Below are 72089 nucleotides of genomic sequence, written 5' to 3'. Positions count from 1 at the left end.
TAACAATGGAAAAACTTTGATGTGGCACCGTGATTTTGATCTAGAAACCCCCACACTGAGTGAGGGTTAGGTTGACTTTGCATATGTATGTTACACCACACTTCAAGCCAACGACGGGGATTCATGCATGCATGCGTGCATAGTATATGTGCTCAAACTTAATTAGGTCTGAATCTCACCATGACCTATACTACGATAACACGAACCAAATGAAGAATCCGCCATGGTAACCTATCTTGTTGTCGATCAAGGTGATCATGGATGTCCATGTGGGCCCACGAATATGTAGGCTTGTCGCCCATAACCACACGAGGCAGTGTACCATTCGAAGGCAACCAATACATGCATATGTATGGACGTGATGCGTGCATGCATGTTTGAATACCATTTCACAACATTGACGTGGCGCGTGCGTCAAAAATCGTACACTAGCTCCCCACACAGAGCGAGATCGGTTCATGATGTGTCGTTGTACTAGCCACTTCGACTCGATGGGAGGGATTCATGCGTACACATGCATGTGTGTGCGCTCAAACGGTATCATGCATGTCATCCCAGAGCATGACTGTTGGCACGCAAAATTGCCGCGCAACACCAGGATATGTGTCATGCTTTCATGACAACGAACGATTGCTTTCCGGGCAAAGCAATAAAGAATCCCTCACTTTCGTGGAGGAGAACCGGCCGCTTTTCAGCGCAAAACGGCAAGATCACCAAACCCTAGGGCTGCTAGGGCTTGGCAGAGAAGAACGATAGACAAAAAGACGTACGTGAAAAAGTAATGTATTTGTTGATAGATCGATTGTTATCTTTCAATCGGCCACGGCCGTATATATATGGCACGCTGGACTTGGCGTATAAGATTACAACTCTGAAGTTAAAACCGATCAGGGCTTGCCTTTCTTGATTCAATTACCGTGTAACATATGTCTATGAAAATTTACTTGCCAATCTAAGTACGTAGCATATCTAGGCCATATCCACGTACAAGTACTCTTGTATATATGAATAAAGTATTCTGGCCACGTCGCCATCACACTAAATGTAGTGGCTAAGCATACGTATGATAACCCACAAGTATAGGGGATCGCAAATGTTTTCGAGGGTAGAGTATTCAACCCAAATTTATTGATTCGACACAAGGGGAGCCTAAGAATATTCTCAAGTATTAGCAGTTGAGTTGTCAATTCAACCACACTTGGATAACTTAGTATCTGCAGCAAAGTATTTAGTAGCAAAGTAGTATGGAAGTAACGGTAACGGTAGAAAAAGTAATATTTTTGGGTTTTGTAGTGATTGTAACAGTAGCAACGGAAAAGTAAATAAGCGAAGAACAATATGTGAAAAGCGCGTAGGCATTGGATCGGTGATGGAGAATTATGCCGGATGCGGTTCATCATGTAACAATCATAACATAGGGTGACACAGAACTAGCTCCAATTCATCAATGTAATGTAGGCATGTATTCCGAATATAGTCATACGTGCTTATGGAAAAGAACTTGCATGACATCTTTTGTCCTACCCTCCCGTGGTAGCGGGGTCCTATTGGAAACTAAGGGATATTAAGGCCTCCTTTTAATAGTGTACCGGACCAAAGCATTAACACATAGTGAATACATGAACTCCTCAAACTACGGTCATCACCGGGAGTGGTCCCAATTATTGTCACTTCGGGGTTGCCGGATCATAACACATAGTAGGTGACTATAGACTTGCAAGATAGGATCAAGAACTCACATATATTCATGAGAACATAATAGGTTCAGATATGAAATCATGGCACTCGGGCCCTAGTGACAAGCATTAAGCATAGCAAAGTCATAGCAACATCAATCTCAGAACATAATGGATACTAGGGATCAAACCCTAACAAAACTAACTCGATTACATGGTAAATATCATCCAACCCATCACCGTCCAGCAAGCCTACGATGGAATTACTCACGCACGGCGGTGAGCATCACGAAATTGGTGATGGAGGATGGTTGATGATGACGATGGCGACGGATTCCCCTCTCCGGAGCCCCGAACGGACTCCAGATCAGCCCTCCCGAGAGAGTTTAGGGCTTGGCGGTGGCTCCGTATCGTAAAACGCGATGAATCCTTCTCTTTGATTTTTTTCTCCCCGAACACGAATATATAGAGTTGGAGTTTAGGTCGGTGGAGCACCAGGGGGACCACGAGGCAGGGGGGCGCGCCCTGGGGGGGCAGGCGCGCCTCCCACCCTCGTGGATAGGGTGTGGGTCCCTGTCCTTGATTCTTTCGCCAATATTTTTTATTATTTCCAAAAATAATCTCCGTGAAGTTTCAGGTCATTCCGAGAACTTTTGTTTCTGCACAAAGATAACTCCATGGCAATTCTGCTGAAAACAGCGTCAGTCCGGGTTAGTTCCATTCAAATCATGCAAGTTAGAGTCCAAAACAAGGGCAAAAGTGTTTGGAAAAGTAGATACGACGGAGATGTATCAACTCCACCAAGCTTAAACCTTTGCTTGTCCTCAAGCAATTCAGTTGATAAACTGAAAGTGATAAAGAAAAACTTTTACAAACTCTGTTTGCTCTTGTTGTTCTAAATATGTAAAGCCAACATTCAAGTTTTCAGCAAAGATTATGACTAACCACATTCACAATAACACTTAGGTCTCATGTTTACTCATATCAATGGCATAATCAACTAGCGAGCAATAATAATAAATCTCGGATGACAACACTTTCTCAAAACAATCGTCATATGATATAACAAGATGGTCTTCTCGCTAGCCCTTTCTGAGACCGCAAACCATAAATGCAGAGCACCTTTAAAGATCAAGGACTGACTAAACATTGTAATTCATGGTAAAAGAGATCTAGTCATAGTCATACCCAATATAAATTAATAGTAATGGATGCAAATGACAGCAGTGCTCTCCAGCTGGTGCTTTTTAATAAGAGGGTGATGACTCAACATAAAAATAAATAGATAGGCCCTTCGCAGAGGGAAGCAGGGATTTGTAGAGGTGCCAGAGCTCGGTTTTAAAGCAGAGATAAATAATATTTTGAGCGGCATACTTTCATTGTCAACATAACAACCGAGAGATGGCGATATCTTCCATGCTACACACATTATAGGCGGTTCCCAAACAGAATGGTAAAGTTTATACTCCCCCTCCACCAACAAGCATCAATCCATGGCTTGCTCGAAACAACGAGTGCCTCCAACTAAGAAGAGTCCCGGGGGAGTTTTGTTTGCAATTATTTTGATTTGATTTGCATAAAGCATGGGACTGGGCATCCCGGTGACCATCCATTTTCTTGTGAGTGAGGAGCGGAGTCCACTCCTCTTGAGAATAACCCGCCTAGCATGGAAGATACAGACAGCCCTAGTTGATACATGATCTATTCAAGCATACAAAACAGAATTTCATTTGAAGGTTTAGAGTTTGGCACATACAAATTTACTTGGAACGGCAGGTAGATACCGCATATAGGAAGGTATGGTGGACTCATATGGAATAACTTTGGGGTTTAAGGGATTGGATGCACAAGCAGTATTCCCGCTTAGTACAAGTGAAGGCTAGAAAAAGACTGGGAAGTGACCAACTAGAGAGCGACAACAGTCATGAACATGCATTAAAATTAATAAACATTGAGTGCAAGCATGAGTAGGATATAATCCACCATGAACACAAATATCATGAAGGCTATGTTGATTTTGTTTCAACTACATGCGTGAACATGTGCCAAGTCAAGTCACTCGAATCATTCAAAGGAGGATACCACCCTATCATACCACATCACAACCATTTTAATAGCATGTTGGCACACAAGATAAACCATTATAAACTCCTAGCTAATTAAGCATGGCATAAGTAACTATAATCTCTAATTGTCATTGCAAACATGTTTATTCATAATAGACTGAATCAGGAACGATGAACTAATTATATTTACAAAAACAAGAGAGGTCGAGTTCATACCAGCTTCTCTCATCTCAATCATTTCATCATATATCGTCATAATTGCCTTTCACTTGCACGACCGAACGATGTGAATAATAATAATAGTGCACGTGCATTGGACTAAGCTGGAATCTGCAAGCATTCAATACAAACGAGAAGACAAGGAAATATGGGCTCTTGGTTAAATCAACAATAATGCATATAAGAGCCACTTCAACAATTTCATTATGGTCTTCTCCTATCGACCCCCAAAGAAAAGAAAACAAATAAAACTATGTACACGGGAAAGCTCCCAACAAGCAAAAGAAGAACAAGAAATATTTTTGGGTTTTCTTTTAATTATTACTACTACAACAAGAAAATAGACTAGCTAAAAGCTACAACTAATTTTTTTGTTTTTCTTAAAGTTTTTCAAACACACAAGAAGAAAGCATAAAAAGAAAAATAAACTAGCATGGATATTACAGTGAAAAAGTATGAGCACCGACAACTAGCATGAGTGTGTGAATATGAATGTAATGTCGGTGAGAAATACGTACTCCCCCAAGCTTAGGCTTTTGGCCTAAGTTGGTCTATTGCCACGGCTGGCCTGGCGGATATCCAAAGTTATAGTTGGGTCGTACTGAGATGCAGCGGCTATTGCATCGTGGGCTACAGCTTGGAGGCGAGCTACCCTCGTCCTCCTCTCATACTCATTTGCATCCTCCCTAGTTATGACATATCTCCCCTTTGCCTGAAAGTCAAAGAGAGTAGGAGCAGGGAGGACAATATTGACGGCATGACGCCTGTCAAAGATTAGTCGGTACTGGAGAGGCGGTTCATTCCTCTCAACAAACTGATGGTGAACCATGGCATTAAAATCTAGGTAAGAAGGAGGCAGTTCCATATCATAATCACGAATAGGTATTCCAAGAAAATTAGCTAGACGGGTTGCATAAATTCCGCCAAAGAAATCTCCATTAATTCTATTATTATGCAACCTACGTGCAACAATGGCTCCCAAATTATAATGTTTATCTCCTAATACAGCACTCTTGAGAACAATGAGGTCAGGGACACACATGTGACATGCTTCATCCTTACCATTTATCCACCTACCTATGAGGAGAGCAAAATAATGTATAGCAGGAAAATGAATGCTCCCTATGGTAGCTTGTGTTATATCTCTAGACTCCCCCACAGTTATACTAGTAAGAAAATCTCTAAATTCAGATTTGCGAGGCTCACTAGGACTACCCCATTGTGGCAGTTTGCAAGCAGTATTAAAATCCTCTAAGTCCATAGTATAAGAATTTTCATAAAGATCAAACAGGACAGTTTGAGAATTGCTTGATGATGAAAATTCAAACCTCCTCACAAAGGAATCAGTGAGATGGTGGTACTGACGGCACTTATCTGCCTCGAAGCTCACAAGATCAGCGTTACGCACATATGTGTTAAATTCTTCCTTGATTCCTGCTCGATCCATGAAGTCCTCTGAAGGCCATTCACAAGCCCGCACTTGAGCTTCCCTCGGTGGTTCATCGTCCGCATCGCGTATTGCGGGCCTGGGCCCTTGCTTCCTTGAAGGACCACCTTGGTACATTTTCCTAAACATATTTCTTCCTCTGAAAAATTTCTGAAATTTTTAGTAACTTCAAATAAAAGTGAACCAAACTCAACAAAATTGATAGCAACTACTCCCTCATGTGCCTAGAGACTATATCATGCATTAGAACTACTTGGAACCATATAAATTTGACATGGAAGCTCAAGAACAGGGTCATCTAAGCATCAAAAATTTGCAATGAATAAAGCACTAGAACAAAAACTAATTGGACCATTGGAGGAGTCACATACCGAAGAACAATCCCCCAAAGCAGTTTTGTAAGTGGAGCTTTGAGCTAGGAGATCGAAAATCGCAGCAAAATGAGCTAGAACTCGTGCTTGAGCTGGTTGGTGATTTTTTTGCGAGGAAGAGGGAGTGTGTGGGTGCAGGAATAAGTGAAGGGGAGCCACCATGGGCCCATGAGGCAGGGGCGCGCCCTGGACCCTCGTGCCCAGGTGCTTGCTCCCCCTGTCGTGTTCTTAGTGCCAGATATTCTCAAATATTCCAGAAAAAATCATATTTCAATTTCGGGGCATTTGGAGAACTTTTATTTTTGGTGTATTTTTTATGCACGAATAATTCAGAAGACTGACACAAAATACTATTTTTACTTTATTCATTCTAAATAACAGAAAGTAAAAGGATGGTACAGAAGGTTGTGCTTTCTAACTTCATCCATCTCATGTTCATCAAAAGGAATCCACTAACAAGGTTGATCAAGTCTTGTTAACAAACTCATTCCGAATCACATGAAACCGGAGAATTTTTGAATAGCACTAAGTTACCTCAACGGGGATATGACGTCCCAATAATAAGAATATCATATCTCTTTTTGACAGTAGGAAGAGGAAATTCAAAACCTCCAAAAATAATCGATGGAATTTTTCCAATAGAGTTTATACTGTGAACTTGAGGTTGTTTCCTCGGAAAGTATACTATATGCTCATTACCATTAACATGAAAAGTGACATTGCCTTTTTTGCAATCAATAACAGCCCCTGCACTATTCAAAAAGGGTCTTCCAAGAATAATAGACATACTATCGTCCTCGGGAATATCAAGAATAACAAAGTCCGTTAAAATAGTAACGTTTGCAACCACAACAGGCACATCCTCACAAATACCGACAGGTATAGCAGTTGATTTATCAGCCATTTGCAAAGATATTTCAGTAGGTGTCAACTTATTCAAATCAAGTCTACGATATAAAGAGAGAGGCATAACACTAACACCGGCTCCAAGATCACATAAAGCAGTTGTAACATAATTTCTTTTAATGGAGCATGGTATAGTTGGTACTCCTGGATCTCCTAACTTCTTTGGTATTCCACCCTTAAAAGTATAATTACCGAGCATGGTGGAAATTTCAGCTTCCGGTATCTTTCTTTTATTAGTAACAATATCTTTCATATACTTGGCATAAGGATTCATTTTGAGCATATCAGTTAATCGCATACGCAAGAAGATATGTCTAATCATTTCAGCAAAGCGCTCAAAATCCTCATCATCCTTTTTCTTGGATGGCTTAGGAGGAAAAGGCATGGGTTTCTGAACCCAAGGCTCTCTTTCTTTACCGTGCTTCCTAGCAACAAAGTCTCTCTTATCATAACGTTGATTCTTTGATTGTGGGTTATCAAGATCAATAGCAGGTTCAATTTCTACATCATTGTCATTGCTAGGTTGAGCATCAACATGAACATCATCATTAACATTATCACTAGGTTCATGTTCATTACCAGATTGTGTTTCAGAATCAGAAATAGAAATATCATTGGGATTCTCAGGTGTGTCAACAACAGGTTCACTAGTAGCATGCAAAGTCCTATCATTCTTCTTTTTCTTGTTTTTAGAAGAACTAGGTGTATCAACATTATTTCTCTGAGAATCCTGCTCAATTCTCTTAGGGTGGCCCTCAGGATACAAAGGTTCTCGAGTCACTTTACCCCCTCTAGTCATAACTCTAACAGCATTATCATTCTTCTTACTATTCATTTCATTGAGCAAATCATTCTGGGCTTTAAGTACTTGTTCAACTTGAGTGGTAACCATAGAAGCATGTTTACTAATGAGTTTAAGTTCACCTTTAACTCTAGACATATAATCACTCAAGTGTTCAATCATATAAGCATTGCGTTTCAATTGTCTACCAAAATAAGCATTGAAATCTTCTTGCTTAACCATAAAATTATCAAACTCATCTAAGCATTGGCTAGCGAACTTAGTAGGAGGGACTTCAACTTTATCATATCTATAAAGAGAATTTACCTTTACCACCTGTGTCGGGTTATCAAGACCATGTGTTTCTTCAATAGGCGGTAAATTAAGACCATGTATTTCTTCAATAGGAGGTAAATTCTTAACATCTTCAGCTTTTATACCTTTTTCTTTCATAGATTTCTTTGCTTCTTGCATATCTTCAGGACTGAGAAATAGAACACCCCTTTTCTTCGGAGTTGGCTTAGGAGTTGGTTCAGGAAGTGTCCAGTTATTTTCATTGGTCAACATATTATTCAATAGAATTTCACCTTGATCAACGGTTCTTTCCCTGAAAACACAACCAACACAACTATCCAGGTGGTCTCTGGAAGCATCGGTTAGTCCATTATAAAAGATATCAAGTATTTCATTTTTCTTGAGAGGATGATCAGGCAAAGCATTAAGTAATTGGAGAATCCTCCCCCAAGCTTGTGGGAGACTCTCTTCTTCAATTTGCACAAAATTATATATATCCCTTAAAGCAGCTTGTTTCTTATGAGCAGGGAAATATTTAGCAGAGAAGTAATAAATGATATCCTGGGGACTACGCACACAACCAGGATCAAGAGAATTAAACCATATCTTAGCATCACCATTTAATGAGAATGGAAATATTTTAAGGATATAATAGTAGCGAGTTTTCTCATCATTAGTGAACAGGGTAGCTATATCATTTAATTTAGTAAGATGTGCCACAACAGTTTCGGATTCATAGCCATAAGAAGGATCAGATTCAACCAAAGTAATTATATCAGGGTCGACAGAGAATTCATAATCCTTATCAGTAATGAAGATAGGTGAAGTAGCATAAGCAGGGTCATATTTCATTCTAGCATTTACAGATTTTTGTTTCAGCTTAGCTAATAATTTCTTAAGATCACTTCTATCATTGCAAGCAAGAAAGTCTCTAGCAGTTTCTTCATCCATAACATAACCCTTAGGCACAACAGGCAATTCATATCTAGGGGGAGAATCTTCATCATCACTTTCATCAATATTATCAGTTTCAATAATTTCATTCTCTCTAGCCCTAGCAAGTTGTTCATCCAGAAATTCACCTAGTGACACAGTAGTATCAAGCATAGAAGTAGTTTCATCATAAGTATCATGCATAGCAGAAGTGGCATCATCAATAACATGCGACATATCAGAATTAATAGCAGAAGCAGGTTTAGGTGTCGCAAGCTTACTCAAAACAGAAGGTGAATCAAGTGTAGAGCTAGATGGCAGTTCCTTACATCCCCTCGTAGTTGAGGGATAAATTTTAGTTTTCTCATCTTTCAAGTTCTTCATAGTGACCAGCAGATATAAATCCCAAGTGTCTCAAAGAATAGAGCTATCCTCCCCGGCAACGGCGCCAGAAAATAGTCTTGATAACCCACAAGTATAGGGGATCGCAACAGTTTTCGAGGGTAGAGTACTCAACCCAAATTTATTGATTCGGCACAAGGGGAGCCAAAGAATATTCTCAAGTATTAGCAGTTGAGTTGTCAATTCAACCACACCTGGATAACTTATTATCTGCAACAAAGTATTTAGTAGCAAAGTAGTATGGAAGTAACGGTAACGGTAGAAAAAGTAATATTTTTGGGTTTTGTAGTGATTGTAACAGTAGCAACGGAAAAGTAAATAAGCGAAGAACAGTATGTGAAAAGCTCGTAGGCATTGGATTGATGATGGAGAATTATGCCGGATGCGGTTCGTCATGTAACAATCATAACATAGGGTGAAACAGAACTAGCTCCAATTCGTCAATGCAATGTAGGCATGTATTCCGAATATAGTCATACGTGCTTATGGAAAAGAACTTGCATGACATCTTTTGTCCTACCCTCCCGTGGCAGTGGGGTCCTATTGGAAACTAAGGGATATTAAGGCCTCCTTTTAATAGAGTACCGGACCAAAGCATTAACACATAGTGAATACATGAACTCCTCAAACTACGGTCATCACCGGGAGTGGTCCCGATTATTGTCACTTCGGGGTTGCCGGATCATAACACATAGTAGGTGACTATAGACTTGCAAGATAGGATCAAGAACTCACATATATTCATGAGAACATAATAGGTTCAGATCTGAAATCATGGCACTCGGGCCCTAGTGACAAGTATTAAGCATAGCAAAGTCATAGCAACATCAATCTCAGAACATAATGGATACTAGGGATCAAACCCTAACAAAACTAACTCGATTACATGATAAATCTCATCCAACCCATCACCGTCCAGCAAGCCTACGATGGAATTACTCACGCACGGCGGTGATCATCATGAAATTGGTGATGGAGGATGGTTGATGATGTCGACGGCGACGGATTCCCCTCTCCGGAGCCCCGAACGGACTCCAGATCAGCCCTCCCGAGAGAGTTTAGGGCTTGGCGGCGGCTCCATATCGTAAAACGCGATGAATCCTTCTCTCTGATTTTTTCTCCCCGACCACGAATACATAGAGTTGGAGTTGAGGTCGGTGGAGCACCAGGGGGACCACGAGGCAGGGGGCGTGCCCGGGGGGGGGGAGGGGGGTAGGCATGCCTCCCACCCTCGTGGACAGGGTGTGGGCCCCTGGCCTTGATTCTTTCGCCAATATTTCTTATTATTTCCAAAAATAATCACCATGAAGTTTCAGGTCACTCCGAGAACTTTTGTCTCTCCACAAAGATAACACCATGGCAATTCTGCTGAAAACAGCGTCAGTCCGGGTTAGTTCCATTCAAATCATGCAAGTTAGAGTCCAAAACAAGGGCAAAAGTGTTTGGAAAAGTAGATACGACGGAGACGTATCAACGTATAAATACCTTGAGCCCATAGAAAACATTTAAATATTCCGGCAACGTCGCAAATCAAACTGGATAATGGCCATCAGTACTAAGCATACTTCTTCATATACGTAGATATATAGCATATGCATGCAGCACGCCCATGGTTCAGTATAGCATACGGTTCTTCTTAGGACTTGCATCTTCATCTTCCATGAAATTTCCTGTGGCAATACTTCAACAATGCATTAACCGATCAGCTTGATAAATCATTGATTTAATTTGGCTCATTATATACTTAGTAGCCAAATTATACCATCAACACATGCCCCCTGTTTTTGGTATAATTGCATTGACCAAAAATACTATAGCAGTTGCCGTAGGATGAAGTTGATCACTGATTATATCATTACTCAGGGCGATGTCCAATGATACATCGGCCAAATTTGGTTAGGGCGATATTTAGAATAACATATCGGCCACAACATGTTCAGGCCTTCTGCCACATGCTAGGATAGTACTTCTTCAAATATTTTCCATTGAGAGCTTTGGACAACTTCTGTCCCTACAAAGATTGTACAAAATATGAATTCCCGGGAACAATCTCTAAGATTTTGTACGGGCCTTCCCAACTCGGCGACCATTTACCGAATTTCCTATCTTTAGTTCCAATAGGTAAAATCGTTTTCCACACTAAATCTACTATTTGGAACGATTTCTCTCTCACCTTTTTATTATAAGCCTAGGCTACTCTTAATTTCTCCTTCTCAATTTCTCGCAAGGCTCTTAATCTCTCTTCTGTAATTCCATCTATCCTATCCATCATCAATTCATTATAATCTATAGCTGACAAATCATTTTGTCTGGCCACTCTAAGAGCTTGTAAATAACCTCTACAGGTAACACCGCCTCCTGACCATATACTAGATCATATGGTGCTACTTGAGTTGTTCCGTGCTTAGATATCCGATGAGCCCATAAAGCTTCCGAAAGTACCTCATGCCATCTTTTCGGATGCTCCTCAATTTTATTTTTGATAAGCTTAATTAAAGTTTTGTTGCTAGATTCGGCCTGTCCGTTAGCTTGAGCATAATAAGGCGACGAATTTAACAATTTAATTCCTAAAGATTCGGTAAATTCACGAAAGCGATGTCTTTTAGAAGACGAAGGATGTATTTCACCAATAAAATCTAAACCCCATCCCCTAAATGGCCACGGCCTAATTATGGGATTTAACATAGATGCAGGCGCTAACTGTACATTACCAAATTTCTGACATGCCTCACAACCTTTATAGTACCGAAAACAATACTCTAGCAAAGTCGGCCAATAAAACCCCGCTCTTTTTAACAACCATCGCATTTTGTGAGCCGACTGATGTGTTCCACATATTCCTTCGTGCACTTCACCAATAGCTATTCTAGATTGATTAGAATCCAAGCATTTTCAAAGTAACCCATCTATTGTTCGGCGATACAACTCGTCATTAAACAAAGTATATTTTAAAGCTTGTCGCCGAATTTTCCTATCTCTTGTTTGACTTGGATCTTTTAAATGATTAACTAGAGGAACTCTCCAATCACTTGGTTCTAAATTATTTGCTAATTCCGTCGTTTGTAACTCATGCACCGGATCTGCAGTACATTGTACGTCTAGTTGTTCAACTGTCCTAGACCCAAGTGCACCTTGTGGCAAAGTATCCATCATTATAGACCAAGCATGCATCGGCTTGTCTAATATAAAAAACACTCCTTTACTAATGTGATAACCAGATGCTTGTTGTGCTAAACAATTAGATCTAGAATTCTCTTCCCTAGGTATATGATGGATGGTGAATGTATCTAGAGATTTAATTATGTCTAAACATCGGTCCAAATAACTATTTATAATCCATCAAAACATTGAAATTCGCCTTTAATTTGTTGTACTACCAGAAGTGAATCCCCAAAAGCATCTATATCCTTTACCCCCATATAAACTAAAGTTTGTAAACCAAATAGTAAAGCTTCATACTCAGCTTGGTTATTAGTGCAAGGATATTCCAAACGGACCGATGTATCATAAAAAACATTATCAGGTGAAACTAAAACATTACCGACTCCTTGCCCTTCCCTACAAACCGATCCATCAAAATAAAGCTTCCATGGGCATACACTAACATAATTAATGTTTTCATCATCTTTAATCCTATGATCAACAATGAAATCGGCTATAACTTGACCCTTCATAGCACGCGACGATTCATATGTTAAATCATATTCTATTAGTGCGTAAGCCCACTTTCCAATCCTACCACTAAGAATCGGTCATTGCAACATATACTTAATGATGTCGGCCTGGCAAGCTACTACACACGTACTAGAAAGAAGATAAGGCCGAGACTTGGTACATGCATAGTATAAAGATAAGCATAACGTTTCAATAAAAACGTACCGACTTTCGGCATCAAGCAAACGATGGCTTACGTATGCAATGATGTATTCTTTCCCGCTGACCTCTTGCGCCAACACCGCACCGATCACCCTATCTTCTGCAGCAATGTACAGCCTGAACGACGCACCGGACTTGGGCGCCCGCAATATTAGAGGATTCGACAAGCATCATTTTATATAATTAAAAGCATCTCGTTACTCTGCCCCCCAAGGACGGCTTCATTCTTTAGCCGAAGTAGAGGAACAAATGATTCAATTTTTCCTGCAAGGTTAGATATGAATCGTCTCAAGTAATTAATTTTTCCTAACAACTTTTGCACATCCCTTTTACACGTGGGTTCCTCCAAATTTCTAATTGCCTCCACTTTCTTAGGGTCAATCTCTATGCCATTTTCATGAATTATGAATCCTAAAAACTTACCAGCTGACACGCCAAAAGCACATTTGAGTGGGTTCAAAAGCTAATCTTAAATCGGCTAAATGATGACCAAACCCATCCGATTTAACAACTATGTCATCTATATATATTTCTAGTACAATGCCTAGAAGATCATGAAAAGTTAAATTCATAGCTCGTTGGTATGTAGCGCCGACATTTTTCAACCCAAATGTCATAACGACCCACTCAAATAAACAAACAAAACTTGGGCAACGAAAAGCAGTCTTAGACATATCTTGTTCGGCCATAAATATTTGATTATAACCTGCATTACCATCTAAAAAGCTAATTACTTTATGTCCCGAGGCATCATTAATAAGCATGTCGGCTATCGGCATAGGATATTCATCTTTTGGAGTAGCCTTATTCAAATCTCTAAAATCAACACAGATTCTAATATTACCAGTATTTTTCTTTTCCACGGGCACAATACTAGAAACCCAATCTGCATATCTACACGGCCGAATCAACTTAGCTTTTAACAACCGATCAACTTCTTCTTTGATGCGGTCATACAAATTAGGATTGATACTTCTACGAGGTTGTTTATATGGCCTAAAACCAGATTTAATAGGTAATCTATGTTCTACAAAATCTCTACTCAAACCGGGCATCTCAGTATAATTCCAAGCAAAAAAATCAACACATTCTTTAAGTAATAAATATACCTTACTTTTCTGATCGGCTTTCAAGCTAGCTTTGATAAATGTAGGCCTTAGAATACTTCCATCACCAATATCAATTTCTTCAAGTGGATCAGCCGATGAGAATCCCTGTCCAAGCTTTTCCATGTTATCAAAATCTTTAATAGTTTCATGCATATCGTTCTTTCCGGAACGATACTCCTCCGTGCGTCTCTGCAGCCACTTAGTACTGTCGTCTTTATTCATCATTTATATAGATAAATCATTAAGCCAAGCTACGTTAGCTGGCTGTGCGTTTATAGGTACAAAACCATCTCTACCAATACTAATGTAATCATAGTCCGATAAATCCTTAGCGGTCAAACAATGCATCTCACCATGTTGCCAATCAACCGGCGCCTCCGTCAAAGCAATACAAGAAGAATTGCCCGCCTCTATCTCCTCAACATCATCATTAACCCACTGAATTAAGCATTGATGAAGAGTAGAAGGAATGCAGCAATTTGCATGAATCCAGTCGCGTCCCAAAAGAATGTTATACCGTCCTTTGACATCGACAACAAAAAACGCAGTCGGCAATGTTTTGCTTCCGACTGTGAGCTCCATAGAAATAACACCCTTAGCCTCGGACAATTCTCCTGAGAACCCACTAAGTCCCATGTTGGTCTTCATTAACTCGCTCTCTTTTCGGTCCAGTTTAGAAAATACCGAAAAGGGCATAATATTAACACCTGCACCGCCATCAACAAGCATGCGACCAATAGGCTTACCGTCAATGTGACCTCTGATAAATAATGGCTTTAGGTGCTGTCCATGCTTCTCTAGTTTCTCAAATGTAGCATTCTTTGGGCCAAGAACAAGTTCAGCAATTTCAGCCTCGGGCGCGCGAAATTCAGCAGGCAATGCGAACACCATATTAACATCCATATCAATTTTACATCTTTATCATTCTGTGAATTTTCTGCAATAATAGTGTCATCCGTATTTTTATTTTCCTCAGCTGCGATGCGCTTCTCCTTCCAAGTTTTTGTGGGTATCATTGGTTTATCTTGATTGAACCATTTATCACGCCTCTTCTCAGCTATCTCTTCCTTTATTTCCAATGTCCGCAGTAGCTGTACACGCCGTTTCTGAGTGTGAGTAAGTCCCTTTGGGCACCACTGAGGTGCTGGTTTAGTCCCTGGCGCGACTGACTTAATTTTGCTGCCCCCGGGTCCTTTGGCCTGTACTGACATACTGTTCCTCCTGGGATGAATATTTTGTCTTTAGCCGACAAACCTCCTTGCTGATCATATACTTTACTAGCATTAGAATTATGTCCGCGTACATTGCTGGAATCCCAACGTGTGCATGTGTTGCTGTTACACTTCAAACCCGTTGGAGGCAAACTCTTGGACGTTCCTGGGCCACAATTTCTCCTAACTAAATCAGCATACGAACTTGCCGATTTATACTGTTGACTAGTACGCGAGGATACAACATATTCCTTGTCTGACCGTGCATGCGGGTCATGCCCAGAATTAGTTTTCTCTTCAAATTGATTAGATTGGCCGGCTTGCCGCAACTTCACGCCATTACTTTTCTCCTCTGTACCAACAACTTCTGTTTAGACACTGCTTGTTTCTGTACAATTGACAACACCTTCATCTGTCTGGTGTTCTGCTTTTTTCAGACCATGAGCAGCATCTAAATCATCTGCATTTTTTCTGGGTTTAGGATCGGCACGTTTCACCGGCATCCATACGCGCTTGTAGTCCCCCTTATAGTTGTTGTGCTCTGCACCGTGTACCGGTGATCGACCTCCTCGAATCTCGATGGCGTTATGTGATCTAGCCTCCTCATTGAAACTAGCCCTTTTCTCATGTACATTTGGTCTGAACATCGGCATCGGCGGGATCCATCTCGGTTGAAAATAACCTGCTGGCCCTGTAGGATATGGCGCCCAAGGATTAAACCCCCATGGAGGAAACTGCGGATACATAGGAGGTGCACAACCCCAATATGTCGGCTCCATTGCAAAATACGGCTGTTGGTCATATGCACTTCCTTGCCATTGCTCATGATTGCGAGGTCTAGAAGGAGATCTTGGACGCTTATTACCTCCGAGCCGATTAAACACATTGCTGATCTTACGTGAGGTATATTTTTCCAACAACATGCTAACTGTCGCCTTTGGCCTTGGAGCTTGTCTCCTCCCTCCGTTGACTTTCCACACTCCTATTTCTGGATTTTTTGGTTTGATCATCCTTGGAGGAGCACTGTTATCAACAACGTTTTTCTCTCTTGCGGATTCAGTCTGATTCGACCGAATAAGCATTTTTTTACTCTCAAGCTCGACCACATTGATAGGAAAAGGGTCACTGTCGAGCTTCATCTTAGAACCTTCTGTAAACGTCAATCGTCCTTCATTGATGGCCGATTGCACCTGTCGACGAAACACGTTACAATCATTAGTAGCATGAGAAAAAGAATTGTAGCACTTACAATAAGCTCTTCTACCCTATTCTTCTGGAGGTGGAATTACATGACCCTCCCTCACTCTAATTAATTTATTTTGCAGTAACATATCAAAAATTCTATCACACTTGCTTACATCAAAAGTATATTTAATTTCGTCTCTTCTAGCAGGTGTAGGTTTCAAAGCAGAACATGCAAAAGGTTTTGACTTTGGCGCTTGAACCCATTCGGCTACACATATATTAACATCATCCTCACTAGCCGAATCACTATCATAATCTAAGGCATTAACCGCATGATTATCTTTCTCTTTATTTCTATTATCTTTAAACCGGCTATATTGTTTAATTTCCTTAGCCTGGTTTTCTTGTGCCAAAGCCTTCTGCAAAACTTGATTAACATCTAAAAATTCTTGCCCTTCTAGTTTATCCTTAATATGAGCGAGTAGACCCGAAAAGGCAAGATTTGCTAAATCCTTTTCGGCTATGGTCAAGCTGAAACATCGGTTTTTGACATCCCTAAACCTCCTAATATAATCATGAACATGCTCATTATATTTCTGCCTAACCATAGTTAAATCTGAAAGCCGAATTTCTGTTTCACCGCTATAAAAATACTCATGAAATTTTTGCTCCAATTATGCCCATGTTGAAATAGAATTAGGAGCAAGCGATGTAAACCAAGTAAATGCAGTACCAGATAAAGATAAAGGAAATAATTTTAATTTAAAAACATCTGATGTGCCGACCTCGCTGCATTGTGCTAAAAATTGTCTTACACGCTCAAAAGTAGATCTATCATCTTCCCCCGTGAATTTAACAAAATCTGGAATTCTAAAACCACGAGGATATGGTGTCTAGCCAAAGTAATCAGGGTATGGTTTTTGATATGCACGTGCTCTACCCTTAGGTTCTAAATTCTCTAAGTATACTAGCAAGTTGATCTTTAAAATTATCATTGGGCTATAGAGAACTGGCTTGTGGAGCAGATGGAACACAAGCACGTGGCGGAAATTCCGGAAAAGAAATTGGAGCATGCGAAGTTTGCAACGGAGACCGACTAAAATATGAATCAGGTACCGGCCCATACAGAACCCCGGTACCGATAGGCGGCGGCGGTGGCGTACTATATGCCACTGTCCGATAACTAGGCTGCTACATGTTATAATTAAATCCAAAACTTCGGTTATTGCTATTGTGATTTTCTAGAACCGAAGTCGAAACAATAGGAGCAGTAGTACTAGGAACAAAATTATTAGCCGAACTACCAACATAGTTCCGGCCATCCAGATTATTGTTTAAAGGGAAGTAAGGCTCCATAGCATTAGCCGATGCACTAGGCGTATGTATATTACTTGGCAAATTGTTAAATCCTCTACTGTCTGTTGGCATCGATCTTTTTCCAGAATACTCATCATTGACTTGCCGCACTAATGAGCGTACATGACCAGGTAGAAAATTTTCAAGATCTTTATTAAACTGCACCTTAAATTCTTCAAGTCTATTAGCTACTGCTTTAGTAATTGTACGCGCCGTATTTTCCATATCAGAACCATATTTACTAGCTACGGACACATCAATTAGATGAGCAATTTCTTCGGTAGTGTTTTTTTACCAGAGTGTTGAACACATCGGAAGGGCTCGGAATTACCTTTTTGACGACGTCGTTCCTCATCTTTGCGTATCTAGCCAACTTCAGCTTCAGCCTCTCAACCTTTTCTTTCTCAAGCTCCTCTTCAAGCTCGCGTCGAGCATCTTCCGACGGATCGTCGAGTGTGACCGCGATGACGTTCTCTGGGTCGATGTCGCTCCCGTTCCTGGACTCGGTACTCATCGTGTAGCTCTTCTTCTTCTCGTCCCCAGTGGAGTCACCAATTGTGTTGGCACGCGAAATCGCCGTGCAACACCAGGATATGTGTCGTGCTTTCGTGACGACAAACAATTGCTTTCCGGGCAAAGCAACAAAGAATCCCTTACTTTTGTGGAGGAGAACCGGCCGCTTTTCAGCGCAAAATGGCAAAGATCACCAAACCCTAGGGCTGCTAGGGCTCGGCAAGGAAGAACGATAGACAAAAAGACGTACGTGAAAAATTAATGTATTTGTTGATAGATCGATTGTTATCTTTCCATCGGCCACGGCCATATATATATATATGGCATGCTGGACTTGGCGTATAAGATTACATTCCGAAGTTAAAACTGATTAGGACTTGCCTTTCTTGATTCGGTTACCGTGTAACATATGTCTACGAAAATTTACTTGCCAATCTAAGTACGTAGCATATCTAGGCCATATCCACGTACAAGTACTCTTGTATATATGAATAAAGTATTCCGGCCATGTCGCCATCACACTAAATATAGTGGCTAAGCATACGTATAAATACCTTGAGCGCACAGAAACATTTAAATATTCCGGCAACGTCGCAAATCAAACTGGATAATGGCCATCAGTACTAAGCATACTTCTTCATATACGTAGATATATAGCATATGCATGCAATACGCCCATGGTTTAGTATAGCATACGGTTCTTCTTAGGACTTGCATCTTCATCTTCCATGAAATTTCCTTTGGCAATACTTCAACAATGCATTAACCGACCAACTTGATAAATCATTGATTTAATTTGGCTTGTCATATACTGAGTAGCCAAATTATACCATCAACAATGTCCTATATATATACCGTATTACAAGCAAAAAAATCCCCTCCTTAGTCAAATTAACCTCTCTTGTTGTCAGGCAAAAAGTAGTGATGGACCAAGCGGGCCCACAGATGGAAAGCATTGATATCGCTGATAACCGCTTAAGTGGGTGCAAGAGGACAACCACCAACGCTTTGCATGTGGGCCAAACCAATATATGTTGAATACCCAAAATGCACAACTTTGATGTGCCACATGCCTCAAAAACTATAAACCATGCACCCACATAGAGCCAGGTTCATGAAGCATACTACATATGATGGTCCCCTTCCCCCCTCTTCACCGCATACTATATGCTCCTGGCGTAATATGTACAACCCAACAGAATCCTCATCGATGGTGAAATTAGTTAACCTCTCCAGATGTAGGTCAAAGTGATGCATGCATGCATCGATGATGGCCTCGTGGGCCCACGGATGGAAGCGTCACACATGAGTGTCCTAGCTAGGATAACCACCACGTGCATGCATGTGGCCCAAAGAGGTGTTGTGTGATGTTTGAATAGCCAATTTCACAAATTTTATGTGGCACGTGCCTCGGAAAGTGAAAAGTCCCGACACTGAGTGAGGTGTACTTGTTCACGAACGCGTACGTATAGTATATATGCTAGTCCCCTCCCACCTCTTCGACGCGTACTATATACCACCATAACACAAACAAAAAAGATTCTACCTTGCTGGTCAAATTAACCTCTCTGTCGGTTGTTCATCAAAGTGATGGACGACCACCTCGCGGGCCCACAGGAAGTGTCACACGCGAGTATCGAGTGTCGTGTAGCACAATCATCGACTGCATGTGGCCAAAACATTTATGTATTAAAGGGTTGTGTAATGTTTTAAATAACGGATTCATGACTTTGATGTGGCACCGGCCTGCCTAACAAAATGGCCAACCCACACGATGGCACACAACTCATTGTGTACTGCGAGCCACCCGCCACCCCCGGACACACACACCCACACACACACCGCGAATCCACCGCAACTACGATGCATGTTAAATCAATTATCCCGCGGTGAACATATATGTTACCAAAGGAGGGCCGTTTTAATTTCGAAAAAAATCACGGAGACCATTAAGATGTTTTAGTACATTAATTGATTAATTTTCTACGGGTATAATGTGCAAAAATCAAATTTGAGCTACATGCACACGTGACAGTGCACCTAAATGGATTGCAAAAACACATGTGTCTCACTAGGTGCATGTTTACTCCCCGTGCAACAAATTTCAAACATTGAGAATCTTGATTTTTAAATTCTAGTATATCCAAAACTTATTTGAAGTTCATGAAACTTATTGTGTTGTCAATGGACACCAATACAAAGTGGCATTGTACTTTTTTTTGTCAAATTTGAGACCAGTTTTGATGTAATCTTTATCTAACAACAAACGGGAGATTATTAATAATTGGGAACCAATATCCCAAACGGATTATTTATTCGAACCGTGAGCGTTAGACCAACAATGGATACGTGCCATGCTTCGGTTAAGGAATAAAGCGGCAGCATTAATCACCCAAATAGAAAAACAATATACATGCCGCCGTGCGACCCGTGTGCCGTGCGAGCAGGCGTGAGTTGATGGGACCCATGCGAGCAGTCCGCCGTGCAGGCAGACCGGGAGGCGTGCGTGCAGGTGTGTGAATTGACGGAGGCATGCTCACTGTGCAGTGTCATCGGGAGGCGTGCGAGTAGGTGTGTGAAACTTTGGTAGGCATGTTAGCAGTCCGGTGTGCAGGCTCACCGGGAGGCGAGCCATCGGTTTGACCGCCGCCCGCCTCTCTCCCACAACTCCCACTACTCCGTATTAATGGTGCGCCCGAGCGGCCGCACCCAGATCCTCGCCACACACACAATCCTCTCTCTCCGCTTGCATCCTCGACGCCGCTCTTAGTCCCCAAAGCCGTCAGTGTATGAGGATGCTGCCGAAGCGACCCGTCGGAGGGAGTGGCGACGCCGTGGCTACTAAAGCACCGGAGCACGGCGTGGAGATGGAGACGGAGGTTGCCGTCACCGTCAGCGAGTTATCGCTACACCCTGACGTCGTCGACGGCATCGAGCTTCCACAGCCGGAGGCGGAGTTCCACACCGACTCTGGTGACGACCCCGGCGATGACTCCGACGACCACTCCGGCGACGACTCCAACAACGACGGACAGCTGGTTAGTCATCTATACTCATTTATGTGTCAACTAGATCATAGGGTTTCTCTGGTTACTCCTGCCTCCCCCTTTTTGGAATAGAAATCCTATGGTTATGTTCTCCCAATCCATAAAATCTGAGTAAGTCTCGTTAGATACGTGTAGTGTATTGATTGTTTGAATGGTACAAGTGATAAGTGATTAGTTGTTTCATCTGTGCAAATGATTTCTGCTAGTAATCCGAGTAGGGTTAGTGTTCATGCTAATAATTCCTGGCCAAGACTTGACAATTAATTTTGAATGACCTACATATGTTTGTGCCATTATTTTCTTCAAGATTGGTCTGTACATAGACGACTGTGCTTAAAAATCGAACCATAATCTCTGGATATGTATAAATAAATAGCCATAAATTCCTAATCCTACTTCACGGCATGTAATCATTGATTTGATGCCAAATTTGTTTTACTCTTTGTATAGGTGCTGTCTGACGATGTGGACAGCGAGGATGAAGATGGCCAGAGGAGGTACAAGAGGCAAATCCTGAGGGAGCTTTATGCGGGACTGCATAACAGGCGTATTAGGACCTGGAACGGCGGCTAACGATGACCATTTTGCAATCACAAGCTTCATGACGCGTATCTAAGTGTTCTGCTGCATGCAAGAGGATGGGCCGTTGGCTCCTTCAAGCAGAAGTATTCTTGCAGGGTGGCGCACGACACGTACGCCGAGTACCTGGAGAAGCTTCAGGATCATGCCGGCATGTGACATGAGATGTGGGATCAAACTATGTACGCTTGAGTATGCTTAATGACGGTTGAACTATGTACTAATGGTTGACCTATGCTTGTGTACGTGTATGCTTATTATCTATGTCTAAGTATGTTTAATCTATGTTTACTTATGTCTAACCATGGGATATGGATGCAATCAGTTCGATTGATGGAATCTACCTCCGTCTTGGTTTATTGGTCCCCTTTGTAATTTGTGTTAAATTTTGACCAAAGGTTTAACTGACAAAATGCTAGTGCAGGTCAGCAAAAATTATATCATTGGATGGGTATTTGAGCATAGTGTTGAATGATATAATTTTTGGTGACATGCATAAACATTTCATAGTTAAATATTTGGTCAAAATTACAAAGGGGACCAATAAACCAGGATGGAGGTAGTACGTCAATCACACACGGTTCCCAAAATTGGAACCATGTGCAATGACTTTCATTTTGCCTATTGCGTCAATCACACACAGTTGGCTCTAGCAAACCGTCACCTCCAAAATTCTTTGTGGGACATAAAACCCTCACCACCCAATTCAAAAAGAAAAAGAAAACCCTCACCATCCCCACGTCACAAAAACCCTCACCTCGCCCGCCACCCCCTCTGAGGGAGTCCTGGACTAAGGGGTCCTCGGGCGTCCGGCCTGATTGACATGGGTCGGACTGATGGGCTGTGAAGATACAAGACCCAAGACTCTCACCCGTGTCTGGATGGGACTCTCCTTGGCGTGGAAGGCAAGCTTGGCGTCCGGATATGAAGATTACTTTCTCTGTACCCGACTTTGTACAACCCTACTCCCCTGCGGTGTCTATATAAATCGGAGGGTTTAGTCCATAGGGACAATCATAATCATACAGGCAAGACTTCTAGGGTTTTAGCCATTACGAACTCATGGTAGATCAACTCTTCTAATACTCATATTCATCAAGATCAATCAAACAGGAAGTAGGGTAATACCTCCATAGGGAGGACCTGAACCTGGGTAAACATCGTGTCCCCTGTCTCCTATTACCATCGACCTTAGACGCAAAGTTCGGGACCCCCTACCCGAGATCCGCCGGTTTTGACACCGACATTGGTGCTTTCATTGAGAGTTCCACTGCGACGTCGAAGACAGGGTTGATGGCTCGCCTTGTTATCAAGGACAGTATCACCTCCAGAGGAGCCCTAGCCTCAGGCCAAACCCTCCGGCTGGGTAGTTTTACCATGACCGCCCGTACGGCCATCAAGCCGACGATGACTTCTCGGGTCATCAAAAATCACCTCTGTGTTGACTCCGAATACTCCAAACGGATGGATCCGACGGATTGTCGTCTTTAAACGAACTCCTAGATCATATCGCCGCCTTGGGGGTCGCTACAGACTACGATCAGATTGGGCTTAAACCCGACCAGAGAGAAATCAAATCTCCGCCGATCACCCATCAGATAGCGGTAGTAGAGGAGCAAAACAACAACTCTTCCTCCATATTGAGGACGAACTATGTTCGGATTTCCGAGCTCGGAGAGCCAGATACATGTCCGCGGAACGACGCTGAGGGAGTCCTGGATTAAGGGGTCCTCGGGCGTCCGGCCCGTTAGACATGGGCCGGACTGATGGGCTGTGAAGATGCGAAGATCGAAGACTGCACCCGTTTCCGGATGGGACTCTCCTTGGCGTGGAAGGCAAGCTTGGCGACCAAATATGTAGATTTCTTTCTTTGTAACCGACCTTGTGTAACCCTAGATCCTCCCGGTGTCTATATAAACCGGAGGACTTACTCCGGAGGATATTCATTACCATAGTCATACAAGCTAGACCTCTAGGGTTTAGCCATTACGATCTCGTGGTAGATCAACTCTTTTAACACTCATATTCATCAAGATCAAGAAAGCAGGAAGTAGGGTATTACCTCCATAGGGAGGGCCCGAACCTGGGTAAACATTGTGTCCCTGTCTCCTGTTACCATCGACCTTAGACACACAGTTCGGGACCCCCTACCCGAGATCCGCCGGTTTTGACACCGACATTGGTGCTTTCATTTAGAGTTCCACTGTGACGTCGACGACAAGATCGATGACTCACCTCGTCCTTAAAGACAATATCACCACCGGAGGAGGACTGGCCCCAGGCCAAACCTTCCGGCTGGGCCTCTTTACCATGACCGCCCGTTCGGCCGTTAAGCCGACGATGACCTCTCGGGCCATCGAAAATCCCCTTCGTATCAACTCCAAACACTCTAAGCAGATGGATCTGACAGAATTTTCGTCTTTAAATGAGCTCCTTGATCGCATCATCGCCGAGGGGATCACCACAGATTACGATCGGATCGGGCTTAAACCGGATCAAAGAGAAATAAAATCTCCACCGGTCACCCACCAGATATCGGTAGTCGAGGAGCAAGACAGCGACTCTTCCCCTATACCGAAGACGAACTATGTTCGGATCGCTGACCACGAAGAGCCGGATACCCACCAGCGAAAGGATGTGACCGGCCTTCCGAACATATAATCGGACAGTGGGCCTAAGCAATCAGAAGATCCTCCGGAGCCCGGGCTGTTAAGTCCGGAAAATCTTCAGACTCCGGGTCATCGATCGGGTCAGGGTCCGGATTCAATTCCACCCACCCACCCAGACATAAGCGCTCTTATGAGCATACAACAGCAGTCTCAGGAAATGGTCCACCACTTCTGGGCCAGATTCCTCCTTTTCAAGGACAGGGTTAAAGATTGCCGCGACGAGGACGCGATATCAGTGTTCTGCAAAAATTGCACGGACAAAGGAATCCTCAACGTCATCAATCGCCGCCGCATACTACACTTTACCAACTTGGCAACTATTGTACAGAAGTACAGAACAATGGAAAGCGCCTGGAAAGCTCAGGCAACTTGTTGGGAACCGTCGGTCCCAACTCAACCTCTCGTCCAGGCGAAAAGGGCGCATCCCCGTGGCATGCCCAGTCCAATAGCCAAGAAATATAAACCCATTACGTGGCACAGAACCATTCTAGAGGGATGGCTCGATGGCCCATGCAAAATACACACAACACCGGATACCATATCAACCCATAGCCTTAGAGCATGTTGGATACTCCGGCAGGTAGCCAAGAGCGGCGAGGACATCCTTACCAAAAACGCCCTAGAGCAACACCCTCCAGAAGACGACGACCCCAGAGTATTGACGGTCTTCGAGACATTCGCTTCAAATAATAAGCGCAAAAGGGTACTCCACGACCTCGCCAGAGTCTGTCAAATCACCGCGATAAACCCTTGGAATGACACGGCCATAACCTTTAATGCCGGTGACGAACCAAAATACAGGACAGTCCGAGCGCCAGCCGCATTAGTCCTCAGTCCCATCGTGGAAGGCTTTCGACTCACCAAGGTCCTCATGGACGGCGGCAACGGAATAAACCTCATCTATGAGGATACACTCCACAAAATAGAAATAGACAGGAGCCGCATCAAGCAAAGCAGCACGACCTTCCGAGGAACCATTCCCAGTCGGGAGGCGCGGTGTGCGGGAAAAATCACACTTGACGTGGTATTCGCCATGCCGGAGAATTATCGGTCCGAAGAAATAACCTTCCAAGTGGCTCCTTTCAGCAGTGGATATCACACCCTGTTGGGGCGAGATGCTTTTACACGCTTCCAAGCTATACCTCATTACGGGTACCTGAAGCTCAAAATGCCCGGGCCCAACGGCATAATCACTCTCGTCAGTGATACGGACATAGCACTCCGCGGCGAAAACAAAACTACATCCCTGGCCCTTGAGGCATTATCTGAAGTCCTCGCGGCCGAAGAATTAACCGCACTGCGCTCCACGGTGGACAAGGACGATGTGATCTTAGACAAATGACCCAAATCCACCTCCTTCAAACTGGCAGAAGAAATAGTCAAATTCCAGGTCCACCCAACGGACCCCAAGAAGACAGCATCTATTGGAGCACAACTAGACCCAACAGTCGACGCCGCGCTACGGGATTTCCTTCGTGAAACTGGGATATATTCGCCTGACACCCTTCTGACATGACTGGAATCCCACGCAAGCTGGCCGAACATAGCCTCAATATATTAAAGGGATACAAACCAGTCAAACAAGCACTGCGGCGCTTTTCTGAACCCAAACGCCAAGCTATGGGGGAGGAGTTAGCAAAGCAAATTGAGGCCGGATTCATTAGAGAAATAAAACATCCGGACTGGCTGGCAAACCTGGTGATGGTACCAAAGAAGGACAAATCCTGACGCCTGTGCGTCGATTTTAAAGACCTCAATAAGGCTTGCCCTAAGGATCCCTCCCCCCTCCCCCGCATTGATCAAATCAATGATGCTACCGCAGGACATGACTCACTGTGTTTCCTTGATGCATATTCCGGATACCATCAAATCAAAATGAAGGAGTCCGATCAAGCTGTGACAGCATTCATTACCCCATATGGGCCATTCTGCTTCAACACCATGCCCTTCCGGCTCAAGAACGCCAGCGCCACACACCAACGCATGATTCAAACATGCGTGGAGAAACAGATCGGCAAGACAGTTGAAGCTTATGTGGACGACGTCATCATCAAAACTAGGCACGTCAAAACACTAATAGACGATTTACGTCTCACATTCAACAACCTCCGCGCTTATGACATTAAGCTCAATCCGGACAAGTGTGTTTTCGGCGTCCTCGCTAGAAAACTGCTGGGCTTCATCGTTTCCAATAGAGGAATTGAAGCAAATCCAGCCAAAATCCGAGCTCTGTCACAATTGGCTACGCCAACAGACCTTAAACAAGTCCAAAAACTCATGGGTTGCGTGGCAGCTGTAAGCCGCTTTATCTCCAGATTGGGAGAAAAGGCACTTCCACTCTATCGCCTTCTATGGCGAACCAATCACTTCGAGTGGATGGACGCGGCAACATCCAGACTGGAAGGAATAAAAACCCTTCTAGTGAGCAACCCAAACCTGGCCGCGCCAAACGTCGGCGAACCCATGTTACTATACATATCGGCAACACATCAGGTGGTGAGCGCCGTGCTCATCGTTGAACGAGAACAAGACGGACACAAATTCCCGCTTCAGAAGCCAGCATACTACGTATCCACTGTCCTTACACCATGCAAATCCCGGTACCCCCATTATCAAAAGATAGCATACGCGGTCTTCATGGCATCCCGAAAGCTACGACACTACTTCCAGGAGTGTTCGATCACGGTGGCTTCCGAAGTACCACTCAATGACATAATAAACAACCGCGATGCCACGGGCCAGATTGCCAAATGGGCCATTGAGCTCCTTCCATTTGATATTACATACAAACCACGTCGAGCTATTAAATCCCAAGTACTGGCTGACTTCGTCGCCGAATGGACAGAGGCCGAACTCCCTAAAGAGTATGGCACATATTCCAATTGGGTTATGTATTTCGATGGCTCCAAAATGCTGGCAGGGCTAGGAGCAGGCGTCGTTTTAACGTCTCCTACTGGAGACGTCATTCAGTACGTACTCCAAATACTATACACAGACTCCAACAACGCAGCCGAATACGAGGCCTTATTGCATGGTCTCCGGATGGCTGTCTCCATGGGCATACAACGCCTAGAGGTGCGCGGGGACTCAAACCTGGCAATATCTCAAATAAAAGGAGATTTCGATGCCAAAGATCCCAAGATGGCAGCTTAACGTAATGCCGTACTAAAAATGTCAGCTCGGTTCGAGGGGCTCGAGTTCCATCACGTGGCCCGAGAAAGTAATCAAGCGGCGGACGTTCTCGCTCGTATTGGCGCCAAGTGTGACCCCGTCCCACCTAATATCTTTCTGGAAAGGCTTTTTAAGCCATCCGTGGTGTGGCAAGAGGAAAGCGGCAACACTACTCCGAATCCGAACACAACCCCAGATTCCGAACACACAGATATCATCGGCGGCCCAGCCACCGAAATAACACCGTTAGCCCATCTTATTGTGGCAGTCATTGCCCCATGGACCGAACCTTTCCTGGCCTACCTTAATAGGAAAGAACTTCCTGAGTATCAGAATGAGGCCCGCCGCATTGTCCGGCGTTCGAAGGCCTACAAGGTTCACGATGGAGAGCTCTATAAGAAAAGCGCTACCGGAGTCCTTCAAAGGTGTATCTCCGAGGAGGAGGGGCGGCAACTCCTGGATGAGATTCATGTCGGTCTCGGCGGGCACCATGCCGCAGCTCGGACCCTTGTTAGCAAGGCCTTCCGTACAGGATTTTATTGGCCGATGGCCCGAGCAGATGCACAGGACCTTGTCCAACGTTGCGTCGGATGCCAACTCTTCGCGAACCAAAGCCATATGCCCCCCACTGCCCTACAAACAATCCCCATCACTTGGCCTTTTGCGGTCTGGGGACTGGACATGGTAGGACCCTTAAAGGAGGAAGCAATAAGAAAAATGGGATAATTAGATTTATGCGCCTAGTTGTGTCCCACTCGTCTGTTTTACCCCTAATTCCCAAAAGTCACCGGTTCTGTCCAAATCACTTTGCTCCTCTTATGCTTTTGCCCTTTGACCATTTGACCGTCAGTTTGAAAACTTCATAACTAATTCATACTTAATAAGAAAAGAAATAAGATACCAAAATGTTCAGAAAAAGATCACCTATATGTCAGTGTGATTTGCATTCATGAAAAAAGTGTTGGAAAGTGCCCATCCGAGTTTTAGCTCTTATGCTACCACCATGAATATTAAAAACTAAAAAAGTTCAACAAATTCAAAAATAATTTGGTGGCAAAGAATGACAAATGTTTTAAGTGCCTGCCAAGTTTCATCAGGGAATAACATTCGTGGGTGCCGCGGCAAAAAAAACAATCAACAATCCAAAATAGATTTTTTTGCCACGACTTCCATGAATGTCGTTCCCTAATGAAACTTGGCAAGCACTTAAAACACTTGTCGTTCTTTGCCACCACATTTTTTGAAATTTTTTGAATTTTTTTAGAGTTTACTATTCACGGTGGTATCAAAAGCGCTAAAACTCGGATGTGCACTTTCCAACACTTTTTTCATGAATGCAAATGACACTGACATATAGGTGATGTTTTTCTGAACATTTTGGTATCCTATTTGCATTTTTTTGATTTTGTATGAATTAGTTATGAAGTTTTCAAACTGACGGTCAAACGGTCAAAGGGCAAAAGCATAAGAGGATCAAAATGACTTGGACAGAACCGGTGACTTTTGGGAATTAGGGGTAAAACAGACGAGTGGGACACAACTAGGGGCATAAATCAAAATATCTGCTAGTCATGGTGGACAAATTCAGCAAGTGGATAGAAGCCAAACCAGTTAAAACGGCCGAAGCCGGACCAGTAATAGACTTTATATCCGGCGTCGTACACCGTTATGGTGTTCCACACAGCATCATCACTGCTAACGGCTCTAACTTCACAGCCGACGAAGTGAAAACCTGGTGCACTAATCTGGGCATCAAGCTCGATTACGCCTTTGTCTATCGTCCACAGACAAACGGTCAAGTCGAAAGAGCCAACGGTCTTATTATGAGCGGCATTAAGCCTAGACTGGTGCGGTCTTTGAAAGAATCAGACAAGCACTGGGTTGAGGAGCTCGACTCCGTACTCTAGAGGCTGCGGACCATGCCCAATCGCACTACCGGATACACACCTTTCTTCATGGTGTACAGCGCAGAGGCAGTGCTACCCTGCGACATTATTCATGACTCACCTCGAGTGCGCATGTCCGAAGAGAGAGAGACCGAGCTCGATCGGCAGGATAGCTTAGATGCCCTGGAGGAGGAGCGCGACGTCGCAAAAGCCCGTTCCTCGTTTTATAAACAGCAGGCTCGCAGGTATCAGAGCAGAGAAGTGCAGGCCAAAACTTATAACATCGGCGAACTCGTTCTACGCCTGCCGGAGAACAAGAAGGACAAACTCAAGCCCAAGTGGGAGGGTCCCTTCATCATCGACGAAGTTCTCACCGGAGGGGCGTATGATAACCCACAAATATAGGGGATAAATTGTAGCCTCTTTCGATAAGTAAGAGTGTCGAACCCAACGAGGAGCTAAAGGTAGAACAAATATTCCCTCAAGTTCTATCGACCACCGATACAACTCTACGCACGCTTGACGTTCGCTTTACCTAGAACAAGTATGAAACTAGAAGTACTTTGTAGGTGTTTTTGGATAGGTTTGCAAGATAATAAAGAGCACATAAATAAAAACTAGGGGCTGTTTAGATAAAGACACAATAAAGTAAATATAGCGAGTGTGGAAAAGTGGTGGTAGGAGTTGCGAAATTGTCCCTAAGCAATTGACTAGTTTACTAGATCGATAGCAAGTTTTATGTGGGAGAGGCCACTGCTAGCATGTCACCCCTGACTTGGAATTCTATGCACTTATGATTGGAACTATTAGCAAGCATCCGCAACTACTAACATTCATTAAGGTAAAACCAAACCATAGCATTAAGATATATTGGTCCCCTTCAATCCCGTATGCATCAATTTCCATGCTAGGTTGAAGCTTCTGTCACTCTTGCCCTCCAATACATAGTCCTATCAACATACAACTAACCCTATGGTGTGATCCACGCGCGCGCTCATATGATGGGCACCAAAGGATAGCAACATAACCACAAGCAAATTAAATCAATCATAGAAATTCATCAACCACCGATAGGACAACGAAAATCTACTCAGACATCATAGGACGACAACACATCATTGGATAATAATATGAAGCATAAAGCACCATGTTCAAGTAGAGGGTACAGCGGGTTGCGGGAGAGTGGACCACTGTAGATAGAGGGGGGAAGGTGATGGAGATGTTGGTGCAGATGGCAGAGGTGTTGGTGAAGATCGCGGTGATGATGATGATGGCTACGGCGGCGTTCCGGCGCCACCGGAAGAGAGGTGGAGAGGGGCACCCTTCTTCTTCTTCTTCCTTGACCTCCTCCCTAGATGGGAGAAAAGTTTCCCCTATGGTCCTTGGCCTCCATGGCATGGGAGGGGCGAGAGCCCCTCCGAGATTGGATCTGTCTCTCTTTCTCTCTCTGTTTCTGCGTTATGGTATTCTGCCCTTTCACCGTTTCGTATATATATGGAGATCCGTAACTCCGATTGGATTGAAACCTTCGCCCAGATTTTTCTCCGAAAATTAGCTTTCTTGCGGCCGAAGAAGAGCAACAACCGCCTTACGGGTGGCCCACGAGGGTCTGGGGCGCGCCCCCTGCCTCGTGGCCACCTCGGGCACCGTCTCGCATTGATTCTTCTTCCCATATTCTCCAAATATTCCAAAAATATTCTCCGTCCGTTTTTACCCCGTTTGGATTTCGTTTGATATGGGGTTTCTGCGAAACATAAAACATGCAAAAAACAGGAACTGGCACTGGGCACTTGATCAATATGTTAGCCCCAAAAATAATATAAAAAGTTGCCAAACGTATATGAAAGTTGAATAATATTGGCATGGAACAATCAAAAATTATAGATACGACAGCGACGTATCAGCATCCCCAAGCTTAATTCCTACTCGTCCTCGAGTAGGGAAATGATAAAAAAAGATAATTTTTGATGTGGAATGCTACCTAGCATAATCTTGATCACATAATCTAATCATGGCATGAATATTAAGACACGAGTGATTCAAAGCAATAGTCTATCATTTGACATTAAGACAATAATACTTCAAGCATACTAATAAAGCAATCATGTCTTTTCAAAATAACACGGCCAAAGAAAGTTATCCCTACAAAATCATATAGTCTGGCTATGCTCCATCTTCAGCACACAAAATATTCAAATCATGCACAACCCCGATGACAAGCCGAGCAGTTGGTTCATACTTTTTAACGCACTTCAGCTTTTTCAACCCTCACGCTATACATGAGCGCAAGCCATGGACATAGCACTATTGGTGGAATAGAATATGATGATGGGGGTTATGTGGAGAAGACAAAAAGGAGAAAGTCTCACATCGACGCGGCTAATCAACGGGCTATGGAGATGCCCATCAATTGATGTCAATGTGAGGAGTAGGGATTGCCATGCAACGGATGCACTAAGAGCTATAAGTGTATGAAAGCTTAAACTGGAAACTAAGTGGGTGTGCATCCAACTTGCTTGCTCATGAAGACCTCGGGCATTTGAGGAAGCCCGTCATCGAAATATACAAGCCAAGTTCTATAATGAAAATTCCCACTAGTATATAAAAGTGATAACTCAAGAGACTCTCTATATGAAGAACATGGTGCTACTTTGAAGCATAAGTGTGGTAAAAGGATAGTAACATTGACCTTTTTTCGCGGGCTTCTTTGGCCCCCTTTTTTTATTTAGGCTTCTTTGGCCTCTTTTTTTTTCTTGGGGCAATGCTCTAATAATGATGATCATCACACTTTTATTTACTTACAACTCAATATTACAACTCGATACTAAAACAAAGATATGACTCTATATGAATGCCTCTGGCGGTGTACCGGGATGTGCAATGATCTAGCGTAGCAATGATATCAAAAAACGGACAAGCCATGAAAACATCATGCTAGCTATCTTACGATCATGCAAAGCAATATGACAATAAATGCTCAAGTCATGTATATGATGATGATGGAAGTTGCATGGCATTATATCTCGGAATGGCTATGGAAATGCCATGATAGGTAGGTATGGTGGCTGTTTTGAGGAAGATATAATGAGTCTTATGTGTGATAGAGCGTACCGTATCACGGGGTTTGGATGCACCGGCGAAGTTTGCACCAACTCTCGAGGTGAGAAAGGGCAATGCACGGTACCGAAGAGGCTAGCAATGATGGAAGGGTGAGAGTGCGTATAATCCATGGACTCACATTAGTCATAAAGAACTCATATACTTATTGCAAAAGTTTATTAGCCCTCGAAGCAAAGTACTACTATGCATGCCCCTAGGGGGATAGATTGGTAGGAAAAGACCATCGCTCGTCCCCGACCGCCACTCATAAGGAAGACAATCAATAAATAAATCATGCTCCGACTTTGTTACATAACGGTTCACCATACGTGCATGCTACGGGAATCACAATCCTCAACACAAGTATTTCTACAATCCGCAACTACCCACTAGCATGACTCTAATATCACCATCTTTATATCGCAAAACTATTGCAAGGAATCAAACATATCATATTCAGTGATCTACAAGTTTTATGTAGGATTTTATGACTAACCATGTGAATGACCTGTTCCCGTCATCTCTCTAAATAGATATAAGTGAAGCAAGAGACTTTAATTCTTTCTATAAAATATATGTCCATGCTCTAACAAATATAAGTGAAGCAAAAGAGCATTCTACAAATGGCAGTTTTCTATGTGAAGAGAAACAGGCAATCCAAACTTCAAATGATATAAGTGAAGCACATGAAGCATTCTATAAAGCCATACTCAAAGAATATAAGTGAAGTGCAATGAGCATTCTATAAATCAACCAAGGACTACCTCATACCAGCATGGTGCATAAAATAAAAATGAAAACTAAATGCAAAAGACGCTCCAAGATTTACACATATCGCATGAACGAAACGAATCCGAAAACATACCGATATTTGTTGAAGAAAGAGGGGATGCCTTCCGGGGCATCCCCAAGCTTAGACGCTTGAGTCTCCTTGAATATTTACTTGGGGTGCCTTGGGAATCCCCAAGCTTGAGCTCTTTCCTCTCTTCCTTCTTCTCACATCGAGACCTTCTCGATCATCGAACACTTCATCCACACAAAACTTTAACAGAAAACTCGGTAAGATCCGTTAGTATAATAAAGAAAATCACTACTCTAGGTACTGTTGCAAACCAATTCATATTTTGTTTTGGCATTGTAGCTACTGTAATATAACTTTTTCATGGCTTAATCCACTGATATAAATCGATAGTTTCATCAAAACAAGCAAACTATGCATCAAAAACAGAATCTGTCTAAAACAGAACAGTCTGTAATAATCTGAAAATTCACCATACTTCTGGTACTTGATACATTCTGCCAAAATTAGCAAAAATAAAAAATTTGTACAGAAAGACAGTTCAAAAAGAATCAGAACCGTTTGACGTTCCAGTAAAAAATGTAAAATCGCGCACTACAGCCAAAGTTTCTGTCCTGCACCGCACAAACCAACAAGCATTGTAAACATCCTAAAGGCAAACCTTGGCACATTATTTTTATAATACAATGGAATTGTACATGGGGGTAATTATTTATGTTGAAAAGTTTCTGTAATTAAGATTCACAAAGTTTCCATGGGCATGAACAAAGTTCAAGGACGTCCCCCACTTTCACAATGCTCGTCTATCTCACTTTCACTTTTCTTTTTGAAAAGTTTTGGGTTCCCCTCTTTATTTTTTTGTTTTTAAACTATATAAAAGCACACAACCGAAATGAATGACTCTCTGAAACTTCCGGGTTGTCTCCCTGGCAGCGCTTTCTTTAAATTCATTAAGCTAGGCATATAGTGCTCAAGTAGTGAATCCACCCGGATCCCAAGGTATATCAAAGCAAATTTTAATTAGCAATGATTTGGCATTTAGTAGTGAGCACAAAGCAAAATATATCAAGCAATGACGAAGTCTAACTCTCTTCCTATGCATCGGCATGTCATAAAAGAACAATTCATGCACACATAGTAAAGGCCAATACATAGTATAAACAGTTTCTTGCAATTTTATCATATTGGAAACATAGAGAGGTGGAGATATAGTTCCTCTCTCATAATAATTGTAAGTAGGAGCAGCAAGCACATGCATATTATATCTATCAAAATCATCATGTGCAACGGTAAAAGGCAACCCATCAATATAATCCTTAATAAGGGCAAACTTCTCCGATATAGTATAATCGGCAGAATTCAAAAAGATAATAGGACTATCATGCGTGGGTGCAATAGCAACAATTTCATGTTTAACATAAGGAACTATAGCAAGTTCATCTCCATAGGCATAATTCATATTGGCATCTTGGCCACAAGCATAGCAAGTATCATCAAAAAGGGATATTTCAAGAGAATCAACGGGATTATAACAATCATCATAGCAATCATCCTTCGGTAAGCACGAAGGGAAATTAAACAATGTATTAGTTGAAGAGTTACTCTTATTAGAAGGTGGGCACGGGTAGCTAATCCGCTCTTCCTCCTTTTGTTCTTCGCTCTCCTCATCATCTTTTTCATCCAATGAGCTCATAGTTTCATCAATTTCTTCTTCCATAGACTCTTGCAAAATATTAGTCTCTTCTTCGACAGCGGAGGAGTCCTCAATATATGGTTTAACATAGGCATTAGAAGCATAATTATCATAACAATATTAAAGTATGGCAAAATTTTCAGACTTGTAAAGAGTAGCATCATACTTTTTAATCAAAGAAGCAATTTCATAAGCACCCTTAAAAGCAACAAATTCTTCAATTTGTTGAACATCATAGTAATTATAAACACCCTTAGCATATGAAGACACGATTCCATTATCGATAAACTCACATTGGTAGGGAAGGTGTTTCTTAGGGTTTTCAGAACAACACGTAACATCATATATTTCACATAAATTCCCGGCATAGCATTGCAAACGATGAATTTGATCCAGTAAAAGTTTCCCTTTTTAGATATGCGGTGTTGCACATAACAAGCATGCTCATCTAAAGATTTGCCCTCAACTAAGGTAGTCGGGGTTTCAGCACGAGCACAAAGGGATCGAAGATGATCCAAGTAAAAAGCTTCAGGAGTGTGATAGATTTTGAGTGGTTCTTCAACCATTGGTTCAGTAGGTACAACTATTTTTTGGTATTTTGCGTTTCCTACCCATAACTAAAGATAGAAAACAACTAAGAACAGCAAAAAAAATTACTTAGTGATAAAGCAAACAAGCGCACACGAGAATATCCACCCCACGCTATGACTCCCCGGCAACGGCGCCAGAAAAAGGTCTTGATAACCCACAAGTATAGGGGATCAATTGTAGCCTCTTTCGATAAGTAAGAGTGTCGAACCCAACGAGGAGCTAAAGGTAGAACAAATATTCCCTCAAGTTCTATCGACCACCGATACAACTCTACGCACGCTTGACGTTCGCTTTACCTAGAACAAGTATGAAACTAGAAGTACTTTGTAGGTGTTTTTGGATAGGTTTGCAAGATAATAAAGAGCATGTAAATAAAAACTGGGGGCTGTTTAGATAAAGAAACAATAAAGTAAATATAATGAGCGTGGAAAAGTGGTGGTAGGAGTTGTGAAATTGTCCCTAAGCAATTGACTAGTTTACTAGATCGATAGCAAGTTTTATGTGGGAGAGGCCACTGCTAGCATGTCATCCCTGACTTGGAATTCTATGCACTTACGATTGGAACTATTAGCAAGCATCCGCAACTACTAACGTTCATTAAGGTAAAACCCAACCATAGCATTAAGATATATTGGTCCCCCTGCAATCCCGTATGCATCAATTTCTATGCTAGGTTGAAGCTTCTGTCACTCTTGCCCTCCAATACATAGTCCTATCAACATACAACTAACCCTATGGTGTGATCCACGCGCGCGCTCATATGATGAGCACCAAAGGACAACAACATAACCACAAGCAAATTAAATCAATCATAGCAATTCATCAACCACCGATAGGACAACTAAAATCTACTCAGACATCATAGGATGGCAACACATCATTGGATAATAATATGAAGCATAAAGCACCATGTTCAAGTAGAGGGTACAGCGGGTTGCGGGAGAGTGGACCGCTGTAGATAGAGGCGGGAAGGTGATGGAGATGTTGGTGAAGATGGCGGAGGTGTTGGTGAAGATCGCGGTGATGATGATGATGGCCACGGCGGCGTTCCGGCGCCACTGGAAGAGAGGGGGAGAGGGCCCCCCTTCTTCTTCTTCTTCCTTGACCTCCTCCCTAGATGAGAGAAGGGTTTCCCCTATGGTCCTTGGCCTCCATGGCATGGGAGGGGCGAGAGCCCACCGAGATTGGATCTGTCTCTCTGTTTCTGCGTTCTGGTATTCTGCCTTTTCACCGTTTCGTATATATATGGAGATCCGTAACTCCAATTGGATTGAAACCTTCGCCTAGATTTTTCTCCGGAAATTAGCTTTCTTGCGGCCGAAGAAGAGCAACAACCGCCTTACAGGTGGCCCACGAGGGTCAGGGGCGCGCCCCCTGCCTCGTGGCCACCTCGGGCACCGTCTCGCGTTGATTCTTCTTCCCATATTCTTAAAATATTCCAAAAATATTCTCCATCCGTTTTTATCCCATTTGGATTTCGTTTGATGTGGGGTTTCTGCGAAACATAAAACATGCAACAAACAGGAACTGGCACTGGGCACTGGATCAATATGTTAGTCCCAAAAATAATATAAAAAGTTGCCAAAAGTATATGAAATTTGAATAATATTGGCATGGAACAATCAAAAATTATAGATACGACGGAGACGTATCAGCGTACCGCTTGCATGATGCGTCAGACAATCGACTAGAGCCGAACCCCTGGAACGCGGCCAGACTCCGAAGATTCTATGCCTAGCGCCGACCTCTTTGTACGTTTCCTTCCCCCTATTGTTTCCATCATTTTTTCTCTCTTTTCGTTTTTTCTCTTTAGCCTTAAAAGCTTTCGTGCCATTAGACCGTGCATCCCCGACGCATACATCTTCAAGTATGTACGTCTATTATACCTGGGGGCTTCTTGGACAGAAGCTTGCTATTATTATTTTCCGAGCATCAAGCTCATCACATATGCGTTTTCTCCCATATGTGCCTTTTCTTCGCCATTATATGCATCGATATGACTTATGTTTTGGCCAAGCTGGGTTGTCTGGCTCTTGTGCTTATGCCCTACGTTCCCATTAGTTCGGCTAGGGCATAAAGGGAGCACCTCTGCGATTGTTACTGCTAGGTCATCTGGATGTGTACCTCAGACTGGGTGAAGCCGAAAGCTAGCGTTCTTAAGGGAATATTCGGTCGGTGAACTAAAGGTGTTTTTGCATTCGTTCCATCGTCAACCCCCAGAAGCTATACGCATTGTGATTTCTTCATCACAGTCCGGACATGCACATCGATTCATGCACACCCAGGGAAAGGAACCCTTGACGGAACTATTTTCTCTGGAAGATGTATCTTACAATTTTAATGTAATATAACATAACTAGCCAGATACAACTTGTCTGTTCAAGCAACTATGACCCCTACGCCTGGTTTTTATGCATACCCCGGTTTATTTTGCCGCTCAGGTATTCGGAAAACACTTCGTACCTTCGGGTCGAGAGGTCGAAGCGAAAAGGTCGGCCATGACAATCGTTTTACAATCCAGCTAGAAGGGAAGTACATAGTCACTTAGGACTCAAAAACTTCCTCCTCTATACCGTCAAACAGGCGGTCTAACTTACAATCCTGTTGGGAATATCTAGCGGCCACCTCTACTTGGTCATATACTAAACTAACGGGAATTTCTTCCCCATTTGATCCTAGCGGTCCGACCCGGGCCATGTGATTTGGATCTAGCTTGGTATACTGCGTTTTCACCCTGGCCCAGGCCTCTCGCGCACCCTCCCGCCAGGCCGATATCTTCCATAGTCGGATACGCCGCCGCGCTCTCTTGAACAGCTCTACAAGCTCCTCCATACCTCCTGGAGGGGAGGCGGATGGCCATAAGGCCTTGGCTACACTCCGCATTGCCTGCCGAGCTTGCTCATGCAATTGCGACAACCCTTGCAGAAGATCACTTGATGATCCGGACACCTCCTCTTCGGGACGGCCCGTCAACATACCTGCAATCATAGCTATATCAGCTACTTTTACCTCCAAACTGTTATAAGGTAAATTTGGCCACGTACTGAATATGCCGCGTCGCAGCTTTTTATTCTCCTTCACGAAGTCGGCTTGCTGGGCCCGCACATCTTTCAGTTCTTCGCCCAGTTTGGTGTTTGAATCCTGGAGTTTGTTTTTCTCCTCCCTGGCTCGGGTCAGAACACGCTCACCCGCGGCACATAGTCTTTTTGCCTCTTTCTCTCCCGCTTGAGCGGTTTTCAACTCCTCTTCTAGTTGATCTGATGATCCTATTATGAGATACGCAACAGTATTAGCACAACGGGCATATAATTGTTATTCCTCGATGGAGGGGAACATTACCAGAGGACGCCTTCTTGGACTTTTTCAGTTCGGCTGTAGTAGCATTTAGCTATATCCGACACTGCTCCAACTCTTGAGCTAGTAGGTTGTTCTTCTCCGTAAGAATCTTGTCATATAACGATCCTTAAATCACTTGTGCCAACTGCTTTCAGTCTCGGGGGCTACTAGCATGTGGTTATCCTATTCGAACAAAAGAAACCTTACCTGCACATCCGTTAAATGCTGCTTTGTGGCTCTGTCCAGCCCATCTCGAGCAGCTCGGATGTATGCGTCTGCTGGGATGAAGGCATCAAACGCATCTTTTGAGAAGCCAAGGTCCCATAAAATAGCCCTCCGGCGCCGATGATTCATGGCGCTCTCCACTTCCGAGTTGGTGACGGACATATCTTCCAAGCCCTCGGCCGAAGGGCAGTCCGGTGTCATTCCCGTATCGGCCCCCGTCTCTCCGGTAGGGTCTTCACCCCGGCTGTTGGGAGTACGACTGGCCGAATTCCCGGACATAGTTCGGCCAACCTTTTTCTTGATATAGGACAAACATAATAGTCATAGATGGATGTGACTACTAAAGCATACTTTTAAATCCATACCTCTTCGACGAAGGCCCGGCCGTGTCTTCACTAGTCTTCCTTTTAGAGGCCGTGCTCGGCGCAGGAGCCGCTCTCTTTGGAGTCGCCCCCGGGGTAGCATGACGTGCCGAACGCCTCCCCTTTGGGGCATGAGACAGTGCGGTGGGTGAGGCAGTGCAAGGAAACTCTTTCGGGGAGGATTTCTCCTGATGACTTACGTGGGAAGCAGGAAGAAGACCAGGATAATCGGCGATAATGGCCACTTCCGTGCCATCGTAGCTCGCCTGGTAAAACACCCCTTCCGCAAGTACCACGAATATACCCGGGTCCTCTTCAAACCCAGGATCGAGCTCCCGGTTGTGGTTCTCTAGCTATGGGGCGGGGCTGTGAAGCCCTTCGGTGATCTTTCGCCAGTGCTGTTATAAATAGACAGATTAAGAATTCATTAAAGATGACTGGGAAAGCAGAATGAGAAAAAGCAGAGGGGTCAGGACTTACCCAGCTGGGAGGGTCATACATAGAGTACCATCTCTGTGCTTGATGCGAAGGAATTCCACCTCCTCCCCTTTAAAAAGCCCGGCCAGTATCTTGGCCAGAGCGGCGGGGGTATCCGGACCTTTCCGACCACAGCGGGAGGCGTCGTCCTCCCCATTACAGTGCCACATTGGAAGCCCTCTGTATGGAAGTGGCTGAACTCCCCGCACTATGGAGATCGCCATTACCTCAACCATTGTCAATCCGGACTGGGTGAGTGTCTTTATCTTGCTCATGAGTTGGCCAACTTCTGCACTGTCATCCTCTTCAAGACTCCGGGGACGCCAACTGTGGCGTTTCTTTAGCGGAACTCTTGCAAATGCGGGAAGACCCTTCCGAACTGGGTCGGGAAGTGCGATGTCCTCAATGTAGAACCATCCGGAAGGCCATTCTTCAGATGCCTTCCTTGGTGTGCCGGACAGGTATCCGGTATCGGCGATGCGCCATATTTCGGCTCCGCCCACTTCAAATATTGACCCCTCGTGGTTGCGTGGGACAAGACAGAACAACTTTCTCCACAACTCAAAATGGGCCTCAATACCCAGAAATAGTTCGCATAAAGCAATGTGCAGGATAGAGGCGGGAGTAAAGTTGAGCAGTTGGAGGCCATAATATTCCAAAAGCCCTTGGAGGAACGGATGAATTGGAAATCCGACGCCTCTTAGAAGATAAGGGACGAAACACACTCACTCCCCCCGGATGGATTAGGGAAGTCCTCTGCCTGGGTCTCGCCATTAAAGGAGGCCAACCCTGCTCGAACAGGGACCAGATCTGCAGGGGGAAGAAATCCCTGCGTTTGCAACTTCGCTAATTGACTGTGGGACACAGAGCACCTCTCCCACTCGCCTTTCTCTAGGTCGGGACGGGAGGAGGGGCTGGGAATGCTAGCCATGTTGGAATGGTCTTTCCTAGCAACCTATGAGGATTTTCTCCGCGTAGTGCCAAATGGATCCGAGAGCCAATCTCCTTAAATAGACGCTCTATCTCGCAAGGCTGGGGTGTTATTTGCAAAAAATACCCTGACCTTCCGCATTCGTTCAACACGTGGAAGCTGTAGTCATCGATGCGCAGAAGCCGAGGGGTGCGACATTGAATTAAAAGCCGAATACATTACTTGGAGGTCATCGGAGGAGGAACCTGCCTTGCAATGCCGAAGACAATCTGCGCGCCAAACACCTCATCATTGAAGCCTGGTTCGGGGGCTACTCAGGGAGTCCTCGATTAAGGGGTCCTCGAACGTCCGGCCTGTTAGACATGGGCCGGACTAATGGGCTGTGAAGATGCGAAGACTGAAGACTGCACCCATATCCGGATGGGGCTCTCCTTGGCGTGGAAGGCAAGCTTGGCGACCAAATATGTAGATTTCTTTCTTTGTAACCGACCTTGTGTAACCCTAGATCCTCCCGGTGTCTATATAAACCAGAGGACTTAGTCCGTAGGATATTCATTACCATAGTCATACAAGCTAGACCTCTAGGGTTTAGCCATTACGATCTCGTGGTAGATCAACTCTTGTAACACTCATATTCGTCAAGATAAATCAAGCAGGAAGTAGGGTATTACCTCCATAGAGAGGGCCCAAACCTGGGTAAACATTGTGTCCCCTGTCTCCTGTTACCATCGACCTTAGACGCACAGTTCAGGACCCCCTACCCGAGATCCGCCGGTTTTGACACCGACAAACGCGCCCTATCCTCCGAACCTAGAATCAGATGAAAGGCCTGAAAAATCAGTTGATATCCCGGAGCCCAAACCATTAAGCTCGGAGATATCTCAAACTCCGGATCCTAAGTTTGGTCAGGGTTCGGATTTAAAGCTACCCACCCACCCAGATATACGTGATCTCATGTACATATGGCAGCAGTCTCAGGAAACAGTCCATCACTTCTGGGCCAGGTTCCTCCTTGTCAAAGACAAGACTAAAGATTGCCGCGACAAAGACGCGATCTCAGCATTCTGCAATAATTGCATGGACGTAGGGATCCTCAACACCATCAACCGCTGTCGCGTATTACACTTCGCTGACTTGGCGACCATCATACAGAAGTACTGCGCAATGGAAAGCGCCTGGAAAACTCAGGCAGCCCTCTGGGAACCACCGGTTTCCGCTCAACCCTTCATCCGGGCAAAAAGGATGCACCCTCACGGGGCACCCGAACCAATAGTAAAGAAATCTAAGCACATTACGGGGCGTGGAACCGTTCTAGAGGGATGGCTCGATAGGCCATGCAAAATACACACAACACCAGATACCATACCAACCCATAGCCTTAGAGCATGTTGGATACTCCGGCAAGTGGCCAAGAGCGGCGAGGATATCCTCACAAAAAATACCCCAGAGCAACACCCCCTGGAAGATGAAGACCTTAGCGTATTGACGGTCTTCGAGACTTTTGCTTCAAACAATCGGTGCAAAAGGGCCCTCTGCGACCTCGCCGAAGTCTGCCAAGTTATGGCAACAAACCCTTGGAATGACACAGCCATAATTTTCAATGGCAATGACGAACCAAAATTCCGGATAGTCCTGGTAGCGGTAGCCTTGGTCCTCAATCCAATTGTGGAAGGTTGTCGGCTCACCAAAGTGCTCATGGATGGCGGCAGCGGACTAAACCTCATCTACGAGGACACACTCAACAAAATGGAAATAGACAGGAGCCGCATCGAGCAAAGCAGCACGACCTTCCGAGGAATCATTCCCAGTCGGGAGGCACGATGTGTGGGAAAAATCACACTTGACGTGGTATTCGGCACGCCGGAGAATTATCGGTCCGAAGAGATAACCTTCCAAGTGGCCCCTTTCAACATCGGATATCACGCCCTATTGGGGCGAGACACATTTACACGCTTCCAAGCTATACCTCATTACGGGTACATGAAGCTCAAGATGCCTGGGCCCAATGGTATCATCACTCTTGCCAGTGACCCGGACATAGCACTCCGCGCCGAAAACAAAACCGCATCCCTGGCCCTTGAGGCACTGTTTGAATCCCTTGCGGCCGAAGAGCTAACCGCGCCGCGCTCCATTGTGGATAGGGATGACATAATCCTGGACAAGCGACCCAAATCCACCTCCTTTAAACCAGCAGATGAAATAGTCAAATTTCAAGTCCACCCGACGGACCCCAAGAAGACAGCATCCATCGGGGCACAACTCGACCCAGCGGTTGATGCCGCGCTACGAGAGTTCCTGCACAAAAACTAGGACATATTCGCCTGGCACCCTTCTGATATGCCAGGGATCCCACGCAGGTTGGCCGAACACAGCCTCAACGTACTAAAGGGATACAAACCGGCCAAGCAAACACTGCAGCGCTTTTTCGAACCCAAATGACAAACCATGGGGGAGGAGCTAGCCAAGTTAATCGAGGCCGGATTCATCAGATAAATAAAACATCCGGAGTGGCTAGCAAACCTGGTGATGGTGCCAAAGAAGGATAAATCATGGCGCCTATGCGTCGATTTTAAAGACCTCAACAAGGCCTACCCTAAGGATCCCTTCCCCCTCCCTCACATCGATCAGATTATTGATGCTACCGCACGACACGATTCACTGTGTTTGCTCGACGCATACTCCGTATACCATCAAATAAAAATGAAGGAGTCTGACCAAGCCGCAACGGCATTCATTACCCCATATGGGCCATTCTGCTTCAACACTATGCCCTTCGGGCTCAAAAACGCCGTGGCCAACTACCAACGCATGATTCAAACATGCCTGGAGAAATAGATCGGCAAGACAGTTGAAGCATATGTGGATGACGTCGTCACCAAAACTAGGCATGTCGAGTCATTGATAGACTATCTGCTTCTCACATTCGACAACCTCCGTACATACGACATCAAGCTTAATCCGAAAAAGTGTGTTCGGCGTCCCCGTTGGAAAACTACTGGGCTTCATCATTTCCAGTAGAGGAATTGAAGCAAACCCAGCCAAAATCCGAGCTTTGTCACAATTGGCTACGCCAACAGACCTTAAACAGGTCCAAAAACTAGCCGGATGTGTGGCAGCTTTAAGTCGCTTTATCTCCAGACTAGGAGAAAAAGCACTGCCACTCTATCGCCTTCTCCGACACACCGACCACTTCGAATGGATCGACGCGACAATGGCCGGACTGGAAGAAATAAAGGCTCTTTTAGTGAGCAACCCAATCCTGGCCGCACCGAACGTCGACGAACCCATGCTATTATACATATCGGCAATGCACCAAGTGGTGAGTGCGGTGCTCGTCGTCGAGCAAGAGGAGGACGGACACAAATTCCCGCTTCAGAAGCCGGTATACTACGTATCCACTATCCTCACACCATGCAAATCCCGGTACCCTCATTACCAAAAGATAGCATACGCGGTCTTCATGGCATCCTGGAAGCTGCTACACTACTTCCAAGAGTGCTCGTACTGTGGCTTCTGAATTACCACTGAATGACATAATAAACAACCACGATGCCATAGGCCGGATTGCTAAGTGGGCCATTGAGCTCCTTCCATTCGACATAACATACAAACCGTGTCGGGCCATTAAATCCCAAGTACTGGCCGACTTCGTCGCCGAATGGACAGATGCCGAACTCCCTAAAGAGTACGACACATATTCTAACTGGGTCATGCACTTCGATGGCTCCAAAATGCTGGCAGGCTTAGGAGCGGGCGTTGTCTTAACATCCCCCACTGGAGACACAGTTCAGTACGTACTCCAAATATTATACACAGACTCCAACAATGCAGCCGAGTACGAGGCCATACTGCATGGCGTTCGGATGTCCGTCTCCATGGGCATACAACGCCTGGAGGTGCGCGGGGATTCAAACCTGGCAATATCCCAAATAAATGGAGACTTTGATGCCAAAGATCCGAAGATGTCAGCCTATCGTAACGTCGTTCTCAAAATGTCAGCTCGGTTCGAGGGGCTCGAGTTTCATCATGTGGCTCGGGAAAGTAATCAAGCGGCGGATGTCCTTGCTCGCATCGGCGCCAAGCGCGACCCCGTCCCACCTAACATATTCCTGGAAAGGCTCCAGACCCAATTATACCCCCAGATTCGAACACAATACCGATATCATTGGAGGCTCAGCCACCGAAATAACACCATCGGCCCATCTTATCATGGCAGTCATTGCCCCATGGACCGAACCCTTCCCAGCCTACCTTAATAGGCGAGAACTCCCTGAGGATCAGAATGAGGCTCGCTGCATTGTCCGACGCTCGAAAGCCTACAAGGTCCATGATGGAGAGCTCTACAAGAAGAGCGCTACCGGAGTACTTCAACGATGTATCTCCGAAGAAGAGGTACGGCAGCTCTTGGCTGAAATTCATGCTGATCTCGGTGGTCACCACGCCGCGGCTCGGGCCCTTGTAAGTAAGGCCTTCCGTACAGGTTTCTATTGGCCAACGGCCTGAGCAGATGCACAGGACCTTGTCCAACGGTGCGTCGGATGCCAGCTTTTCGCCAACCAAAGCCATATGCCACCCACCTCTCTATAAACAATCCCCCTCACTTGGCCTTTTGCGGTCTGGGGGCTTGATATGGTCGGACCCCTTAAAGGAGGAAGCCACAAGAGAAAATATCTGCTAGTCATGGTGGATAAATTCACTAAGTGGATAGAGGCCAAGCCAGTTAAAACGGCCGAAGCCGGACCAGTGATAGACTTCATATCCGGTGTCGTGCACCGTTATGGTGTCCCACACAGCATTATCACCGATAATGGCTCTAATTTCACAGCCGATGAGGTGAAAACCTGGTGTGCTAATCTGGGCATTAAACTCGATTACGCCTCCATCTATCACCCGCAAACAAATGGTCAAGTCGAACGAGCCAATGGTCTTATTATGAGCGGCATCAAGCCTAGACTAGTGCGGTCTCTGAAAGAATCATACAAGCACTGGGTTGAGGAGCTCGACTCTGTATTCTAGTGTAATGCCCACGATGCGGCTATATCTCCCACGTGTCGAGGCACGACTTGGAGGCATAACCGCATGGTGGTTTTGTCGCAAGAAGGGTCATCTTCACACAATCCCATGTAATGAACAAGAATGGGATAAAGAGTTGGCTTACAGTCGCCACTTCACACAATACATAAATAAATCCATACATCATTCAGAGTACAATCAAGGTCCGACTACGGAACCAAAATGAAAGAAGACAACCACAAATTCTAGATCCCTGATCGTCCCAACTGGGCTCCACTACTGATCATCAGGAAACGAAACATAGTAACGACCAAGTTCCTCGTCGAACTCCCACTTGAGCTCGGTTGCGTCACCTGCACTGGTATCGTCGGCACCTGCAACTATTTTGGTAGAATCTGTGAGTCACGAGGACTCAGCAATCTCACACCCGCGAGATCAAGACTATTTAAGCTTATAGGAAGGATGAGGTAATGAGGTGGAGCTGCAGCAAGCACTAAGCATATAGGGTGGCTAACATACGCAAATAAAGGCGAGAAGAGGAGCAACGCAACGGTCGCGAAGCTAGAAGTGATCAAAGAAATGATCCTGAAACTGCTTACGTTCAAGCATAACACAAGACCGTGTTCACTTCCCGGACTCCGCCGAAAAGAGACCATCATGGCTACACACGCGGTTGATGCATATTAATTAAGTCAAGTGTCAAGTTCTCTACAACCGGACATTAACAAAATTCCCATCTGCCACATAACCGCGGGCACAGCTCTCAAAAGATAATACCCTGCAGGGGTGTCCCAACTTAGCCCATCATAAGCTCTCACGGTCAACGAAGGATATTCCATCTCCCGAGAAGACCCGATCAGTCTCGGAATCCCGGTTAACAAGACATTTCGACAATGGTAAAACAAGACCACCAAGACCATCCGCTGTGCCGACAAATCCCGATAGGAGCTGCACATATCTCGTTCTCAGGGCACACCGGATAAGCTAAGCGTACAGGTACCAACGTAACCCAAGTTGCCAAGGGACGGTCCCGCACGGTGCTCTAGTTTGGACCAACACTCGGAGGAGCATTGGCCCGGGGGGTAAAAATAAGATGACCCTCGGGCTCGCGAAAACCCAAGGGAAAAGGCTTAGGTAGGCAAATGTAAAAAACCAAGGTTGGGCCCTCCTGGAGGAGTTTTATTCAAGGCGAACTGTCAAGGGGGTCCCATAAATCACCCAACCGCGTAAGGAACGCAAAATCAAGGAACATAACACCGGTATGACGGAAACTAGGGTGGCAAGAGTGGAACAAAACACCAGGCATAAGGCTGAGCCTTCCACCCTTTACCAAGTATATAGATGCATTAATTAAGTACGAGATATTGTGATATCCCAAAATATCCATGTTCCAACATGGAACCAACTTCATCTTCACCTGCAACTAGCAATCCTATAAGAAGGGCTGAGCAAAAGCGGTAACTTAGCCAAACAACGGTTTGCTAGGAAAGGATGGTTAGAGGATGACATGGCAATATGGGAGGCATGATATAGCAAGTGGTAGGTAGCGCAGCATGGCAAAAGAGCGAACAACTAGCAAAGCAAAGATAGAAGTGATTTCGAGGGTATGGTCATCTTGCCTGAGATCCCGCAAGGAAGAAGAACGAGTCCATGAAGAAGACGAATGGACGTAGTCGAACGAATCCATACAACTCCGGAATGAAACCGAAGCTAACGAGAGAAGCAAACCGGAAAGAAGCAAACAACATGGTAAACAACCATCACATAAACATGACATGATGCGCAACCAAGTATTATGCATGTCCGGTTTAATGAGGCATGGCATGGCAAGGTGCACAAACAATACTACAAATTAAGTGGAGCTCAATATGGAACGACTTGCATATTGACGAAACACCACATTCAAGTTATTTAGTTTGCCCTCGTTTAGGAACAAGACAAGAGTAAATGTTGGTTAACATGGCAAGAGGTGAAGCATAATTAAACTGACTATTTAGGCAAGTTTAAATGAGGCCGGAAATAACAAACAACAATTCCGAAAAATCCCCATATGCATAAATAGCAATTTAAAGGAAACAACAATTATAAACATTTTTAAATGTTGTTATCATGATGCGGATGACAATGCAAGTTTTATGCCTTTTTATGAAAATGTTGACATGAGCATGTTATGAAGCATTTGTCACCGTGGTGGAAGAAAGGGGTGCCACGGCAATGAATCCGAAAATGATGCCACGGCAACATATCGGTTCGGGTAGCTCGTGGAGATACAGGCGCAAAAGGAAGCGTGGCGTGAGCGTGTCATGCAAGATGGTGGGATGCTCCCGACTACCGGTTTCCCACGGGTTTGTGGCATGGAAACGAGTTACAACTCGGACACGGTGCAAACGATGCATCTCATACAACACATGCATTCGGTCCACGGCGGTCGTCTCGTCATTATACCTTTGAAGCGTACATTTCGGGGTGGACGGGTTCGAAGTGGAAGTAGTTGTTCACAGGTCATCGTGGGAAGTAGTGGCACACGTGGCGGCGTAGTGGAAGTAGTTATACATGGTAGAAACGGTAGTCGAACATGGCGAACCGGAGGGGTACACTTAAGTCGTCGTGGGAACTTGATGAATCCGAGGTCTTCGGGGTCGACGGTAGTTGTACATTTCATAGCGGAACTTGACGGATCCGAGGACTCCGGCGTAGTGGTACACGCCCGTAGGTGAACTTGGCGGGTCGTCGTCATCCTGGTACTTGGCGTCGTCTTGGTCTCGACAGAGATGAAACGGAACGCAACGGTTGTGGTACATGGCGTCCAGGGCTTCGCGGGTCATCATCTTGTAATTGGCGTTCGGTGCGGTGGTCGTTCGGGCGCCGTATGTCGTGGTACTTGGCGGTCTTGATGATTCCAAGGGTCTCGGTGGAGGCCATGGCACTCCCTGGTGGCACCGAGGTGGTCTAGCTGCAGCAGCTAGGGCGTCGGGGAGGTGATGGCCGTGGCGGGACTGCTCGAGGTAGCAGCAGAAGATGGCTGGGTCGGACGTCGGGGTTGACGGTTGGCGAGGTGGAGATGGGGCGGCGGAGCCGCAGGTGAGGTCCGGGGCACGGCACGAGCCAGATCCGGAGCGGAGGGACTCGAATCCGGCGAGGGCGAGGAAGCAGAGGCACGAGGAGGGCCATGGCGGCACGGGCGACGAAGCAGCAGCAACACTGGCGCCGGGCCATGCGACGGAGAGGCAAAGCAGAGGGGAACGGGATGAGGGCGCGATGCTCCTGCTGGGCGCAGAGGACGATGGCTGCAGGCGCGGGGTCTCGCTCCTCTCCCTGGTGAAGCAAGGAAGAAGGAGGGGATCGAGGGAGAGGGGCGCTGTGGGAAGATGGGGGCGCTGCGGGAAGATGGGGGTGAGATCGAGAGGGGGGGATCGAGCAGGGCTATCCCTGGCTCGATGCATGCGTGTGTGGGTGGCGGCGGAGGGGAACGAGAGGGGTTGAGGGGTCAAGCGGCTAGGGTTAGGAGGGTTAGGTGGGTCGGCGCTGGTTGTTTAGGCCCAAGAGGCCGGCTGGGCTGCAAGGCTGTGCTCTCTCTCTCCCTCATATTTCTTTTAATAGAAAAGAAATTACAGAGAAGAAAAGAAAGAGAGGGTTAGGGAAAGAAGTTGGACATGGGGATTATTTTCCCGGACTCACAAAAATGTTCTTGTTCCGAGAAAATAGAAAAGGCCATGATTAAAAGATTTAAATTCAAACTCATTTGATTTGAATTCAAATGATTTGAATAGGAAGTGAGGGTTGGGAAGGTCCAAAAATGTTCGGATTTTTGGTGGAGCTCCGGAATATGATGAAAGAATATATGGCAAGGTTGGAGACCAAGAATTAAGATAACAAAGGCATTGGGATAATTTGCAAGTGTGTTATGGTGATTTCCAAATTAAAGAAATATTTAATATAGCTCCCTAATATTGGGAGGATATGTTATATATAGAAGTCACCATATGAATTCCCTCGATTTAAATAGATCAAAAATCTATGCAATTTATTTAGTTGAGTTTTAAAAATTAAATGACATGATGGCATGATGACATGATGCAATGCAAAATAAATAGAGCAAGCAAAAAGAAACACACGGCGATCACGAAATATATGGAAGTCTTCTAGAGCGTCGCTCTTGGGGCGTTACATCTAGGGGGCTGCGGACCATGCCCAATCGCACTACCGGATATACACCCTTCTTCATGGTGTACGGCGTAGAGGCTGTGTTACCCTGCGACATTATTCATGACTCACCTCGAGTGCGCATGTATGAAGAGAGAGAGGCCGAGCTTGATCGGCAGGACAGCTTAGATGCCCTGGAGGAGGAGCGCGACGTCGCAAAAGCACGTTCCGCATTCTATCAACAGCAGGCTCGCAGATATCAAAGCAGAGAGGTGCGGGCCAAGACTTATAATGTTGGCGAACTCGTTCTACGCTTTCCAGAGAAGAAAAAGGAAAAACTCAAGCCCAAGTGGGAGGGTCCCTTCATCATTGACGAAGTTCTCACCGGAGGAGCGTACCGCCTACGTGATGCATCAGATAATCGCCTAGAGCCGAACCGATGAAACGCGGCCAGACTCCAAAGATTCTACGCATAGCGCCGAACTATTTGTTCATCTCTTCTCCCTTTTGTTTTGTCACATCCTAGTTAGTTCATGCATCAGAGTGTTGCATCATGTCTATATTTCACAGAAACCTGAAATGGGAATGCCAGAAAACCCCCAGCACCCCCCTTGGAACAACTGGGGTTTACTAAATTTTTTCCAATGAACCTGAAATGCCCTCCATAAATGTTCACCACCTTTGGTCTTGGCTAAAACCTCTGCCAAAAATGGTTTCATATTTTTGGAGGCCATCTTGGATTTTTGCACAAGCCATAAGTATTTGCATTTGGGCATTTTAAAAGCAATAAATATTTTTAAATGCCCAAATAATCTTGAAGGTATTTTTAGGCTGTTGGGAATAATCTCAAAGGTGCCTCAGAATATTTTCAGGATTTTTCCAAATGAAATAGTATTTTTACTATTTCAAAACACAGTACAGAAATAAATAAACAAGAGAAAAGAACAGAAGGCAGAAAACTTACCTGGCAGCCCACCTGGCGGCCCAGCACTGTGCTGGCCCGCGCCAGTCAGCTGCCTGCTCTCGCCAGAGCAGGCAGAGAGGTGACGCCGGCGAGCGTGAGCTCGCCACGGCGCCAGCAGCTTGCCGCCCCCGCCGCGGATGAGCTGGCCGACCTCCCTCGACGCGCCCCGAGCCCCTGGACATTGCCATTCTCCCCCATCGCCTCTCCCTCGCCTTCTCCCCACCATGGCCGACGCCGCCGCAGCCACCTCACCGGAGTAACCGCGGCCACCGTCGACCTCGCGCCGTACTAACGTGTCCTACAGCACCGCCGTCACCCACTCCTTCGAGCAAGCCGAGCCCCGAGCGCTCGTTTGCCCCGAAGCTCCGTCACCGACCTCGCCTTCGCCGCTCACCGTCGGAGATCCCCTCCGCCGTCGCCACTGCTACAGCTCGTCTCCGACCTCGCCGTCTGCTCCGTCGCAACCGCCGTGAGCATGGCCACCTTTCCATCCTCTCCTCTCTCTCTCTCGAGCTCTGCAGCCACCGCACGAAGTTCACCCGAACGCGCCGCCGCACGAGCTCGTCGCCGACGAGGCTCCGGCCATCCAACGGCCACACCACCGTAGCCATTAGCCTCACCGCAACGCCAGGAACCCGTAGCGCCATCGCTTGCCCCTCGCCGTGCTCTCTAGCTACGGTTCCGACTACGCCCGTACCCCGGCAGCCGCACGGCTCGTCGCCGGCGTCGATTCCGGCGACCCCGAGCTCCACTACCACCACCAGTCGACGCGGTTCGCCCCCAGCTACACATAGGTACTCTCCGCCGTCCTTTTGGTCGCCGGAGGGGGATCCCGCACTCCACCGCCGCGTCTGGACGTCGCCGGCGGCTAAACGCCGGCGAGTCAACGTGGTTTGACCACGGTTTAACCCCCCTAGGGTCACTGACGAGTGGGGCCCGCCTGCTAACTAATCTGAGTTAGAGTTAAAACTAATCCTAATTAACTAATTACCTAACAGTGACACTGACATAGAGGACCCACACGTCAGGATTGACCTGGACGACCCTATTGACCTGCTGACGTCACACTGACGTCAGGCTGACGCAGTAAAGCTTTTACTGGAATTATTCTTATATTGGAAATTCCAGAAATTATCACAAACTTCAAAAAATCATAGAAAATAATCTATAGCTCAGAATGAAAAGATTTATATATGAAAAATGATCAGAAAAATCCACTCTATCCATCTGTACTGGTTTCATGCATGATTAAGCAAGTTAACCTACTGTTTTATACAGAACAAGATAAAGCACTAATATGGGCCATTTATGAACTTGGAATTTGAATCTTTGATTCAAATTAGTCCAAACCCTTCTGGCCTTAGTTGCATTAGCCCAATACATCCATTTTGCCATGTCCCATGCATGCATCATATTGTTGCACTTGCTTGATGTTGATTGTGCTTCGATGTGTTCATTGTGGTAGGCCCTGCCTCCGAGGATATTCACGAGTATCCAACTGAAGGGCAGTATCCCACCACCACTCTGTCAGGCAAGCAACCCATTGATCATTTCGATACAAACCCATCTTCTCGCTTCTGCTCTCGTTTACTGCATTAAGACAACGCGTTTCAAACTGCTGTGTGTTGCGGTAGTTGAACCCACTTTCCTTTGCATGACCTGTCATTGCCACAGTAACTAGATGAAACCCACTAGCATGTGTAGGAGTTGATTGAGCCTTGTTGTGTTCCTACAATGCTATGCTTGCTATGCTTAGAGTTGTGTCAGGTCTGGCTCATCAGGGTGATGAACTAGAGTGAAAGTGTGTGTGTCGGTAAGGAGAGTAAAGTGTTGAATACGATTTGGTAAAGGTATCGATGGGAGGCCATGTAGGAGTACATGGTGGGTTGTTTCATTGAGACCGTCCCTAAGAACTGAGATCTGTATGCGTGATTTAAGATTCAGCTACTACCACACATTGGGCCCGAAACCAATGGACCCCCTCGGCTTCTTAATCACCCTTGTCCTCTGTCCAGGAGTTGCACGTAGTTTCTGGTGTTTGTAGTAAGCTGGAGGCCGTGGACAGCGCTGACCAAGGGGTGGGCTGTGATGCGGTAGGCTCGTGGCCCGGTGTACCGAGTCGCCCGTTTGGTGACCGGGAACCCTGCACACATCGTTCGGGGCCGTATGTGGAAACCTCGGCCGGACTCCCTGCGGATGGAACCTGAATAGGCGATAAACCTGGACTAGAGACTCGAGTGTTTAGGTAGGCTGTGGCCGACACCCACGTTGGGCTTCCGCTTGAAGGTTGCCGAGTACACGTCGTGTAGCGACGATAAGTGGTGAGAGCATGTGTGACGAAGTACACCCCTGCAGGGTATGAAACTATTCGAATAGCCGCGTCCGCGGTAAAGGACTACTTGGTCGCTTATGCAGTTCATAGACAAGTAAATGGATACTACTAAAAGCCTCAAGATAAGTGTGAGTACCGCGGATGGCCCTCTCGTTGGATGACGAGGGAGGATCCACGGTGGAGTATTGAGATGGTGATTAGTGGACTCGTGTGCGAAAACTATTTCACAAGTGGTGTACCGTAGGATAGCTTAGCCAAGAGTCAAAGCTGGCTTGCTGCAATAACCCCACTACCTCCTTGAGAATGAGCATGTATAGTAGGATCTGTTGTAAGACTTGCTGAGTACCTTTGTACTCATGTTGCTTTAATTACTGTTTTCAGATGACAACACCGCCCCTTCTGACGGGTTCTACATAGAACTCGATGACGACGAGTGACGCGCCACCCAGGTGGTGATCTAGGCTTGTGAAGGGCCTATGTAGATAGACAGGCTTCGTCAAGCCTTCTTTCTTTCTAGTGTCTGTACCCAGACAGTTTGCTTCCGCATGTGCTTGTATGATTGTATGACTTGAGTGTCGGGTCATGTGACCCCTATCTGTATGAACAAGTTATGTAAGGCTCTCCGGAGCCCTTTAAATAAAGTACTTGAGTTGTAGAGTTTTGTTGTGATGCCATGTTGTATTTGCACATATCGAGCATATTGTGTGTATGTTTGAAATGCTTGGTATGTGTGGGATCCGACAATCTAGTTGTTTATCTTTAGCAGCCTCTCTTATGGGGAAATGTAGTCTAGTGCCTCCTTGAGCCATAGTAGTCCGCTACAGCCCGGTTCACCGGAGTCCTGCTAGCCCAGCACTACTCCTCTGGACACTTGACTGGCCGGCATGTGAGTCATATCGTTCCTGTGTCTGTCCCTTCGGGGAAATGTCACGCGGTGACATCCGGAGTCCTGTTAGCCCAGTGCTACAGCCCGGATTCACACGCTGCTGACCGACACGTTCGATGTTGATTCATGTATGCCTGTCCCCATACGTTAGTGCCGCTTTGGGTTCACGACTAGCCATGTCGGCCCGGGTTCTCTGTCATATGGATGCTAGCGACATTATCATATACGTGAGCCAAAAGGCGCAAACGGTCCCGGGCCATGGTAAGGCGACACCCGTGGGAGTACCGTGCGTGAGGCCGCAATGTTATATGAGGTGTTACAGGCTAGATCGGTGTGACTTGGAATCGGGGTCCTGACAGCGTTGGCATCAGAGCCAGGCTGCCTGTAGGTGCGATAAGCCAAACTGGTCGATGTCGAGTCTAGAAATGCTTTAGTTATATGTAGGGGAATTGATTGTGGGAGGGAACGTAAGGTGCTTTTACTCCTTTACCTCATGCCCTCTGATCTGAGTCATACTCTTCTCATTCTACGCGGGTTAAGGACTAGGCTCTCTCCTCTCTATCAGGTTCACGTGTTACTAATCCGTAGTAACTTATAGGATTGTTGGTTCCATGCTTCGGTTCAGTTTCTATTACCCTAGTATGTTGTCGGTTGAACCAGAACCTTGACATGATGTTGTTGAGTGGTATTGCAAACTGTTGCGAATGTCTCAAATCCTTTTTCCGAGCATTTACAACCGTTATGCTGTCCAAATTCTCCTAGAAATACTAATGCCTTGTATTATTTCGTGCTTTCAGATGGCCACCCGTTCCCAGAACCAAGTGGTTCGTCTGACCCGGTGCATCGGCGTACCTGGTCACACGGCCATGTTGGTCCGAGTGATGGTTGAGACAGGCTATCGTTGGTATCCCGAGTATACCGTCGAGGAGCAGTTCCGAGACTTTAATCAAAGTCAGTATCTTTGCATAGTCAGGATCTTCCCATCCTACCCTGGAGCCACTGAACCCCTCCGTTGCTCTTATGGAGTTGGGGTTACTATCGAGATGTCTGTGCAGGACGCAGCTTACTCAATGATGACTATCATGCGAGCCAGAACTGCCTTGCTTCAGAACACCGACTTCTGCTATATGCCAGCAGCACTCCCTGGGGCACAGGGGTACTATCAGGCCACTTACTGTGATTCTACCCATGAGGGCTCACTACTCCGTACCACCACCGAGATGCTTGAGGACAAGGACCGTGAGAATCGTGCCTTGCGAATGGAGCTCTTTAATGCTCGTGCTGATCACTGGGCCACACTGACACGGTTTGCACCTGCCGTGCAAGCTGGGTTCATGGACATGAGGGACATATATCCCGTGCGATCTGGCCTGCCAGAATGTATGGAATGGCGTGATGTAGGAGGCATCACCCCTCCTCGTGGACCTCGTCTGCCACCGTTTGTTGGACCAAGGCGACACCCGAGTCCCTATGGACCGCAAGCTCCACAGGACCGACTGTTTCCGGATGATCATGTTCAGCTCCCAGGACATGGCGGTGACTTCTATGAGGATTACTACGGAGACGTCTGAGTTGGTAGTAGCTCTACTAGTATTGTAACAGTTGTAATCTCCGCAGTCCTGCGTGTCTTGTGGGATACGACTTGGTGTGTATCACGTTCCGGAGGTGTAGAAAAATAATGTATAGGAGCTTGGAATGCCTCTGATGAGATGTATCGTCCTTCATCGTAGCTGTACGTTGGCCTGGGCTTGTACTAAACTATGTATGGCGTGTATGACCGTTGGTATATGTATGTTGCCATGTTACCATGTCATACTGATGGTCATCTCTGCATTCCGTGTTATCCATTACATTCCGCATTTCCCTATCAAGATTTAGCCATCCCCGTCTAAACCGTTGCTTTGTTCCTCCTAGGATGGTTAACACCCGCAACAACCCTGCTGTCCAGGCGCAGGATGAAGCCAATGCAGCCAGGGCGGAGGATCTGCCCCAACCGCCTTCACTGGCCGAAGTTATGCTGGAGGCAGAAAGAAACAAGCGTGAGACTAACCGCTTGCTAGAGCGAATTGAGCAGAATACTGCACATCACCAGAGGAACGACCTGGTGTCCATCAATGACTTTATCAAGCTGTACCCACCGAAGTTCAACCACTCCGTCGAGCCCCTTGATGCGGATGATTGGCTTCGCAGCATCACCCATAAGCTACGTTCTGCCAACGTAGCCGAAGCTGATAAGGTTACCTATGCTGCCTATCACCTCGAAGGCCCTGCTAGCCTTTGGTGGGAGAACTTTGAGGCTATGCGCCCAGCTGGCCAAATCACTACTTGGGCTGAATTCAGTGAGGCTTTCCGTGAGCATCACATTCCGGAGGGTCTCATAGATCGTAAGCGGGAAGAATTCTGCAACTTCACCCAAGGCAGACTGACCGTGGATGCTTACAGCCGTGAGTTTGGAAATCTAGCACGCTATGCTCCTGAAGAGGTATCCACCGACGCCAAGAAGCAGGCAAGGTTCCGCAAGGGACTTAGCCCCAAGCTTCGCCGTGATCTCCGTCTGCATGAGTGCACCTCTTTCCAGAAGTTGGTCAATAAGGCCATCAGTGCCGAGACAGGACAAACTGACTATGACGCTGCACGCAAGCACTCTCGTGACTTTGGTTCCTCATCTGGCTCCGGATCCCAGAAGCGCCGGGTCTGGATTCCAAATACTGCTTTGCCACCCAGGTTCACTCCGAGGCCATCCTTCGAGGCGCCTCGCCCCAACCAGCAGCATGCACCGCCCAAGGTTTATGGTGGCCCCGCTGCTAATGCTGCTCCCCGCCCCAATATTGTGACATGCTTCAAGTGTGGAGAAACGGGTCACTATTTGCGCGAGTGCCCCCGAAACAACCTCAATCAACCTGGACAGTCCGTTGGTCGTGGTAAGCCAGCAGGAAAGACTTACTACGCCAAGCCAGCCACCACTGCACGTGGCCATGTCAACTATGTCTCTGCTGAAGGAACTCATGAGGATCCCAACGTCGTCCTTGGTACGCTCCTTGTTAATTGCCATCCGGCAACTGTTCTTTTCGATACTGGAGCATCTCATTCATTTATCTCTGAGAGCTATGCTCGATTACACAACACCACATTTAGTGACATGCCTACTTCCATGGAAATTCAAACTCCTGGTTCTAGATGGCAAACCTCTAAGATAAGCCATGGAAATGAAATTCTTGTTGACAGACTGGTCTTCCTTGCATCACTAATAGCTCTCAAGTCCTCGGACATAAACATCATCTTGGGTATGGACTGGATGTCAGCTCATTATGCTAAGATTGATTGCTCCACTAGAACTGTTCAACTCACCCATCCGTCGGGCAAGACAGTCAATGTTTTGACCCGAGTGTCTAAGCGTCAGCTCTACTCATTAAATGCCAACCCTCTTCCAGACCTCGAAGATGTGCCGGTAGTCCGTGACTTTCCGGATGTCTTCCCTGAAGAACTGCCAGGTATTCCACCTGACAGGGATGTTGAGTTCGTGATAGACCTTGTTCCAGGAACCGTCCCAATCTCCAGAAGACCCTATAAGATGGCACCCCTAGAGCTAGCCGAGCTTAAGAAACAACTCGATGAGTCCTTGAAAAGGGGTTTCATCCGTCCCAGTTCTTCTCCGTGGGCTTGCCCCGTCCTCTTCGTCAAGAAGAAGGATGGTACGGATCGGATGGTTGTAGATTACCGATCCGTCAACCTAGTAACCATCAAGAACAAGTATCCGCTTCCCAGGATCAACGACCTGTATGATCAGCTCGCTGGATCCTCAGTCTTCTCTAAAATGGATTTGAGGTTGGGCTACCATCAAATCAAAATCAAGAACGGGGACATTCCTAAAACGGCCTTTGTTACTCGTTATGGCCAATACGAGTATACAGTCATGTCCTTCGGGTTAACCAATGCTCCAGCCACCTTCTCTCGGTTAATGAACTCGATCTTCATGGAGTATTTGGATAAATTCGTCGTAGTATACCTCGATGATATACTCATCTACTCCAAGAACGAGGCAGAACATGCCGAGCATCTAAGGCTAGTGCTAACGAAACTTCGAGAGCATCGCCTTTATGCCAAATTCTCCAAGTGTGAATTCTGGTTGCCAGAAGTGACCTATCTAGGCCACGTGATCTCTAGTAAGGGTATTGCTGTCAATCCCGAACGAGTTCAAGCCATCCTTGACTGGACTCCCCCTGAAACGGTCAAGCAAGTTCGGAGTTTCCTTGGCTTAGCGAGCTACTGCCGTCGCTTCGTCGAGAATTTCTCCAAGGTTGCTAAACCTCTAACCGAACTCCTCAAGAAAGATAAGAAGTTCGAGTGGACCCCACAGTGCGAGTTCAGCTTCCAGGAACTGAAAAGACGCCTGACGTCTGCCCCCGTACTCGTACCACCAGATTTTTCTAAAGACTTCGTTATTTATTGCGACGCCTCGCGACAAGGACTAGGTTGCATACTCATGCAAGACCGTCATGTGATTGCCTACGCTTCCCGACAGTTGCGTCCACATGAGGATAATTATCCCACACATGATCTAGAGCTTGCAGCCGTAGTCCATGCACTCAAAACATGGCGACATTACCTTCTCGGTAACCGTTGCGAGATTTTCACCGACCATCAGAGTCTGAAATACATTTTCACCCAACCGGATTTGAATCTCAGGCAAAGACGTTGGGTCGAGTTGATCTCATACTATGACTTAGAAATAACTTACACCCCGGGCAAAGCCAACGTCATGGCTGATGCGCTAAGCCGTAAATCCTATTGTAACAACTTGATGTTACAACAAAGCCAACCACTTCTCCACGAGGAATTCTGTAAGCTTAACCTTTACATTGTTCCTCAAGGATTTCTATCCACCCTGGTGGCGAAACCTACCCTTACGGATCAGATCATTAAAGCTCAGAAGGTAGATCCGGGAATCTCCCGCATTAAGAGAAACATCAAGAAAGGAGTTGCGGATTGTTTCTCCGTTGATGACCAAGGTGTCGTGTTCTTTGGAGACCGCCTAGTGGTTCCTAAGGTGCGCAACCTGAGGCGATTGATCCTTAAAGAAGCTCATGAATCTCCTCTCACCATTCATCCCGGTAGTACTAAAATGTATCAAGACCTACGCCAGAGGTTTTGGTGGACTAGGATGAAGAGAGAAATTGCTCAATACATTGCTAATTGCGACGTCTGCCGACGTGTTAAAGCAGAGCATCAGCGACCTGCTGGCACCCTTCAGCCTCTGGCTATTCCTGAATGGAAATGGGATAAAATCGGTATGGATTTCATTACTGGGTTCCCCAGGACCAAGAGGGGAAACAATGCTATCTTCGTTGTTGTCGATCGTCTTTCCAAAGTAGCCCACTTCCTACCTGTTCGTGAGAGTATAACCGCTAGCCAGCTAGCAGACTTGTACATCTCCCGAATAGTGTCTCTGCATGGTGTTCCATTGGAAATTAACTCAGACCGTGGAAGTCTCTTCACCTCTCGATTTTGGGAAAGTTTCCAAAATGCTATGGGAACTCGTCTCTCTTTTAGCACCGCCTTTCACCCTCAATCAAGTGGTCAGGTAGAGCGAGTTAATCAAATCCTGGAGGATATGCTCCGAGCTTCTGTCATCTCCTTCGGCATGGATTGGGAGAAATGCCTTCCATTCGCCGAGTTCGCTTATAACAATAGTTACCAAGCTAGTTTGGGAAAAGCCCCTTTCGAGGTTCTCTATGGACGAAAATGTCGAACGCCTCTTAACTGGTCAGAGACCGGGGAAAGACAACTCTTTGGCCCGGATATGATTCAGGAAGCAGAAGAGCAGGTTCGCATTATTCGTGAGAAATTGAAAGCAACCCAATCTCGCCAAAAGAGCCATTATGATCGCAAACATAAGGCTATGACTTTTGAGGTTGACGAGAAGGCTTACCTTCGGGTGACTCCTTTAAAGGGAACCCATCGATTCGGTATCAAAGGCAAATTGGCTCCTCGTTACATTGGACCCTTTCGCATTCTTGCCAAGCGAGGAGAAGTTGCCTACCAATTGGAACTTCCTCCGCATCTTTCCAAGGTTCATGACGTCTTCCACGTTTCCCAACTCAGGCGTTGCTTCTCGGATCCTATCCGTGGAGTGGACCACGAAACGCTTGATCTCCAAGATAATCTCACATATCGGGAGTATCCCGTTCGAATCCTTGATCAAGCCGAGCGTACCACTCGACGCCGAAACATCAAGTTTCTCAAAGTTCAATGGTCACACCATTCCGAGGAAGAAGCTACTTGGGAAAGGGAGGATCGTCTTCGACTTGAGTACCCCACCTTCTTCCCAACGGATCCTAAATCTCGGGACGAGATTCTTTTGAGTGGGGGTGAGTTGTCACATCCTAGTTAGTTCATGCATCAGAGTGTTGCATCATGTCTATATTTCACAGAAACCTGAAATGGGAATGCCAGAAAACCCCCAGCACCCCCCCTGGAACAACTGGGGTTTACTAAATTTTTTCCAATGAACCTGAAATGCCCTCCATAAATGTTCACCACCTTTGGTCTTGGCTAAAACGTCTGCCAAAAATGGTTTCATATTTTTGGAGGCCATCTTGGATTTTTGCACAAGCCATAAGTATTTGCATTTGGGCATTTTAAAAGCTATAAATATTTTTAAATGCCCAAATAATCTTGAAGGTATTTTTAGGCTGTTGGGAATAATCTCAAAGGTGCCTCAGAATATTTTCAGGATTTTTCCAAATGAAATAGTATTTTTACTATTTCAAAACACAGTACAGAAATAAATAAAAAAGAGAAAAGAACAGAAGGCAGAAAACTTACCTGGCAGCCCACCTGGCGGCCCAGCACTGTGCTGGCCCGCGCCAGTCAGCTGCCTGCTCTCGCCAGAGCAGGCAGAGAGGTGACACCGGCGAGCGTGAGCTCGCCACGGCGCCAGCAGCTTGCCGCCCCCGCCGCGGATGAGCTGGCCGACCTCCCTCGACGCGCCCCGAGCCCCTGGACATTGCCATTCTCCCCCATCGCCTCTCCCTCGCCTTCTCCCCACCATGGCCGACGCCGCCGCAGCCACCTCACCGGAGTAACCGCGGCCACCGTCGACCTCGCGCCGTACTAACGTGTCCTACAGCACCGCCGTCACCCACTCCTTCGAGCAAGCCGAGCCCCGAGCGCTCGTTTGCCCCGAAGCTCCGTCACCGACCTCGCCTTCGCCGCTCACCGTCGGAGATCCCCTCCGCCGTCGCCACTGCTACAGCTCGTCTCCGACCTCGCCGTCTGCTCCGTCGCAACCGCCGTGAGCATGGCCACCTTTCCATCCTCTCCTCTCTCTCTCTCGAGCTCTGCAGCCACCGCACGAAGTTCACCCGAACGCGCCGCCGCACGAGCTCGTCGCCGACGAGGCTCCGGCCATCCAACGGCCACACCACCGTAGCCATTAGCCTCACCGCAACGCCAGGAACCCGTAGCGCCATCGCTTGCCCCTCGCCGTGCTCTCTAGCTACGGTTCCGACTACGCCCGTACCCCGGCAGCCGCACGGCTCATCGCCGGCGTCGATTCCGGCGACCCCGAGCTCCACTACCACCACCAGTCGACGCGGTTCGCCCCCAGCTACACATAGGTACTCTCCGCCGTCCTTTTGGTCGCCGGAGGGGGATCCCGCACTCCACCGCCGCGTCTGGACGTCGCCGGCGGCTAAACGCCGGCGAGTCAACGTGGTTTGACCACGGTTTAACCCCCCCAGGGTCACTGACGAGTGGGGCCCGCCTGCTAACTAATCTGAGTTAGAGTTAAAACTAATCCTAATTAACTAATTACCTAACAGTGACACTGACACAGGGGACCCACACGTCAGGATTGACCTGGACGACCCTATTGACCTGCTGACGTCACACTGACGTCAGGCTGACGCAGTAAAGCTTTTACTGGAATTATTCTTATATTGGAAATTCCAGAAATTATCACAAACTTCAAAAAATCATAGAAAATAATCTATAGCTCAGAATGAAAAGATTTATATATGAAAAATGATCAGAAAAATCCACTCTATCCATCTGTACTAGTTTCATGCATGATTAAGCAAGTTAACCTACTGTTTTATACAGAACAAGATAAAGCACTAATATGGGCCATTTATGAACTTGGAATTTGAATCTTTGATTCAAATTAGTCCAAACCCTTCTGACCTTAGTTGCATTAGCCCAATACATCCATTTTGCCATGTCCCATGCATGCATCATATTGTTGCACTTGCTTGATGTTGATTGTGCTTCGATGTGTTCATTGTGGTAGGCCCTGCCTCCGAGGATATTCACGAGTATCCAACTGAAGGGCAGTATCCCACCACCACTCTGTCAGGCAAGCAACCCATTGATCATTTCGATACAAACCCATCTTCTCGCTTCTGCTCTCGTTTACTGCATTAAGACAACGCGTTTCAAACTGCTGTGTGTTGCGGTAGTTGAACCCACTTTCCTTTGCATGACCTGTCATTGCCACAGTAACTAGATGAAACCCACTAGCATGTGTAGGAGTTGATTGAGCCTTGTTGTGTTCCTACAATGCTATGCTTGCTATGCTTAGAGTTGTGTCAGGTCTGGCTCATCAGGGTGATGAACTAGAGTGAAAGTGTGTGTGTCGGTAAGGAGAGTAAAGTGTTGAATACGATTTGGTAAAGGTATCGATGGGAGGCCATGTAGGAGTACATGGTGGGTTGTTTCATTGAGACCGTCCCTAAGAACTGAGATCTGTATGCGTGATTTAAGATTCAGCTACTACCACACATTGGGCCCGAAACCAATGGACCCCCTCGGCTTCTTAATCACCCTTGTCCTCTGTCCAGGAGTTGCACGTAGTTTCTGGTGTTTGTAGTAAGCTGGAGGCCGTGGACAGCGCTGACCAAGGGGTGGGCTGTGATGCGGTAGGCTCGTGGCCCGGTGTACCGAGTCGCCCGTTTGGTGACCGGGAACCCTGCACACATCGTTCGGGGCCGTATGTGGAAACCTCGGCCGGACTCCCTGCGGATGGAACCTGAATAGGCGATAAACCTGGACTAGAGACTCGAGTGTTTAGGTAGGCTGTGGCCGACACCCACATTGGGCTTCCGCTTGAAGGTTGCCGAGTACACGTCGTGTAGCGACGATAAGTGGTGAGAGCGTGTGTGACGAAGTACACCCCTGCAGGGTATGAAACTATTCGAATAGCCGCGTCCGCGGTAAAGGACTACTTGGTCGCTTATGCAGTTCATAGACAAGTAAATGGATACTACTAAAAGCCTCAAGATAAGTGTGAGTACCGCGGATGGCCCTCTCGTTGGATGACGAGGGAGGATCCACGGTGGAGTATTGAGATGGTGATTAGTGGACTCGTGTGCGAAAACTATTTCACAAGTGGTGTACCGTAGGATAGCTTAGCCAAGAGTCAAAGCTGGCTTGCTGCAATAACCCCACTACCTCCTTGAGAATGAGCATGTATAGTAGGATCTGTTGTAAGACTTGCTGAGTACCTTTGTACTCATGTTGCTTTAATTACTGTTTTCAGACGACAACACCGCCCCTTCTGACGGGTTCTACGTAGAACTCGACGACGACGAGTGACGCGCCACCCAGGTGGTGATCTAGGCTTGTGAAGGGCCTATGTAGATAGACAGGCTTCGTCAAGCCTTCTTTCTTTCTAGTGTCTGTACCCAGACAGTTTGCTTCCGCATGTGCTTGTATGATTGTATGACTTCAGTGTCGGGTCATGTGACCCCTATCTGTATGAACAAGTTATGTAAGGCTCTCCGGAGCCCTTTAAATAAAGTACTTGAGTTGTAGAGTTTTGTTGTGATGCCATGTTGTATTTGCACATATCGAGCATATTGTGTGTATGTTTGAAATGCTTGGTATGTGTGGGATCCGACAATCTAGTTGTTTATCTTTAGCAGCCTCTCTTATGGGGAAATGTAGTCTAGTGCCTCCTTGAGCCATAGTAGTCCGCTACAGCCCGGTTCACCGGAGTCCTGCTAGCCCAGCACTACTGCTCTGGACACTTGACTGGCCGGCATGTGAGTCATATCGTTCCTGTGTCTGTCCCTTCGGGGAAATGTCACGCGGTGACATCCGGAGTCCTGTTAGCCCAGTGCTACAGCCCGGATTCACACGCTGCTGACCGACACGTTCGATGTTGATTCATGTATGCCTGTCCCCATACGTTAGTGCCGCTTTGGGTTCACGACTAGCCATGTCGGCCCGGGTTCTCTGTCATATGGATGCTAGCGACATTATCATATACGTGAGCCAAAAGGCGCAAACGGTCCCGGGCCATGGTAAGGCGACACCCGTGGGAGTACCGCGCGTGAGGCCGCAATGTTATATGAGGTGTTACAGGCTAGATCGGTGTGACTTGGAATCGGGGTCCTGACATGTTTCCATTACTTTTTCCTCTCTTTTCACCTTTTTTAGCTTTAAAGCTTTCGTCCGGCTAAACCACGCACCCACGACGTACACATCCTTAAATATGTACGCCCATAATACCTGGGGTCTTCTTGTACAGAAGCTTATTATTATTTTCTGGGCATCAAGCTCACTACATATGTTTTATTTTTAACTCATATGTACCTTTTCTTCACCATTATATGCATTGTTATGACTTAAGTTTTGGCCAAGCTGGGTTGCCTAGCTCCTGTGCTTATGCCCTACATTCCCGTTTGTTCGGCTAGGGCATAAAGGGAGAACCTCTGTGATTGTTACTGTCGGGTCATCCAGATGTGTACTTCAGACTGGGTGAAGCCGAAAGCTAGCATTCTTAAGGGAATATTCGGTCGGCGGACTAAAGATGTTTTCACACTCATTACACTATGAATCCGCAGATGTTGCTCATACGGCGATTTTCTCAAATCACAGTTCGGGCATGCACGTTTACACATGTTCACCCAGGGAAAGGAACCCTTAACGGAACTATTCTCTCTGGAAGATGTTTCTTACAATTATAATGTAATATAACATAGCTAGCCGGATACAACTTGTCTGTTCAAGCAACTATGACCCCTACGCCTGATTTCCACACATACCCCGGTCAATCTTGCCGGTCGGGTATTCGGAAACACTCCACACCTTCGGGTACAGAGGTCGAAGCGAAAAGGTCTGCCATGACGATCGTTTTACAATCCGGCTAGGGACAAATATGTCAAGGAAAGTACACAGTCACTACGACTTAAAAATTTCCTCCTCTATGCCATCTAACAGGTTGTTTAACTTACAATCCTGTTGGGAATATTTTGCGGCTACTTTTACCTGGTCATATACCAAACTAACGGGAATTTCCTTTCCGTCTGACCCTAGAGGTCCAACCCGGGCCATATGATTTGGATCAAGCTTGGTGTACCGTGTCTTCACCATGGCCCATGCCTCTTGCGCACCTTCTCGGCAGGCTGATATCTTCCATAATCGAATACGCCGCCGGGCTCCTTTGAATAGCTCCACGAGCTCCGCCATACTTCCTGGAGGGGAGGCGGATGGCCATAAAGCCTTGGAAACTATCCGATGTGGGGTTCCGAAAAACCCTTAAGGTTCGAACACTGGGGTGCGTGCGAAGTCTTTCCCTCCTACCGATCTACGCCCTAGCTCGCTAAGATCTCGCGGACGAACTCGACGAACTCGCAACACAGAAATACACGAGATTTATACTGGTTCGGGCCACCGTTGTGGTGTAATACCCTACTCCAGTGTGGTGGTGGTGGATTGCCTCTTGGGCTGATGATGAACAGTACAGTGGGAAGAACAGCCTCCTGAGGTTGAGGTGTTCTTGTGCTTGGTGTATTAGCGGGTGAGATCTGGATGAACTGCTCCCCCCTACGGTGGTGGCTAGCTCCACTTATATAGGCCCTGGTCCTCTTCCCAAATATTGAGCGGGAAGGGAGCCAACAACGGCGGGCAAATTTGAAGGGGGGAAGCTAGTACAAGCTATCCTGACAAAAGTGGTCTTCGCCTGCCAAAGGCTCTGGTGGTGACGCCGTCTTGGGCTCCACGATGACCTCCATCTTGCCGTCCTCCTGGTCTTGGTCTCGTTGCACCGATATAGCAACCTTTGCCTGATGCCTGGGTACTCCTCGCCCGCGCTGGCCCCCTTAGCACCAAAGAGGAAACAAGGACGCTGCGCGCGCTGGCGCCCGCCTGGTGTCGATCGTCATGGCTCATTTCACGAGAGCCTCGTGAGGTTCGCCCTGCCTTGATATCTCTGCTGCTCGCGAGCCTGCTTGACTAGGCCACTCCTGAGGAGGTCTTGCGTTGTCCCCCTCGCGAGGCTTGGCCCCTCGCGAGGGTCTTGGTTGCCTTGTTGATGAAGATGGGCCGTACGGCCTGCTGGCTTAGCCATGCCGTGGGCCGCAGGCAGGCAAGTCTGGGGACCCCCTTTCCCAGAACGCCGACAGTAGCCCCCGGACCCAAGGTGCGCTCGGGCTTGGCATCGCGGCGAAGCCAAGGGTCAAGTACGGAGCACCGTGGGCCCCAAAAGCCTGCGGCCTCGGTTGACGCGTGGCGGCTGATTGGACGTGGGCGTCTCCGCTTCCCCACGCTGCCTCGACAACTGCATGACTTGACAAGTCCCTGCGACATGCAAGGAAAACCATCATTACCTGCGATCGTGGGAGGCACCGGTTGGCCTTCTCTTGCTATAAATGGGGAGGGGGCGGAGCCCCCGTTGCCCATCTCTTCCTTGCTTGCTTGCTTCTTCTTCCTTGCTCCATTGCTTGCAGTGCCACCAATGGCGCTACGAAGGAAGTTCTCCGCCGCCGAGAAGGGAAAGGCCCCTCGCGAGGGACCGGGCTCCCCGGCGCCCAAGCACGAGCGCGGCCGTCCGTGCAAGCACGCCGAGTCCCCCGCTGTGGCCCACTGTCGAGGCGGCGCCGCGGCACGCGGAGGGGGTCGTCCTAGCCATGGCGATCCAGTTGACGAGGGGAGGCGTGCTATGGTGGCGCGGCCTCCCCGTCCGCGCTTCCATGCAGCGGAGGTGTCGCCGGAGTTCGTCGCCTGGTCGGAGAACCCGGCCGGCAACTGGCTCCGGCTTCCGCGCTTCTTCATCGACGAACCGCCGGCCCCTGGTCCAGGCGGACTCTGGTTGCATGCGGATGGTTGCTGCAGCAAGGCCTCTTGGGTCGCGGTTGAGACTTCCGCCGCGAGCAACATAGCTCTGGCCCGCGGCTGGTAGACGTTCGCCCGCGCGCGCGGCCTAGGCAAGCGGTGCACCCTCCACTTCAAGTACGATGGTGGATTGACCCTCTATGTGAGGGTGTTTGGGGAAGATGGTCGCCGCGCTGGGTGCTCCCCCGAGATGAACGACGGTGAGGAGGTGCCCGGCCTTGGTTACGGTCGCAGCGAGGACGAAGGCGAGCCTGCCCTCGGCGGCGACCGTGTCTCTTCCAGCTACGGCGGCTCTTCCTTCAGCGTCAGCTCCAGCAGTGGTGGCTACGACCAGCCGCCGCGCCGCTGCGCCCGCTTCGAAGGCGGCAACGGGCCATCTCGTCGTCGCGCCTCCGTGAAGCGCGAGGAAGGGCCTGGCTAGGCTCGGGGCGTCGCTAGGGGCCTGCCTCCGCGGATCGCCACGATGCCGCTTTGTTTTGCTCTTTTTCTTGCTTAAAAAAGAAACCAGTATGGGCCCAGAAGGGCTTGTATCGAACAGTGGTTCCTTGGTTATTGCACTGTGCTTGTTATTCCCGTGTCGTGTTGTTATTTTGCGCAAAGATAACTTAACCTGGTGCGTTCAGGACACCCTCTTCCTTACAAGGCGCTTATTTCCCCGTGTCCATCTTGCCTTGGTGGCCTGCATTCGCTCAGGAACCACACAAACTCGTTAGGAAGTGCGTTAAAAGACTTGCCGTCCACCCTGGCCCTGACCTGGCGCTTTGTATCGTGGTACCCGAGGGGCACGGACTAGGAGAGGTGCGCCAGCTTTTGGGCTCGAACGAGGGTGGCTCGCGAGAAGGCAGAGAGGAGAAAAATGCTCGCGAGGGCACCTGCCTAGCCCCCTTGCGAGGTATGCAAGAGAGAGAACACGAGTAAACCAGAGCCGGAAGATGTGGTAAGAGGCGAGGGAATCAAATCAGCAAGGAACACCAAAAGCAAACTTCGATTAAGGAAGAGCGAGCCAACTACGGAAAGCAAATGAAAAGCCGCGTCCGACACCTAATCTAGTCTTCAAGTCTTCTCACCAGCGCGGAGCTAAGTGCTGCCACTAGGCGTGGGCGGGAGCCCCAGGGCCTGAGGCCGGCGCTCCTGAGATTCTGGGGCGTGTACAGCCCCAACTCATTATTACGTGAGAGTGTCACGGGCGGCGATTCTTCACAGGCACCGGGCCTTCTTCACAGGCTCTGGGCCTTGCTTCATGGGTAGAACTTCTGGAGGTGCTGGATGTTAGGCGTTTTGGATAGGTACCCCGTCTTGTGTCTCCAGGCGCACGGCGCCAGGCCTGGAGACGTGGACGGGCCCTCCCACATTGGTGAAAGCTTATGCAGCCCTTCCCTGGAGAGGACCCGCCTCAGAACGAGGTCGCCCACCTCGAGCGTCCTGGAGCGGACGTTGCGGCAGTGGTATCGCCGCAGCGCTTGTTGGTACCTTGCCGCCCTTAACGCAGCTTCGCGACGGCGTTCCTCCCCCAGCACGAGATCCATCCCCCGCGTGGCGTCCTGCTGCGTTTCGTCGAACACCAGGACCCGTGCGGAGCGATGCTTGACCTCGTGAGGGAGGACTGCTTCAGCTCCGTAGACGAGGAAGAAGGGAGTCTCGCCCGTTGGCTTGGTGGCGGTGGTGCGGATGGACCACAACACGTACTGGAGCTCATCGTGCCAGCCCCTGCTGCAGGCCTCCACCTTCTTCTTGAAGGTCCTGGTACTGAGGCCCCTCAGGACCTCCGCGTTGGCATGTTCGGCCTGGCCATTGCTCCTGGGGTGCGCTAATGAAGCATAGCAGATCTGCGTTCCAAGGTTACCACAGTAGGTTTTGAAAAGGTTACTAGTAAACTGCGAGCCGTTATCTGTGAGGATACGGTTGGGGACCCCGAAGCGGCTCACGAGGCCCTTGATGAACTTGACAGCAGAGCCGGCTGGGATGGTGCGGACGGCTTCCACATTCGCCCACTTGGTGAACTTGTCGATGGCGGCGTAGAGATAGCGGTAGCCCCCTGGCGCCCAAGGGAACGGGCCTAGGATGTCCAGCCCCCAGACCGCGAACGGCCATGTGAGCAGGATGGTTTGCAGGCTCTGAGCAGGCTGATGGATTTGCTTTGCGTGGAATTGGAAAGCTTCGCAAGACTTCACCAGCTCAGCTGCGTCGTTGAGTGCTGTAGGCTAGTAGAATCCACTGCGGAACACCTTGCCGATGGGGGTCCATGACGACGAGTGGTGTCCGCAGTCCCCGCCGTGATGTCAATCAGCAACTCCCTTCCTTGATCGCTGGAGATGCAGCGCAGCGTGACATCGTTCGGTCGTTTCCTGTATAACTTGCCGTCTTGGATACAGTATGCCGTGGCTTGCCGGGCTACGCGCTCCGCGTCCTCTTCCTTCTCCGGCAGCGTCCCGTGCGTCAGGTACTCCTTGAATTCCTTCGTCCAGCATTCCTCCTGGGGCTCGAGCACCAAGAGCAGCCGAGCTCCTGAGGTCGGGCCACAGGCTGGGGCTCCCGTGGCCGGAGGCTGTGGGAGCTCCTCCTGAGGCTGAGTCATGCTTGAAAGAGGTGGCGTAGCTGATGGCTTGAAGAGCCGCTCCTCAAAGACACCGGGCTCCTGCGGCTGCCGCTTGGATGCTCTCCTGGCAATGTCGTCGGCTTCCTTGTTGGTGCCCCGGGGCACGTGCTACAGCTCCAGGCCCGAGAACTGCTTCTCCATCTTACGCACCTCCGCGAGGTAGGACTCCATATGCTCGTCCTTAGGCTCGTACACCTTGTTGGAGAAGTTGACGAGGAGTTGTGAGTCGCCTCTGACGATGAGGCGCTTCACCCCTAGAGCCGCCGCAGCCTTCAGGCCAACTATGAGGCCCTCATATTCTGTGATATTGTTGGAGACCTTCTCGCCGTGCTGAAAGCTGAGCTGCACGACGTAGTAGAGCTTGTCCTGAGTGGGCGAGATGAGCACCGCTCCAGCCCCCACGCCCTGGTGTGTGAAGGCGCCATCGAAATACATGACCCAGCCGTCTGGAGCCTCACTTCCTGGGGAGGTGGACCGGTCTTCTCCTTCCTCAAGTGTCGGGGCATCCGTCCATTCTGCCACAAAGTCAGCGAGCGCGGACCCCTTGATGACCCTGGTGGTGCTGAACTCCAACTGGAATGCTTGCAACTCGATGTTCCACTCAGCGACCCTTCCGGCAGAGTTAGGGCTCCTGAGTACCCTCTCCAACGGGTAGGCTGAGACGACCTTGATGGGGTGGCCCTGGAAGTAGTGTCGCAGCTTGCGTGAGGCCAGTAGGAGTGCAAGCAGGAGCTTCTGGGGCATGGGGTAGCGTGCCCTCGCATCCCGCAGTACGGTGCTGACGAAGTACACCGGGTGCTCGACGAGGGCTGGCACGCTGTCGGGGCTCAGGCCCCGCAGAGATCGGGGCATATCCTGAGGTGGAGGGGTTCCTGAGACCCGACTGTCCTCAGGAGCTTCTATGATGTTGCCCAGCTGAGCTTGGTCTTCCACCGCTGATGCCCTTGCTGCGCCTTCCTGACCCTGCGCCACTTCATCTCCGGCTCGACGTAGCACGCCCTTGGCTTGGCGCTCCTCCCGAACCGCCACCAGCGGCACGCTGGCGATGTACGGGGTGGCGGCAAGGTAGAGTACCAGAGGCTCGAGAGGCCATGGTACCACCATCACCGGGGGGCTGGTGAGGTATTTCTTGAGGTCTTGGAAGGCCTGGTCGGCCTCCGGGGTCCACTCAAACGGGCCCTTCTTCTTCATGAGCTTGAAGAAGGGCAAGGCGCGCTCTCCTAGTTTGGAGATGAAACGCCCTAACGCGGTCACCCGCCCTGCTAGCTTCTACATCTCTTTGAGGGTCTGTGGTGGGCTCATGTCCTCGATGGCCTTGATCTTCTCTGGGTTCGCCTCGATCCCTTTGCGGGATACGAGGAAACCCAGCAGCTTGCCGGAGGGGACGCCGAACACGCACTTCTCCGGGTTAATCCTCAAGTTCACTTGGCGCAGGCTCTCGAAGGTCTCCTCCAAGTCTTGAATCAATGTCCTCGCCTCGCGAGACTTTACCACTATGTCATCGACGTAGGCCTCTGTGTTTCTCCTGAGCTGCCGCCCCAGGGCGATGTGCATCAACCGCTAAAAGGTCGTGCCCGCGTTGCGCAGCCCGAAGGGCATGCAGGTGTAGCAGTACACCCCACATGGTGTCAGGAAGGGTGTCTTCTCCACATCTTCCACCGCCATCTTGATCTGATGATACCCTGAGAACGCGTCCAGGAAGCACAGCAGGTCACACTCGGCGGTGGAGTCGACAATCTGGTCGATGCGTGGGCGTGGGAATGGATCTTGGGGGCAGGCTTTGTTGAGGTTGGTGAAGTCGACGCAAATCCGTTCCTTTCCGCCTTTCT

This window comes from Aegilops tauschii, chromosome 5 (genome assembly GCF_002575655.3).
Source record: "Aegilops tauschii subsp. strangulata cultivar AL8/78 chromosome 5, Aet v6.0, whole genome shotgun sequence".
NCBI classification, from domain to species: domain Eukaryota; kingdom Viridiplantae; phylum Streptophyta; class Magnoliopsida; order Poales; family Poaceae; genus Aegilops; species Aegilops tauschii.
This window is presented reverse-complemented; position numbering follows the sequence as displayed.